The 72,089-nt window shown below is 37.0% G+C and overlaps 1 protein-coding gene across 1 annotated transcript; it reads left to right on the top strand.

Annotated features, from left to right (window-relative positions):
• The first annotated feature begins 58,357 nt into the window (after nucleotides 1-58,357).
• Nucleotides 58,358-59,500, top strand: LOC145121998 (uncharacterized). Its single transcript, XM_079057677.1, has one exon. It carries the CDS (start codon nucleotides 58,358-58,360, stop codon nucleotides 59,498-59,500), a length of 1,143 nt encoding a protein of 380 aa, XP_078913803.1.
• The last annotated feature ends 12,589 nt before the right edge of the window (nucleotides 59,501-72,089 follow it).

The following is a 72,089-nucleotide window of genomic DNA, read 5'->3' as shown; positions in this document are numbered from 1 at the left end:
ACAGGCCGATCACATGGTACTTTAAATTACAATTGGTTTAAGGTAGTTAGTACAGCAGTAGTTACTTACTACAATACTACAGTACTATTTCATTTTCCCATTACATTCACTTTGTGACATTCACACAATAAACGGTAATGTAAAAACTATATTTTTGGTAAATGATAGTCAGATTTGGGAAAATACATACTCTTACAAGAGACACACACGTTTACTAGATGCCTTGGTAGAAGGCCACTCTTAGTAGGAAACATAGGGTTTTCTAGGAGATTCAAACCTTTTCAAAACATTCACAAACTTTTACATACTTACAAGCACTTTCTTACAAATACAGATACTAAAATACATATGATCTCACCAGCTTTAAAGCTGATACTCTCTTTCAAAATAACTTGTATCTTCAGGTCACTAGTAGACATGTACCGATGCAAGGTTTAGAGAAGATGGAGCTCGTTCAAGACTCATCTTTCATTTTGATTCATATTTTGGTGTCTATTAAGCTTGTCAGAACACACTTGTATTAAAATTATATTATTAATGCAATGGATGATGTTGTTGCTTGTTTACTACTATTCATTGTTGTGATACTGTATATGACGTCCTCCGCACCAGAACGTTTCCGCCGTTCCTGGTTTTAGGTGTGACGGATTGGTATCAGAGCATTGTTTATAGTGAATTGAGTATATCAACCCATAAAAGATATACAGACTATAAATACAATAGCGATTAAAATACTTTGATAAAGAGTTTATACTTTTAAATAATAAAATATTTAATTAAGTATGCATGCCTGCATTCAAACTAAAATCAAGTGTCACTAGGACAAAACAAAAGAATTACGATTGTTGGGCAGCACAAGTAGACTTAGAGACATATAGTCAAAACTGGGAAGATATAGCCTGATCAACTATATTATCCGAGGAGTGACTAGCATGTGCCTAAGTGTGGTTGTGAGGTTGCAACAAGTCTAAAAATCTTACCAACAATACCACAATGAAAACAATAGAGCATAAACTTAAAATACTATAGGGGTATTTTGTGTTACTATAAACTACTTATGTGCTAGATTCTTATATCCTTTTTCTCGCGTAGATAACATGGTTGGATTCCATCCCCACGACTACTTGTACTTCCCTAACCAAGGTAATGATGGAGGGTTTGAAGCAGAGCCAGAAAATGATCACCTAATCCCTATGGATGGTCACCAGGCTGAAGGCTTTGCAGATGGATCTGACTCCAAGGTTGAAGTTGAGAGCCTACCCCCGATGGCTCTTGTTCCAAATCCTAACCCTCGTCCGGCTTTTCAAGGCCCGACGCCTCCATGGGTGGAAAGCTTGGAAACATGGAGCCAAGGGCAGGATCAACCCATGCCATTTAATGGAGACCGAAGCTTTTATGACCTGAGCGAAGGGGGCTCAGCAGACAGAGTCTTGCTAATCCTGGTCCGCAGAGTGGCCCGAAATGAGATTCAAGGCAGGACAGCACTCCATCAAATCTCGGAAGTCGTCACCAATGCGAGAATGCATACAATCTGCACCATTTGTCTGGAAGATGCTCGTGACAGATCTAGAGTAGACCATGAGACCCTGCAGCAAGAGCTAGCTGAAACTCGAGCTGAAGTCATAGAGCTCCGGGTACGCCAAAGGGTGTACGAAAGGCACCTAATTGATATGGAGTGTCAGCTGGCTGAACTGAGGGTTCACCCAAGGGATAACCGTCCCCAGTTGGAGATATTCTACCTTTCTTTCCCTGGTTGAAAGAATAGTCTTCCTAGCTATGCTCTAAGTACTACCTTTCTAATAACTAACTTTGTACTGTAAGTACTTTCTAGTTAGGCCAGTATGCCGTCAAAACTTTTGCTACTTCGGATATGATGTAAGACCTACTCCAAGGTCATTTTTCCCAAACGTATTGCATCTTAAATATCAATGTTATTGACAGTCGGCTGATTTCTGTGTCAATCATTGTTCAAATACTTTCATTTTGCTATTATTAGAATCCTATCGAAACGCCCACTTGGTCAAAATATTGAGCTATGGTGAATTAGCTCAAGGATTTCTTTCAATTCTTGTCTAAGGTTGGATCCTGTTATCCACCGACCAAAGATAGTCTAGTGCAAAATAGAAATGGTCTAGTAACCATTCTATGAACTTACTTCTACTTGTTTCTAGGACTGCATCATAGGGATGTAGGTCAAACCCTCGAGAACTTACTCCTACTCTTTACATTGATGGTCGAAATACTCCTAAATTCAACCATAATCACTCACGAACTCATTTTCTTTTCCATAACAGAATCATGCCGTCACCCAGGAATAACCAGCCGAGCAAAGAAACCACTATCCTTCATATCGACGCCGCTACTTTCCAAGCTGTAGTATCAGCTGCCGTGGCAGCAGTCCTTGCAAACCTCAACACTAACAACGCAAGGAAGGCTGTCAAGGGGGTTGACGATTCCGATCGTTGAATCAATCCGGGAAACCAACAAATGATAACAGTCACAGACTTGCAAAGCTGTAAAGCCGAGAGAAGAAAACGAAAGCGCCAAGCCCAAAAGGAGCGCAAGCGATCCCAAAGACTTGTCATGCAATAGCAACAAGTGGCTACCCCTGCCATCCCAGCACCGATCAGACCATACGAGGGAAAACTTCCGAAGTGTGATAAGTGTAGCTTTCATCATAATGGGGCTTGCCAGGAAATGCAATGCTGCAATTGCTACCAAATAGGGCACCATGTTCATAGATGTAGAGCACCGGCAGGACCTATCACTCAAGTCCCTGACATCGGTGTCATTCAGGCTTGCTATAGTTGCGGTGAAATCGGACACCTTAAGAAGAATTGTTCGAAAAAGAGGAGGAACGAAAGCAACCGTGTCCACAAAACTCCTACTCGACACATTACTTCCACCACCGATGCTAGTGCTGGCCAGATATGTCACCTATACGGTGAGATAGGACATCTCGAAAAAGGATTGTCCAATAACGAAGAACTCGGGTGCAGACGGGAAGATACTAACAATCACAGCTGCAGGAGAGACTATGTCGGACCCACGCTGAAATACTAGGGCGTTACGTAATAGTAGACTTATAAACTGTTAAAAACTAGTGCAACTCGAGTTTAGTCTTTTGCGAGATCCCGTCAGTCAAGGGACTCTCGTGCTGCATGTACTCGCTTCTTGTAGTATACCCTGTTCGTAGCAGTAGTCTTAGATAAATCTAAAGTACTCAAACTCTATAGGAGTTGCACCGTTATGTTTTGTAACACTTTTATTATCCAGTCTAACGCCTTTTATTCCAAGTAGTCCAACATTTTCATATAACTTGAGCAGATTCGACTTTCACAACGCCGGCTTCATCTATAAATTCTTTTCTCCGAAATCGCCTTTCTAGCGAAGCCGTCATTCCAGAACTCCGAGGTACTCATGCAGAGAGTACCTTACGTCTCGTACCCTTCCCGAAGACACTTCAGCAAAACTCCCCGGAGTACCATTCGTATAGTACGTCAAGTTCAACCTCGAAGGCCCATACGATTGATCTATCACTAGAGAGGGTATACGCAAGGGTGGTATATAATCAAGGTTCTAAAGGCTTAGAATTGATGATTCCTGTTTAACTTCTTTTCCTTGTTTGGATGTGAGCTTAAGGAAGAATCATTTATTCGACTACCTTTTCAGTCTTAATTATATACAACTCGTATACACGAAGCTGTGATTGATGAACCAAATATGACTTATGATATGAACTTTAGGACGGAGACTGCCCATGACTACGAGTGATAGTACTGCCATGCGGATAAACTTAGAATCCAAATAAAATTCCCTTCCCACCGATTGAATAAATAGATTCAGATAGAACAGAAAACCCCCAGGATTACCTCCACAACGTCAAGTCGAGTTCAGAATCGACTTAGTTCCCGGGGCTACCCTAGTAGCCAAATCGCCCTATCGTCTAGCACCTGCAGAGATGCAAGAACTATCCAGTCAACTTAACGAAATGCTCAACAAGGGCCTTATAAGACCAAGCTTCTCACCATGGGGAGCTCCAGTCTTGTTCGTCAAGAAGAAAGACGGGTCGTTTAGTATGTACATCGACTACAGGGAGCTCAACAAGCTGACAGTCAGAAATCGTTACCCTCTCCCTCGTATTGACGATTTATTTGACCAACTTCAAGGGGCGAACTTCTTTTCAAAAATCGACTTAAGATCCGGATATCACCGACTACGAGTGCTAGGGGAGGGTGTTGGGAAGGCAGCCTTCCGAACTCGTTATGGGCACTACGAATTCGTAGTGATGTCGTTCGGATTAACAAACGCGCCCGCAGTATTCATGGATTTAATGAATAGGGTGTGTCGTCCTTACTTGATCAGTTCGTCATCGTCTTCATCGATGACATACTTATCTACCCTCGTAGTAAGGAGGATCATAGTCAATAACTTCACCACGTACTGGAAACATTTCGATCAGAGAATCTTTGCGCGGAATTCTCTTAAATACGAGTTTGGATTCAAAGGGTCAAATTCCTGTGTCACATTTCTAGTGAAGAGGGAATTCCAGTAGACACTTCCAAACTCCAGGCCGTTGAGAATGATTAGATCCGAAGATACCAACGGAAATTCGCAAATTTATAGGTCTCGCAGTCTACTAAAGTAGATTCTATCAGAACTTCTCCCAATTCGAGAAGCCCGTACAACTTTGACCCAGAAAGGCATGGCCTGTGACTGGGAAGAGAAGCCGGAGAGAGCGTTCCAAACGCTAAAACAATGCCTTGTGCACCGCACCAGTACTATCCCTCCTTCGTTGTCTATTTGGATGCGTCAAATCAAGGACTCGGAGGTGTTCGGAGGCAGTGAGGTAAGGTCGTTACCTAAGCCTCCCATCAATTGGAAACACTCAAATCTATATATGAGGTGCACGATCTAGAGTGAAAGGACATCAATGGAGAGGATCCTTCAGTTTAGTGGACGATTAAAAGCCTCGAGTGTCCGACGAAAAGTTACGCAGGGCTTTTTGAGATTCTCGCTGGAATCGGCCATGTAGCTTACAAACTTAACTTACCACGCGAACTCAGTAACGTACATTCTACTTTCCATGTCTCGAACTTGAAAAAGTGTCTGTCCGAAGAGACTCTTGTAATCCCACTCGACGAGATCGAGATCAACGAGAGGCTCAACTTCGTGGGAGAACTAGTAGAGATCATGGACCGGGAGGTCAAGTAAACGAAACAAAGCCGCATCCCGATAGTGAAGGTTCGCTGGAACGCCAAGCGAGGACCTGAATTCACTTGGGAGCAAGTGGATCGGATGAAATTGAAATATCCTCGTCTTTTTACTTAGTTATTTGTAACTACTTATTTGCTTAAATTCTAATTTCGGGACGAAATTCCTTCTAACGGGGGGATGATGTGACAACCCGAAATTTCTATTCTAAACAACCATTCAATTCAATAGAAGTCAGAACAGTTTCTGCTAACTTTGAAGCTTTTTGGAATAAGTTTGAGATTTTAGAAGTTAGTACTTCAGGAGGTAACAGGAGAGAGGATGCCCTAGGGTTTATTGTGCAACAATAAAGTTCCAAAACTCCAAGAGTTTGGATTTTACGGCCTAAACAAAAGTGTTTACGGCCGTAAACCCTAAAAAGGGGTATAAATATGACACTTAGTCATTATTTACCACTTTTCACATTTTCAAGATCCAAAACTCAATTCTCTCTCAAGTATCATCCAAAGATCTTCAAAAATCTTCAAGAAAGTAAGTGTTTTCTTCCTTGTTTAGTTGATATCTACCTTAATCTAGTGATCTAACATGATTTCATCCATGAAATCATTCCATATATGTAGATCTTCAAGTGTTCTTAGTTTCACCAAGAACACCAAGAACACACACTACTGTTCTTGGACTTTTAGCACCTTTTCAAGCTTCTACATAGTAAGTACTCTTACCTTGGCTTGTTATAAGACTTGTTACACTCCTAAAACATCTAGAAATCACAAGGAAACACTAGATCAAAGGTGTTTACGGTCCAAGATGTTCTTGGACCGTAAACCCAAAAAAGGATGCCAAAGTGTGCCCTAGTCCCCTACCAAGCCTTGTATACTAGTCTAGACCCCTTCCTTGATGTGCTTAGTACTTGGAACATCAAAAAGACCATAAACCATATGGGTTTACGGCCGTAAACACATGGAGAAGTGGTCCGTGGGCCGTAAACTCCATAAAAGAGTGAAATGATGCCACAAACACTTCCTAAGGCTTATACTTGAAGTAGGATGCTTCCTTATGACTTGAAAAGCTTCAAAACACAAAAGGGTAGAAGTGCAATGACTTTACGGCCGTAAACTCATGGGTTTACGACCGTAAACTCAATGAGTTATGGTAACAAAACCATAAACTCCCATAGAGGGTCCTCTTGAACCCTAAACTCAATAGCCAAGTCCTACAACCCTTAGATGCAATCCGTAGGACTTATAGCACTTAAATCAAATGTTTTACATGTCTTAGGATGTCTTAACTTGGTTAATTAGTTGTTTTATGACTAATTGAATACATATATGTGTTATTATGTATTAATTAGGATCCTTGTGTGTGCTCAAGTCTTCACTTGACACTTAGCATCCTATATCAATCCGTTCATCCAAACCACTCACTACAGGTGAGTTCATACCCCTTAATCAATATTTTAAATGTTTTTAATGCTTTTATGGGGGGGATACAAGTTGAATTCTTATAGTTATTATATCAATCACATGTGATTAATAACTACCACGTAAGTGGATTTCTTACTTTTCAAACTGTTTTACTTCAAACTGTTTTACTTCGAACTGTTTTACTTCAAACTGTTTTACTTCAAACTGTTTTACTTCAAACTCTTTTACATGTCAATTACTTTTACTAAACTCTTTTACAATTATATTAGGTTAAATGTGTATCTATGTAGATATAGTTATATAAGTAGGATTGAAACGACTTAGCACTGATAACTCACCTTACCTCCTGTTCCTTGTTTGGTTGTGGATTTAAGGTATCGGTTATTTGTCCGAAGGTCGTTTGAATCCCAGTTATATATTATGTATATGTATATAGATATAAAAGTTCCTTCTTTCTATTCAAAACCTTTGGGTACCAAAGGCATACATACATGTTTATACATTGAAATCATATTACTAGTAAGCTACTATAGGTGTAGTTTAGGGAGTTACGAATACTATTACTAGAGCAATGAATCATACAATGAGTCAGTTCATACATGAGTCAATACATGCTAGATAGAGAGAGAACACACAATACAGCTAGTACACACAGTACATTACAATACATGCTAGATAGAGAGAGAACACACAATACAGCTACTACACACATTACATTACAATAGATGCTAGATAGAGAGAGAACACACAATACAGCTAGTACAGACAGTACATTACAATACAGGCTAGACAGAGGGAGAACATACAATACAGCTAGCATATACATTACATATACATTTCTTCAGTTATGTGAGCCACGTAACGGGGCATGGCATCACCTGCCATGACCGTTTTGTATCCAAAATCTCCTTAATTGGGGAGCGTATGAGTTTGTGTATAGATCTGTACTGGATTGACTATCCTACACCTTGCTGCTCGCTACAGTGGGACTTGCAAGTCTACGGGTGCCAAATGTCATTTCTTACGACGTCTTACATCGTCGTTTTTCTAGAGTCGGTAGCAGGAAACAGGCCGATCACATGGTACTTTAAATTACAATTGGTTTAAGGTAGTTAGTATAACAGTAGTTACTTACTACAATACTACAGTACTATTTCATTTTCCCATTACATTCACTTTGTGACATTCACACAATAAACAGTAATGTAAAAACTATATTTTTGGTAAATGATAGTCAGATTTGGGAAAATACATACTCTTACAAGAGACACACACGTTCACTAGATGCCTTGGTAGAAGGCTACTTTTAGTAGGAAACATAGGGTTTTCTAGGAGATTCAAACCTTTTCAAAACATTCACAAACTTTTACATACTTACACAACACATACTTACAAGAACTTTCTTACAAATACAGACACTAAAATACTTATGATCTCACCAGATTTAAAGCTGATACTCTCTTTCAAAGTAACTTGCATCTTCAGGTCACTAGTAGATAGGTACCGATGCAAGGTTTAGAGAAGATGGAGCTCGTTCAAGACTCATCTTTCATTTTGATTCATATTTTGGTGTCTAATAAGCTTGTTAGAACACACTTGTATTAAAATTCTATTATTAATGCAATGGATGATGTTGTTGCTTGCTTACTACTATTCATTGTTGTGATATTGTACATGACGTCCTCCGCCCCAGAACGTTTCTGCCGTTCCTGGTTTTGGGGTGTGACAACTGTCATGAATGGGTCTGTAGTTTGTCTAGGACAAGGTTGATGCAGTGTTCATGAGTACTCCTAGAATAAGATTCGAGTATTGGATTCAACCCACACTCATCTGAATCACTTCATGGATTTTATCACGAGTGATTGTGAGACGATAATATCTTATATTCTCAAAACGGAGACATGTGAGTTATAGTTGCGAGTCGGTTGCACATTGACGTATGTAAACGCCCCAGTAACTTGCTGTTATAAAACATATTATTGTGTGTAATTTGGTGAATAAGTACAACAAAACATTTGGGTCGAAGTTTATCTGTTCCTTTTACCCCATATAGATAAAAGCGATATTTGTGGGCCCCTCGATGATTTAGTCATGACACCCAAAGTGCTTGGCCAAGCCTGGACTGATTTGATTTGTTCAACATGTCAGTCGTCATAAATCGGAAATCATGAAACAAAAGATGAACAGAGAGAATAATTATAATCCATGTCTCAGTCCATATGATATCTAGAATGGAGGAATATATGATCCCTTATCTAATGGACGCGTCATTGACTAGGTCAGAGTTCGACAGCGGCTTTTAAGATGGGAGACTGTTGGATTTGGTGTCTAAGCCCATAACTATAATTGGTATGTACTTTACCCGAGAGTAGCATGGTCCATTTGGGTTGCATATCACAAGGACAATTTGATAGGATGGACTTTTGAGAAGAGGATATTCATATATTTTAATTTTTAATATATTAATATGAAATCATATTATTTAATTAGTATTGATCAAGAATTAATTTGGAATTAATTCTGTGATCAAAAGAGACTAATTAAATATAAGGGGTTGATTTGGTAAAATAATTCATTCTTATGGTGTGGGCCAATGATCCATGATTCCTTAGGTTGGATTAAACCCATGGATGATCCATGGAGGTGTAAACCCATAGAGCCTAAGCAATATGGAAGGTCATGCACATTAGGGTTTACATGGTGTAACCCTAATCTTGCCACACTATATAAGAAGCCCTTTAGCATCCAAAATGCCACACTAGTGATTCTTGGAGTTGCATGAGCCGATTTTGAGTGCAAATATATTCTCTCTCAAAAAGTCATCATTTGTCCAAAGGTATGTTGTGATTCCATTTGAGGTGCAACACTTGGGGCACTAAGCTCTTAAAGGCCAAACTCAAGAAGTTCTACAAGCTACAACAAAGACGTAATTCTATAACTCAATTCCATGTTGTTTATATCATTCGTATGCTAGTTGTAGGCGTAATGCTTTGGAATCAATATTGCATGTATATTTAGAGAAAACATTGATCCAAAGCATTTTGGGTTGTATGTGCACCATAGGATGTTGTAGTATAAAAAAACCCAACATTAATGAGAACTTAAATGTTTAGTTGAGCCAATATACGTTATAATGCATTTGTGGCTCCCATTATTCTAGTGAAATCATGGCACAAAAACACAATCTTGCTTAGTTTGAGGGACGCAACATGTTTACCATCGTGTACCAGAAATGTATCCACGAAAGCTTAAGTAGTCATTGCACACTAAGACTAATACCTTTAATCAATAAAGGATGAAGTTAAATCTCCTTGTGTAAGCATATGTTCTTCTAGGTTTTTAGTTTTGAGAGAAAAAAAAGTTAGTTGTCAAAAAAAAGAGAAATAGAGAGAAAAAAAAAAGAGTGATGAAATGTTCGAATAAAGAATCTACAAATATATGAAGACAAAGAAGAAATTATTGAAGATTGAAGGCAAAAACTTATCAAGTTATCAATCCTTTTACTTTTATTTTAATTTTCTTTTATATGTTATTTTACCATATGTATGCTTGAGGGTGTAACCAAATATTCCTTTAGGTTGAGAAAGTTTTTTGGGGATGGATTCAGAGGGATGCATAAAATGAGTGTTGTTCAAAAGAAGTGGGTGATTGTTTATGAGGATTGTTAGTATTTAGGATTAGGGGGTCCTTTGGAAAATTTAGACATAAATGCATGTGTTGCGGTCCTGGAATAATAGTTGGGTTCGATTCGGATTTTTTTATATGGTATTAGTGTGCTAAAATTGGGGATAAACAAAAGTCAAGTGTGGGGTATTTTGATATGGGCATATTTAGTTATTAAATTCATGCATTATCTTAATACTTTATGTTGATTTTATCTGATATTATGGACAAAAGGTACTTAATTATGTTAAAATTGGATTTTTGAAGAAAGAAGGATGTTGCTGGACAGCTTGACCCCTTGTCAGTGTTTTGGCCATACCTCATGAACCGTAACTCCGATTGACGAGATTCAAATTATCTGAAAACTAGACACAATTTTGGATGACTTTCGAGTTTCGATAATATGTTGATTCCAAACAACTCCACGCGTGGGAGCTAAAAACTCGACGAGGTAATCAGAAGATTCCCGATACAAGGATGCCTTGCCGTGCACGCGTGTCAAGTGAAAAAATCGACGAGTTCTTCCACAAAACTCTTCGAGTTGGCTCTGTTTTAAGAATCTATAGATAGGAACGTTTTCATTCGAAACCCCAACTGATGTCGGCGGGTTTGGACGACTTTTGGAGTCTAGAGAAGTTCTAGTTTTTGATTTTCAACTAGGAGCTTGAGTTTTAAGAGATCAAAGTCATTAAACTATTAATTTTCTCTTAATCTTTGTTTTGAATCATGTTTATTACATTAGATTTCGAGTTCATGAATGTTTTTGCTGAAGTTATGGGCTAAACTCCATACTCCTGTTTAGATGTAGATGAATCTTATGAATATGGTTTGATTGAGCGGCTTGGATTAATTTAATTTGTTTATTTATCTTGCTAATATTGTTAAAGATCCTTATGTGTTAATGATAATTGTTTTCTATTAATAATCAAGTTTATTGAGTTGTATGTGTTGGGTTTTGAGCATTCTAACACTCCTATGGTGTACATGCAACCCTAATTACCTTGGATCTATGTTCTCTCTAATATACATGCAAATGCTAATATTCCAAGGTATTACCCTATCTAGCATACAATCATAGATACTTGGGTAATAATATAGATAGAATACATACCTTTTGTAGTGTAGCTTGACTCCATGGGGCTTGAGTGCCTAGTGCCTCAAATGTGACACCTCAAATGGCTCACACAACATCAAATGCTCCTGGAATAACTTAGAGAGACATCCACACTTCAAGAAATCGGGTAGCTCTTCTTTTTCACACACTAGTGGCCGATTTTGGTGAATAATATGATGCTTATATAGTATGTTACAATTAGGGTTACACCATGTAAACCCTAATTGTCATGACCTTTCATTTCCATGACCCATGGGTTAAGTAACCTTCATGGAGCATCCATGGAGTATCCTATGGGTTTAACGCAACTTGATTATCCATGGATCTTTGGCCCACTATATAAGTTATGGATGATTTACACAATCAACCCATATATTTAATTAGTCTTCTTTTGATCACATAATTAATTCTAAATTAATGCTTGATCAATACTAATTAAATATTATTTTTCTTATTATTAATATATTAGAACTTATAATATATTAATAACCATAAGTGTCTTATTTCTGTCATTTAGTCTATCCAAGTGCATGATACCATGCAACCCAAATGGACCATGCCTGGTTGGGTCAAGTACATACCAAATATAGTTATGACGTAGACACTAATCCAACAGTCTCCCACTTGGATAAGTCTAAAACTATTATTGTGTATAAATTCAAGAACCAACTGGCAATCGTAGCTCTCAAAAGCCTCCGTCGAACTCTGACCTTGCCGATAATCTTTGACCTTTGTCAATGACTTGTCCATTAGATAAGTGATCATATATTCCTCCATTCTAGATATCATATGGACTGAGACATGGATTATAATCATTCTCTCTGTCCATTTGTTGTTTCCCGATTTCCGATTTATGACGATTGACTAATTGAACAAATCAAATCAGTCCTGGCTTGGCCAAGCCCTCACATGTGTCATCACTAAATCATCGAGGGGCCCACAAATATCGCTTTTATGCCGAAGGTAAAAGGAATGGATAAACTTCGACTCATATGGCTTGTTCTACTACTTGTTGAATCATACACAAAGGCACGTTTTATAACATCGAGGTACCAATGCGTTTTCGTGCAATCAATGTACTATCAACTCATAGTAACAACTCATATCTCTAGGTTTGAAGAATATATGATATAATCGTCTCATGATCACTCGTGATAAAATCCATGAAGTGATTCAAATGAGCGCGGGTTGAATCCAATACTCAGAACTTATGAGCACTCATGAGTGTTGTAGCACCACTTTGTCCACCAACTTGGACCTCTATAAGCCAACCCATGACAGTCTTGATTTATATTTACTTCTAACATATGACCGACTGTGGATGGTTTGAATAACTTAGTCATTCAGAAGAATAACCTAGTTTATTCTGGAAGTCAAAACATGCAAGATGAAACACAGGAATAAATGAATCTAATATGGTATCAAACTATGAATATAAATAAAACACTTTTTATTTATCACCATACTGATTACTCATTATTCATTGTTTCGGTTTTATCAACTTTATACTTGAATTAAAACACTAGGTGTCCCATGCTCCAATCATGTACACTATGTTTTTCTAAACAATAGCTTTGCAATACATCAAGTATGCACTCTATGATTGTCTATGATCCTTACTTTGTGAAATAGATCGATTGAACGTACTTTCAATGATTCTAATTTCACACTCCCAAATCCTTATAAAAAAATGTAAGAATTCCAAATTCCTAACATTTACCAAAATCTGTTTAGATTTTTAACTTATATGCACAAACCCTCTTGTAATGAATATGTACAAAGTCACAAAGACTTGTCATCAGTCATTACAGGTTATTCCAATGGAGATCAATTCCATGGAGATGAAGTCTCAGAGCACATTGCTTTGAATATCTTTCTTGCATTAAGTCTTCTAATCTTACACATATAACTTCCACCTATGGAGACAACTCCATATTCTCATTTTGACTATCACTTCTGAACGAGAGATGCCTCTTTTAAGAATATGTCAATATGGTCCTTCCAATATTAACAGTATACTTCCAACTGTCCTTGAGCAACCAATCTTTGGTAAACCTTAGATTGTCCTCGACAATTGCTTAATCCTTTTAGTCATATCCAATTCTAGACCTTTTCCCTTCTTAATACCCCAGGCATTCGGAAAATTTTAGAAAGGACAAATATTATAGCACATGCAATCGATCCTGTACCCAAAGCAAATGGGACACGATTCATGATGTCTCACATAAAGACATGATTCTAGACCAGTCTTTTGCTATAATATTTTTATTTTCCATGTTTTCAAAATTTGACTATGAAGAGGGATGCCGTAATCATAATCGAATTTTGAGAACGCAATATATAGAATTTCCTTAAGTTGAACCAATCCAACATGAAATTCACATATATATTCTTGACTAAAGATGATTAAGGTCTCAATATAAGCCTTTAGAACTGAAATGAAGTATATCCACTCCCTTAATTATAGCAAAACAACTCTTTCAACCCCTGCAGCCTCACGAATCGAAACTTTTGTTTTCTATAATTAACATTGCTAACTTGCAACACTAACAATAATTATCATGCTCCCACTAACATGATGATTATTAGCATAACACTTATGCTCCCACTAGCTTTGACACATAGTCAGAAATTAGCTGGACTTCTAGAAGTCAATACTTTACAGACTTTGTTACCAAAGTTCAGATTTCTGAGACGAGATTGCCTTGATAAGACTTTATCAAAATCATACACCTTTCCTTAGATAGCATGCATTTGTGTCTAAACAATTTCAGAACTATGAAAAGGGATGCCGTAATCATAGTCTCAATTGTTTAGACCTTTTGCCATCTGCTTCAAATCTACTTGGTGGAAGTGTTTCCTCACCATCATTTTCATGAATCGGAGAGAAACCTTATGACACTGAGATTTTATGGTGTATGTGTACTTATCCATGTGAATTTGTCAAACCATAATCACAAGACTAGGTTAGTGACAAATCCTAACTGATATGGATTGAACTTGTGCAATCTTAACCTCTTGCCACCTGGCAGCATAAGGGCCTGCCATAGCTTCCAAGTAGCTGTGCAACCAATTGAGAACTTTCAGAACTCCTATGCAAAGTCAACTTGAATAGCCACAGAAATGTCAACACGATAGGTTATACACCTCAAGTCGTGTGCTAGTGAAGAATTCCAGGTTTTATTCTTGATTAGGTCTTGAAACTTTCAAGAGCTTTAGGGCTCCCACTGTCCTCTTGACATATAAGACTCACTTGCCAAATATACAAGAGATAGTGCGGATTCTTTATCAAGACAAACACTTCACACACTTGGCCTAAATTGGTCTTTGTTTAACCCAAAACATCACAACTTACCAATTTCAAATGTACAAGAGTATGACACTTTTACTCTTACATTTGACAAGTGTTTTGAACCTTTCTTTAAGATATGTCACTCAACTTATAGTCTTGGAGTATGACTCTAAGACTTGTTTTGAAACGAAGTATGACTCATCTTCTTGATTTAACCATTTCAACAATTCATGACTCCCCTTCTTAGTCATAAGAATGCACTAAGATGTCCTTAGAAGACCAATTGTGATGTGGTTTCTTAATCATTAAGATGATCACAAAACATTATACTAAGGTACTCTCCCATCTTTTCAGATTTGAGAAACTTTAATCTTTCTGCCTAATTTGATTCTTCTCATTCGTTCTGCCATACATCGAGACTTTTCCAATGCTTCAGAATTATACTTAAACTTGTAAGTATAACCATATTTACTAAACTTCAGTAAATCATGACGAATAGTCTTAACGAGCTTTGTGGTGGACATGACCAGTGCACAAGAATGTGTACTCGATCCCTTTAGTCCTTCACTTGATTCACACATCCATGTGAACAAGTCTTAATTTTCCAATGCTTGAAAGTTCTCATTCATCATACTATTCAACTTGCATGATTCAAAGTTTCTATCCAACTGAAGCCTTGGGAATGAGAATCTTTCCTTATTTGGTAAATTATGACACTACCACAAACGAAAGAATCAAGTCCATTTTTTTCAAATATTGCTATCAATGGAATCATATAAACAACCATTTTTCACAAATGCCACTTGTAAGGATATTTAAAATAAATATAAAATTAAAACCTTTTATTTTATTTCAAAACTTTGCGGAAAAAACTTATCCTTACAGTGCAAATGCATATGAAAAACTTGGTGTTATCTATTCCTAAGCAATATATCATAACTCCTAAGTAACAGCTCAAAAATTCTGATGCGATCGAAATCCATCTTCGTGATCAGAATCAGCATGTACTTCCTTTAAGTTTCTTCACTTTTCTTTGATTCTTAAAGCATCAACATGTGACCCAGTCACATCATGTAATGAGAATCTCATAACAGAAACTTAACAGAGTTAGATAGTGGACTTTTACTTGAACAGGCAGCTTCACAATCAATGCCCCTTCCTTTGGCAAGGTAAACATATGGACTCTTTGGTAATGGGACTATCTCAGACTTAGGCTTTCTCTTTACCGTTTGGTCAACCGGGTTGACTATGGCCAATCCCTTTCCATTGGGAAGAGAATGCTTTTTCTGGGTATCCAATGTTACCATTGTCAATGTCCATTGAAGGTTTTGGGAGTTGATCTACTAATTAGATTTGCTCTGCCAATGCTCCAAATCATTGCTGATTCAGCACCCCAAAGCAAATAGATAAGATCATTAAGGGTCATGTCATAGTCCTTTACATGGTCGTCCATAATGAACTTACTATGTGACTTAGAAAGTGATTGAACATCCAACCTTATTAAGACTTTGACACCCAACTCTCCCAGCTTGTCAATATGTGACTTCATCTCCAAGATGCGATCACACATAGACCTTGCTTGCCAATAGGGATTGAGTGACCTTTGAATTTGTGGGTTAGGGAGAATAATTGGAGGAGGTGGAGGAAGTAAAGTTCCAAAATATTTGGGAAGATCATAGATGTCTGAACTTAGACATCTTTTGGGAGATATTCAAGATAGTTGATCTAAAGTCCTTAATATGACACCCAATATGAAATATTAAGGCTAGGACCCAACAAACTATTTTATAACTTAGAAGAGGGATGCCGTAATCCAAGCTATAAAATATTTGAAGGTAGGTGAATGACGATTCACCAATTTCCACCAAGATAAACGAAATGTATTATTAGGTTTTAATTGGATTTGAAACTCCTAGATCATTTGAGATTCATTGAACTTTTCAATGGCATGTTTCAATCTCGAGTGTGCCCTTCAGGTTTTGTGACTAGGATGCCGAGGATCACAAAACAAGGTGTGAAGTAACCATGCAAATTACTTGGTACCCTTAAGTGTTTACCCCTCAATCGATGTGTCGGTTAACCACACACGCTCCATCGATACTATGATAAACATTAAGTTACCCTTTGCCTACCTTGTTAAGTCCAGGTTAGTGTACCGGTTAACCACACACGCTCCACTAACGGCTTAAACAAAGTGCAAAGTGTAATTTCATGGATTAGCACCTTATTCACATTTTCCTAAGTAACTAAGATTGGGAATTTATAAGTGTTTAGTTACTTAGTATTTATCATTAATACTTTTAATGAAGGGAGAATTATAGTCTTTGTCCTACCCGTTCGGCTAACGACCCTCCACCAGTCAAGGAAGCGGCGGGTGAGAGTGGACACCTATTAAACTGCCATTGTATAGGCACTAACCTTATACCCCCTTATAGACCGACTTCGTGAATGAGGCCTACTAATGGTAAGACTGACTTTACTCTTATACATATATATAAATATTATTAACTTATAATATTATAAAGTATAAGGGTTGAATTTTAACTTTTAAAATTCTAAGGGCTAACTTGGAATTAAAGTATTCATAAGTGAAAACTTTTCAAATTCCAAAACTTGAGGGCAAGTTTTGAAACTATTCAAAACTAATTAATTCCATAACTTATGTGTTTAAAGTAGTTTTAATTAAAAGACTCTTCAAGTTCCATAACCTTGAGGACAAGTTATGGAAGACTTTAAACTAATAAAAGAATGTAACTTTTCTTTATTTTGTAACTTATGGAATTAATTAAGGTTACACATTTTATTACTTAATGAAATGACTCTTGAACCTCCATAACTTAAGGACAAGTTATGGAGTCATAAAACCATTCAATGAAGACAAGACTCTTCATTTTGTAACCTTTGCCAACTTTTATGAGTTTTAAGAAACTTTAATGTGACTTTTCATGTAACTTGAGGACAAGTTACACAAACACATTTTAGAATCATCTCTTAGATTAAAATGGATTGAAAACAACTATTCAATTAATCTCTTCTATTAATCTAAGCAACTCATATGAACAAAGATAATTCTCATCAAACTTTTCCATGTAATTAGCAATACACTTAAACTAATACAAAACATGAATCTATTGACAATTATCTTTGAAATTGGATTAGCATGAACATTACCTCATCAAAAACAAGTTTATAAGTTCAAAACAACTTATGGTAATGTTCCTAGTCTAGTTCCAGCCAAAACAGTCGAAGATATGCTGTCTGGGACACAAACTCTTCGAGTTCTTATAGGAAACTCATCGAGTTCATGCCTTAACACATGAACTCGTCGAGTTTATGGCCAGAAATCGTCGAGTTTTCTGTCTGGACAGATTCTCAGCCTTGAAAAATAAGTTGCATCAAGTATAATTGAAAACAGCCCTAGGCTTTGATACCACTGTTCGGTTTTGAGCATTCTAACACTCCTATGGTGTACATGCAACCCTAAATACCTTGGATCTATGTTTTCTCTAATATACATGCAAATGCTAATATTCCAAGGTATTACCCAATCTAGCATACAATCATAGATACTTGGGTAATAATATAGATAGAATACATACCTTTTGTAGTGTAGCTTGACTCCATGGGGCTTGAGTGCCTAGTGCCTCAAATGTGACACCTCAAATGGCTAACACAACATCAAATGCTCTTGGAATAACTTAGAGAGAAATCAACACTTCAAGAAATCGGCTAGCCCTTCTTTTTCACACACTAGTGGCCGATTTTGGTGAATAATACGATGCTTATATAGTATCTTACAGTTAGGGTTATACCATGTAAACCCTAATTGTCATGACCTTTCATTTCCATGACCCATGGGTTAAGTAACCTCCATGGAGCATCCATGGAGTATCCTATGGGTTTAACCCTACTTGATTATCCATGGAGCTTTGGCCCACTATATAAGTTATGGACGATTTACACAATCAACCCATATATTTAATTAGTCTTCTTTTGATCACATAATTAATTCTAAATTAATTCTTGATCAATACTAATTAAATATTATTATTCTTATTATTAATATATTAGAACTTATAATATATTAATAACCATAAGTGTCTTATTTCTCTCATTTAGTCTATCCAAGTGCATGATGCCATGCAACCCAAATGGACCATGCCTGGTTGGGTCAAGTACATACCAAATATAGTTATGACTTAGACACTAATCCAACAGTATGAACATCTTCTTAATTGCTTGAATTATATAGTTTTGTGAAAACAAGATTGTATGCCTAGTGTTTGTGAGCATGAACCTAGGGTTAACTAGAAAATAAGTAAGTTAATGTGTGGGCATGTGTTATGTAAAACCACATATGAGTTGATTGAATTGACAAATTTAGTTAAGTAACATTACAAGTCTTACTTGATTCGAACTGAACACTAGGAAAATTGTTATTTTAATCACTTGATCACTGTTTGAATTAACTTGTTTGCTAAAGGATTAGTAATAATGAACATGAACCTAATCATATGAGAAATCGGTAACCATTGATATATTAATCCGTTGCACTTGCCACAAAATCAACAATATGAATAAGTGAATCGAAATCTAAATGGAAGTCTCTTTTATCTTTTTGAATCTAGTTGTCTTTTGCTCTCCTTTAGTTGTTAGGTGTGACAACCCGAAATTTCTATTTTCTACAACCATTCACTTCAATAAAAGTCAGAACAGTTGCTGCTAACTTTTAAGCTGTGTAGAGTCAGTTTGAGTATTCTAGAGCCCAGTATCTCAGGAGATAACAGGAGAGAGGATGCCCTAGGGTTTATTGTGTAGCAATAAAGTCCCAAAACTCCAAGAGTTTGGAGTTTACGGCCTAAACATGGAGTTTACGGCCGTAAACCCCAATGGTATAAATATGGCACATAGCCATTTTATTCACTATTTCACATTTCAAGAACAAAACTCAAATCCTCTCAAGTATCATCCGACTTTTCTTCTTTATGTTCAACTATGTAAGTGTTTCTAGCCCTAAAAAGTTGATATCTTACTTAATCTAGTGATCTTAGATGATTCCATCCGTGAAATCATTCCAAAAGTGTAGATCTTCAAGTTTCACCAAGAACACCAAGAACACACACTAGTGTTCTTGGACTTTTAGCACATTTTCAAGCTTCTACCTAGTAAGTACTCTTACCCTAGTGTATTATAAGACTTGTTACACTTCTAATCATCAAGAAAACACCAAAGAATCAAAGGATCCAAGGTGTTTACGGTCCAAGAACACCTTGGACCGTAAACCCTAACAAAGGGGCCAAAGTGTGCCCTAGTCCTTTACCAAGCCTTGGAAACTAGTCTAGACCCCTTCCTTGTTGTTCTTAGGACTTAAAACATCAAAAAGATGATAAACCATTTGGGTTTACGGACGTAAACCCAAGGAGAAGTGGTCCAAGGACCGTAAACTCCACAAAGGAGTGAAATGGTGCCCTAATCTCTTCCAAACGCTTATACTTCAAGTAGGAATGCTTCTTATGACTTGTAGAGCTTCAAAACACAAAATGGTATGAGTACCATGAGTTTACACCCATAAACTCATGGGTTTATGACCGTAAACCCGATAAGAGTTGGTCACAAAACCGTAAACTCCAAAGGAGTTTACCCTTGAACCCTAAACTCAATTACAAGGTCCTACCACCCTTAGATGCAATCCTTAGGACTTATAGCACTTAAATAAAGTGTTTTACATGTCTTAGGATGTCTTAAATTTGGTTAAATTAGTTGTTTTATGACTAATTGGATACATATATGTGTTATTATATGTTAACTAGGATCATTGTGTGTGTACAAGTCTTCACTTGACACTTAGCATCCTACATCATCCGTTCATCCAAACCACTCACTACAGGTGAGTTCATACCCCTTAATCAATCCTTTTAAATGATTTTAAATGCTTTCATGGGGGGGGATACAAGTAGATAACAGGAAGTTATTGAATCAATCACATGTGATTTATAACTGTGTTTTCAACCAACTGATTTCACATACTTCAAAATGTGTTAAATACAATGGTTTTTCAGTTATTTTATACTTTGTTATCAAATAAACTACTTTTGAATCGTTTTATAAACTGACATCAAGTCATTATTATTTATTATTCAAAACTCTTAAATGTATTACAAAAACTCTTTCAACTTATTGTTAAAACCATATCTATACACTTATGTTTCATGTATATATGTATTGATATGAGATCTTTCATTCTTTATTCAGTTCCAACACTCTTGAGTAGCAAGGATGTATAAACCTACTTGGACATTCAATTTACATTCCAGTAAACTATTATAGGTATAGTTTAGGGGATAGAAATTACTATTCCTATTACAAGGAATCACACAAGAGTCAGTTCATTCATGAGTCTATACTAATACTATATGAAGAGATACTATTACTTGTTATACATAGAGAAATAGTATATACTATTCAGAGAGAGATACTACATATACTATACGGGACTGACCATCCTACACCTGGCTACTAGCTACAGCGGGACCTGTTCATCGACGGATGTTCTCGGTTGTACTGTTCGGCGAGTTTCCACGCCGTGATTATCCTAAGGCAAAAGGATACGATTTCAATGATTATATAATTTTCCCTATTACTTTTATTTTGTGACACATTCACATAAACGATAAGGTAGACTATATATTTATAATAATAGTCGCACACGGGAAAAACCTTCATTGATACAGAAATGCAAACTTTCAAAGCATTCGGGTCTTGGTAGAAGACTACCTTTTATACTAGTAGGAAATATGGGATTTTCTAGGGTTTTCACACTTATACTAAATGTTTCATTTACCATTTACAAGTCTTTCATAACAGCTTTTCAAATCAATGACACTAAAATACTTATGAATTCACCAGCTTTATGCTGATCTACTCTCTTTCAAAATAACTTGTATTCTCAGGTCACCAGTAGACAGGTACGATGACCAGGTTTTGAGAAGACGGAGCACAGACAAGACTCGTGTTTTATTTTGATTACATATTTTGGTGTCTTATTACTATGAAAGAACACTCATGTATTAAAACTTTACTTTTAATGCAATGGATGATGTTGTTGCCTGTTTACTACTTTGCACTGTTATGATACATTACATGACGTCCTCCACCCCTGAACGTTTCCACCGTTCTTGGTTTTGGGGTGTGACAGATTGGTATCAGAGAATTGTTTATAGTGAATTGAGTATATCAACCCATAAAAGATATACAGACTATAAATACAATGGGATTAAAATACTCTGACCAAGAGTTTATACTTTTAAATAATAAAATATTTAACTAAGTATACATGCCTGCATTCATAGTAAAATCAGTGTCACAATGACAAAAACAAAAGTATTACGATTGTTGAATATCACAAGTAAGCTCGGGGATGTATGGTCAGTCCTGGGAGTGGCATAGCCTGATCAACTATGCTGGTCCGAGGAGTGATTAGCATATGCCCAAGAATGGTTGTGATATGGCAACAAGTCTAAAAACTTACCAACACTACCACAATGAAATACTATGGGAGTATTTGTATTACTATAATTACTTATATGATAATTAAAGGTATTTGTTAGTATGCCAATAGTTGTTTAGTGGATACACTAAGGTTATATGTACTAGGATGTCATAGACTTAGAATCTGTGATCTTTGATTTACTTCCTGTTCCTTGTTTGGTTGTGGATTTAGAGTTAGGGTCACCTATTCGAAGGTCTATTCTATTTTGAGTACATATAACTGGTATACACTAAACAAGTATTGGACTAACTGATAAAGATCATCTTATAATTATCTAATTAGTACGTCTATTTAGTTATTTCTTATATCCCTTTTCTCGCGTAGATATTATGGCTGGATTCTATCCCCACGGCGACCCGTACTTTCCAAACGAAGGCAATACTGGATGGCTAGAGGAAGAACCAGAAGATGATCACCCAATCCCTTTGGATGATCACCATGCTGAAGGCTTTTCTGATAGTTCTGACTCAGAGCTTGAAGTCAACAACCTACCCCAAGTGGGTCAGGCCCCGAATTTCAACCCCCAACCCGCGTTTCAAGGTCCCACACCCTTGTGGGTAACAAACATGAATCGCTGGAGCGACGAACAGGGTCAACCCTTACCCTACCATGGGGACCGAAGCTTCTATGACCTTAGCAAAGGTGGCTCTACGGATCAAGCTCTGCCTGTTATGATCCGTAGGATTGCTCGGAATGTCGAGCAAGGTCGAGCAGCCTTCGACCGAGTCATGGAAATTGATGCCAACTCAGGCGTTAACACCGTCCGCATTCGACATCTGGAAGACGTTGTCGAAGGGACGAGAAGAACCAATGAGACTCTGTGGCAACAATTAGCTGCATCTCGGACCGAAGTCATAGAACTTGAAGTTCGTCCGAGGGCTCACGAGCGACATCTCCAAGAGGTGGTACGTCAACTGGCAGATATGAGGATTCTCCCCAGGAATTCCCATCGCCGGTAGAAGATGTCTAGTACATCTTTTCTTTTGATAAAAGGAATAGCCTTTCCTAACTGAGCTCTAAGTAGCACTTTTCTGTAAAATATTCCTGTCTCTCAAGTACTTTCTTAGATTTCTAAACTGTCGACTTTTTCCTTATGGTATGATCTAAGACCTATAGTTAGGTCATTTTCCCGAACTCATTTACATCTCATATACCAGTAATTTCGGCAGTAATCTAATCTATTTAGAAATTCATACTCTCATTTGATATCGAACTATGGCGACGTAGTTCACAAGACACTTTCATTCTTTATACTACTGGATTCTTATCATTGTATATATCTTTTAAAACTTGAAGTTAAAAGATGCCTCCTCGCAGAAATCCAAGGCGTAACAATAATAATGAAACACCGATACCACCACCTCCACCACCTCCTCAGTTCGACGCTGCTATATTCCAAGCAGCTGTCACGGTGGCCGTAGCGGCTGCCATGTCACACATCAATAGTCATGTCCCTAGTGGATCGGGAACAGGTGCACCTCCTTCCAACCATGGCGTGAGTCATGGGTATCCCCGGGAATGCACCTACAAGGATTTTACGAATGCCAAACCCAGGAATTTCAATGGAACTAGAGGGGTTATGATCTTAAGGCAGTGGATAGAAAAGACAGAAGCAGTCTTTGAATTCTGCGCCTGCCCAGAGAACAATAAGGTCAAGTTTGCTACTTGTACCTTTTCTGACAGGGCTTTAACTTGGTGGAATGGCCACGTTAAGTCACTGACTCTAATAGTGGCAAATTCGATAAGCTGGGAGAATTTGAAAGCCATGCTGATGAGAGAGTACTATCCACGAGGGGAAATTCAAAAACTTGAGCAGGAACTATGGGGTCTAGTAATGGTTGGTTCTGACATATCAACCTATACTAATAGATTCTGTGATCTGGAAATTCTTTGCCCTGATATGGTTACTCTTGAGAGCAAGAAAATAGAGAGATATATTTGGGGACTGTCGTCCCAGATCCAGTCAACTGTGTTAGCATCAAGGTCTGTTACTTTTGACAGTGCTAAAGAGCTGGCACAATCTCTTATAGATCACGGAAAATACCAGAACCCAACAATTTCTACACACGAGCAACAAAAGGGAAACAACAACAACAACAAGAAAAAGGGGTGGAACAAGAGGAAAAGCGGGACTTCACAAAAATCCTCAAAGAGACAACAACTGGTTACAATCAATGCTGCCACGGTAACTCCGGTTGTCCCTACTAATCCCTTACCAGCGAAGCCTTATGCCGGTAATCTTCCGAGGTGCAACAAATGCACCTTTCATCACAACGGACCATGCCGGGAAATGCAGTGCACAAACTGCAACAGAAAGGGGCATACTGCTCGTTTCTGCAAGACTCCAGCAAAGCCGAGCGCTGAAGTTCCTAACACCGGTGTGGGCCAAGCTTGCTACGGTTGTGGCGAAGTGGGACACTACAACAGGAACTGCCCTAAGGCAGGAATAGCTGGCGGAGTAGGAAGAGTTCTGGCTATAGGCCACGAGGAAGCGGTTGCCGACCCCACAATGGTCACTGGTACGTTTCTCCTCGATAACTCTTATGCATGCATACTTTTCGATAGTGGGGCGGACAAAAGCTTCGTAAACCAGAAATTTGCACACTTGCTTAAACAAAAACCACGTGCATTAGATGAATCATTCACTGTAGAAATGGCAAACGGGAAAACGGAAAGTACTAACTGCATATATGTAGGTTGTACTCTAACTTTAGATGGTCATACTTTCAAAATAGACCTCATGCCGGTCCCAATTAAAAGTTTTGGCGTCATAATCGGCGTGGATTGGTTAAGTCATCGTCGCGCCGACATCATGTGCTTTGAGAAAGTTAACCTCCCTAACAACGAAACCTTAGTTATCTACGGCGACAAACCTGGTACGAACCTTCGCATCATTTCGTGTATCCAAGCCCAAAAGTGCTTGCGAAAGGAATATCATGCATTCCTCGCACACATCGTCGATACGAGTAAAGAAGTGAAAGACATCCAGAACATCTCAGAAGTACGCCACTTTCCCGACATCTTTCCAGAAGCACTACCGGGATTACCACCTCAACGCCAAGTCGAGTTTAGAATCGACTTAGTGCCAGGGGCTACTCCAGTAGCCAAATCTCCATATCGTCTGGCACCAGCAGAGATGCAGGAACTTTCCAGTCAGCTAAACGAACTTCTCAAGAAGGGATTCATTAGGCCAAGCTTCTCACCATGGGGAGCACCGGTCTTGTTCGTCAAGAAGAAAGACAGATCGTTTCGTATGTGCATCGACTACAGGGAACTCAACAAGCTTACCATTAAAAATCGTTATCCCTTACCCCTCATTGACGATTTATTTGATCAACTTAAAGGAGCCAACTACTTCTCGAAGATAGATCTACGATCCGGGTACCACCAACTACGAGTGTTAGGGGAGGATGTTCCCAAGACAGCCTTCCGAACTCGTTATGGACACTACGCGTTTGTAGTGATGTCGTTCGGATTAACAAACGTGCCCACAGTATTCATGGATTTAATGAATAGGGTGTGTCGTCCTTACTTGGATCAGTTCGTCATTGTCTTCATCGATGACATACTCATCTACTCTCGAAGTAAGGAGGAACATAGTCAACACCTACGAAGAGTCTTAGAAATATTACGATCGGAGAAGCTCTATGCGAAGTTCTCTAAGTGCGAATTTTGGATTCAAAGAGTCGAATTCTTGGGCCATGTAGTTAGTGAAGAGGGAATTCACGTGGACCCTTCCAAAATCAAGGCCATTGAGAATTGGTCAGCACCGAAGACACCTACGAAAATTCGTCAATTTCTAGGTCTCGCTGGCTCCTATTGCAGGTTCATTCAGAACTTCTCCCGAATTGCGAAACCTCTTACAACACTGACCCAGAAGGGCGTGTCCTTTGACTGGGAAGAGAAGCAGGAGAGAGCGTTCCAAACGCTCAAGCGAGCCTTGTGCACCGCACTAATACTATCCCTCCCTGAAGGGATAGAAGACTTCGTTGTCTATTGTGATGCTTCAAATCAAGGGCTCGGCTGTGTTCTGATGCAACGAGGTAAGGTCATCGCCTATGCCTCGAGACAGCTGAAGACACACGAGGTTAAATACACCACACACGATCTTGATCTAGAAGCAGTTGTGTTTGCTCTGAAGATCTGGAGACACTACCTGTATAGAACAAAAAGCAGTATCTTTACAGACCACAAAAGCCTACAACATATATTCGACCAGAAGGAGCTCAACATGAGACAACGACGGTGGGTCGAGCTACTCAGTGACTACGAATGTGAAATTCGTTATCATCCAGGTAAAGCCAATGTAGTAGCCGACGCCCTAAGTCGGAAAGAATACTCTGGTCGTAGAGTCAAATCATTGACTATAACTATCCATTCACACTTGTCCACACAAATTAAGGAGGCTCAGCTCAACGCTTTGAAACCTGAAAATGTGGCGAGTGAAACCCTAAGGGATGGATAAGAATTTGGAAGTCAAGGGTGGCGGAGCCTTATACCTCATGGATCGGATCTGGACACCGAAACACGGTGGCTTCAGAGACTTGGTCATGACCGAGGCACACAACACTCGTTATTCCGTCCACCCAGGTTCAGATAAGATGTATCTGGATCTTAAAAAGCTATACTGGTGGCCTAACAAGAAAGCAGAGATTGCTACCTTCATAAGTAAATGCCTTACTTGCGCCAAGGTCAAGGTCGATTACCAGAAACCCTCCAGTCTTCTACAACAACCAGAAATATCGGAATGGAAGTGGGAGCGGATCACTATGGACTTCATAACCAAGTTGCCCAAGACAATGGGTGGACTTGATACCATATGGGTCATCGTCGACAGATTGACCAAGTCCGCACACTTCTTGCCTATCAAAGAAACAGACAAGATGGAGAAGCTTACAAGAACCTACATTCGAGAGATTGTACGACTGCACGATGTTCCCATATCCATTATATCGGACAGAGATAGTAGATTCACTTCGAGGTTCTGGAAGTCGCTACAAAGTTCCCTAGGAACTAGGCTGGACATGAGTACAACGTACCATCCACAGATCGTTCAGATTCGTGAACGATTGAAAGCCTCTAGAGACCGACAGAAAAGCTACGTTGATAAACGAAGGAAACCGTTGGAATTCCACGTGGGCGACCGTGTTCTATTGAAGGTCTCACCCTGGAAGGGCTTTATACGCTTCAAAAAGCGTGGAAAGCTAAATCCAAGGTACATAGGGACTTTCGAGATTCTTGCCAGAATCGGCCCTGTAGCTTACAAACTTAACTTACTCTGCGAGCTCAATAACGTACATTCTACTTTCCACGTCTCGAACTTGAAAAAATGTCTGTCCGACGAGACTCTTGTAATCCCACTCGACGAGATCGAGATCAAAGAGAGCCTCAACTTCGTGGAAGAACCTGTAGAGATCATGGACCGGGAGGTCAAGCAAACGAAACAAAGCCGTATCCCGATAGTGAAGGTTCGCTGGAACGCAAAACGAGGACCTCACTTGGGAGCGAGAGGATCAAATGAAACTGAAATATCCTCGTCTTTTTACTTAGTTATTTGTAACTACTTATTTTCTTAAATTCTAATTTCGGGACGAAATTCCTTCTAACGTGGGGATGATGTGAGAACCCGAAATTTCTATTTTGTACAATCATTCACTTCAATAAAAGTCAGAACAGTTGCTGCTAACTTTTGAGCTGTGTAGAGTCAGTTTGAGTATTCTAGAGCCCAGTATCTCGGGAGATAACAGGAGAGAGGATGCCCTAGGGTTTATTGTGTAGCAATAAAGTCCCAAAACTCCAAGAGTTTGGAGTTTACGGCCTAAACATGGAGTTTACGGCCGTAAACCCCAAGGGTATAAATATGGGACTTAGCCATTTTATTCACTATTTCACTTTTCAAGAACAAAACTCAAATCTTCTCAAGTATCATCCGTCTTTTCTTCTTGATCTTCAACTATGCAAGTGTTTCTAGCCCTAAAAAGTTGATATCTTACTTAATCTAGTGATCTTACATGATTCCATCCGTGAAATCATTCCAAAAGTGTAGATCTTCAAGTTTCACCAAGAACACCAAGAACACATACTAGTGTTCTTGGACTTTTAGCACATTTTCAAGCTTCTCCCTAGTAAGTACACTTACCCTGGTGTATTATAAGACTTGTTACAATTCTAATCATCAAGAAAACACCAAAGAATCAAAGGATCAAAGGTGTTTACGGTCCAAGAACACCTTGGACCGTAAACCCTAACAAAGGGGCCAAAGTGTGGCCTAGTCCCTTACCAAGCCTTGGAAACTAGTCTAGACCGCTTCCTTGTTGTGCTTAGGACTTAAAACATCAAAAAGATCATAAACCATTTGGGTTTACGGCCGTAAACCCAAGGAGAAGTGGTCCAAGGACCGTAAACTCCACAAAGGAGTGAAATGGTGCCCTAATCTCTTCCAAAGGATTATACTTCAAGTAGGAATGCTTCTTATGACTTGTAGAGCTTCAAAACACAAAATGGTATGAGTACCATGAGCTTACGGCCGTAAACGCATGGGTTTACGACTATAAACTCAATAAGAGTTGGTCACAAAACCGTAAACTCCAAAGGAGTTTAACCTTGAACCCTAAACTCAATTACAAGGTCCTACCACCCTTAGATGCAATCCTTAGGACTTATAGCACTTAAATAAAGTGTTTTACATGTCTTAGGATGTCTTAAATTTGGTTAAATTAGTTGTTTTATGACTAATTGGATACATATATGTGTTATTATATGTTAACTAGGATCATTGTGTGTGTACAAGTCTTCACTTGACACTTAGCATCCTACATCATCCGTTCATCCAAACCACTCACTACAGGTGAGTTCATACCCCTTAGTCAATCCTTTTAAATGATTTTAAATGCTTTCATGGGGGTGGGGGGATACAAGTAGAAAACAAGAAGTTATAGAATCAATCACATGTGATTTATAACTGTGTTTTCAACCAACTGATTTCACATACTTCAAAATGTGTTAAATACAATGGTTTTTCAGTTATTTGTTACTTTGTTATCAAATAAACTACTTTTGAATCGTTTTATAAGCTGACATCAAGTCGTTATTATTTATTATTCAAAACTATTAAATGTATTACAAAAACTCTTTCAACTTATTGTTAAAACCATATCTATACACTTATGTTTCATGTATATATGTATTGATATAAGATCTTTCATTCTTTATTCAGTTCCAACACTCTTGAGTAGCAAGGGTGTATAAACCTACTTGGACATTCAATTTACATTCCAGTAAACTATTATAGGTATAGTATAGGGGATACAAATTACTATTCCTATTACAAGGAATCACACAAGAGTCAGTTCATTCATGAGTCTATACTAATACTATATGAAGAGATACGATTACTTGTTATATAGAGAGAAATACTATATACTATTCAGAGAGAGATACTATATATACTATACGGGACTGACCATCCTACACCTGGCTGCTAGCTACAGCGGGACCTGTTCATCGACAGAAGTTCTCGGTTGTACTGTTCGGCGAGTTTCCACGCCGTGATTCTCCTAAGGCAAAAGGATACGATTTCAATGATTATATAATTTTCCCTGTGACACATTCACATAAACGATGAGGTAGACTATATATTTATAATAATAGTCGCACATGGGAAAAACCTTCATTGATATAGAAATGCAAACTTTCAAAGCATTCGGGTCTTGGTAGAAGACTACCTTTTATACTAGTAGGAAATATGGGATTTTCTAGGGTTTTCACACTTATACTAAATGTTTCATTTAACATTTACAAGTCTTTCATAACAGCTTTTCAAATCAATGACACTAAAATACTTATGAATTCACCAGCTTTATGCTGATCTACTCTCTTTCAAAATAACTTGTATTCTCAGGTCACCAGTAGACAAGTACGATGACCAGGTTTTGAGAAGACGGAGCACAAACAACACTCGTCTTTTATTTTGATTACATATTTTGGTGTCTTATTACTATGAAAGAACACTCATGTGTTAAAACTTTACTTTTAATGCAATGGATGATGTTGTTGCTTGTTTACTACTTTGCACTGTTATGATACTTTACATGACGTCCTCCACCCCTGAACGTTTCCGCCGTTCTTGGTTTTGGGGTGTGACATTAAGTGTTCTTTGTTTTAAGTGCCTAGTAATTTATTAATTTTATAGTCATGTAAAACTAGAGAAAACACCTTTTTAATATTTGTTTTATTTATGTAATACTAGTATTTATTTTAATTGTTTACCGTTCGTTGTGTTCGATACCCTACTTACATGAACTAAACTACTAATCGATAGGTACACTGCCTTTCGTGTGTTTGTCTTTGTGTATAATTTAGTAGGATTAAAACTAGTACATTCCACACATATCACATTTGTATTAATGGAGGCCAAATAGTGAAAAACATTTGGGTTTTTAGGATCAATTCGTCACAGCATCGCATCTGGAATGTGAGCAACACTGGGAAAAAGAACTGGATCATCAATATCCAATTTTGGAGCTTGCAAATTCAAAAACTCATCTTTTTCATCTTCTTAAGGAACCAAAATCCCTTCCTCTTCATAAACCGCATTGATTATTAGACTCCAATATCATGCACAAGAAACACCATACCACACATGGGTATGAATAATAGCCGTACCAAACTCATCCCAAAGTTAAGTAACATAATCAACATTCAATTCATAATAGAGACCAGCAATCATCGCATAAACTTCCAATTTCTCCTTATCTAACCCTGCACTATGACCACTCAAGCATCGTAATATAATGCCAAAGAGAAAATTCCAAACACAGGGAGTACTTGACTTGCGAAATAGACTAATCCAGTAAAAACAGGTTGATGACCTATCTCATCAAACATATGAAGAACATGTTCATTCGTAACGTCATAAAAAGTACCTAAGTATGGTAGCTTCATAATCTGAGAAAAGTGTTTCTTGTTGATCTTTCGAAACTTGATGTTCGTTAGTTGGAATGTAAGAAGCTTAGTTGTCATGTTGATTATCGTCATTAAACCAGCAAGAGATAACCAGGTCATTGGATCAAAAAATGATGATGATAAGATAGTTGAAAGAACAGAGTGATTTAGGGCTAAAATCAGCATGTACAACTCCTCAGGATATTGATCAACAATGGGCAATAGACGGAAATTCGAACTCTAAATCTTCAAAAATGGTTGTGAAATATCTTCTTCATTGTTGTTGTTTGAAGGATCAACATGTGCACCAGGAGCCGCCATTTGTAGGTTTTCAAAGGTTGTTTGAAGACAATAGTCATTGGAGAAATTTAGGGAAATTTTGATAAGAGAGCATATAGTCTTCAAATAACACCCCCAATTTCCTTTAATAGTCGTCGGATAAATTGAATTTGAACCAGTAACCAACACTGAACCGTCACGTCCGCCGAAATTTTCGTTGTTCCTAGCAGGATAAGAACCGTCACATTTTTTGATATGTGGAACACCATGCCTTCGCTTTGAGGTTAGGCACATGTGCTTTTGGGTTTGTAAAGCGACATCATATGCCAGACTTTGTGAAGTCTAGGTTTCGAATTGGTAGTACCCAAAACCTCAAGGATTCTAGTGCAAATGTGTGCCAAAGAATAAGTGGGAATCAAATTAAAAAAAAAATGTATGTTTTGTGATATCAAATAGAAATTGATATTAAAGCAGTTAGATACCAGGAAAAGATCTCTACACTCAACATCAAGAGATATGGCATATTGCTTGCGTGGTTTCCCATGAAGTACAATCGAATACACATCAATGAGCATCGAAGGGCCTCTTTTCTATCAGTTTTGAAGGTAGGCCCAATTTTTCTCAATACCACAACTTAACATAAGTGTGAGTTAATTAAACAAAATTACTTGGAGGACCAGTGTGGTCAAGAACAACTAAGGTTGGATAAGTTTTGAAGTAACAAGAATTCAGAAAGATATTCACACTCAAATCACATTGCAAAAAAATTAAATAAAAAAATTTGAAGATTTGGATCTTGTTGGGCAAAAAAATATTTGTTATAAAGCATCCTTGTTAGGAATCACATTACCTTCTTTATCAGTCGTATTCTTAAAAATCCATTTTAACCCAATTAACAAAACATCCTTTGGTTTGGGAATTAACCTCCAAACATTGCTTCGTTTAAATTCTGCCAGTTCAGATTGCATTGCAACAATCCAATCTGAGTGATATACGGCAACCGTTATTCTTTTGGGTTCAAGTTCCAAAATAAAAACGTTAAACATACAATATTCCTAGTGAACATTAAGTACTTCATTCTTAGCTCAAATTTGTGCTCACATCATTACACCAACATTTGGATCACCAAGAACCTGTTCCTTTGGATGACTACGTGTCCATTTATCCATTGGTGGACATGTAGGATCAAAATCTAAAGGCACATCTTTGAATACTTCATCCACTTCTAAACCTTCACCTATATTCAAAACATTATCAGCAACATCATGAAACTTATTAGTTTGATCATTTAGAGAATTATGAATCGACCCATTTAGCTCCCCCTCAACTAATGAATTCGAATTAAGATGCTCCCCCTCGACATCATCATTGTTCTGCACATGCTCCCCTCGAATGGATATGTAGTTCTCTCATGCTCACCCTCAATAATTGAATTGTGAATATAACCATGTGATATCGAACTCAAGTTCACCCCCTCCACTTGATCACCCGTCAAAACTGGTACACGTTCGACATTCACTTGTGAAGTTGAGATAGAATGAGAATTATCTTCTTCCCTATATGGAATACCAAACATCAAATGATAATCAACATCAAAAGAATTCATAATTTCTGACTCATCATTCGTTTCAGAAATGATTGGCTTTTGTACGAAGGACTATTCAACACGTTTGACGTGATAGTCATCGAAAGTAAGATTGAACGTTTCTTCAATCTTTCTTGCGTGTTTATTCAACACTGGATATGCAACGAAATTGTGCGAATATCCCAGAAAAATTCCTTCATTAGCCTTTGACTGAAATTTTGAAAGATTTTCCTTGAGATTCATTATAAAAACCTGCATCCAAAAATATGAAAGAATTTAACATTATGCTTTCATTTGTTAATGATCTCATAAAGGGTGATGTTGAAATGACAATGATTAAACCAACAATTTTATTTACAACACACCGTCGAAAGTGATCTGCCCAAAGATATTGAAGCAGATTCGCATATGTCAGCATGATTCTTGTTGCTTCGCATAGAGAACGATTCCTCTTTTCGACTAATCTATTTTGTTGTGGTGTGTAAGGAGATGAAAAGTTATGCGAAATCCCCAATCCGGCCAAACTCAACTCAATGTGTTTAATGAAATTAATCATCACTTGAGTTGTTTCAGACTTCATACGAAGAAAGAAAACCCATGTAAACCTTGAAAAATCATCAACAACGACCAATATGTACTTCTTCTTATTGAGAGTATCAACAGTTGAATGTACACATAGATCAATGTGAAGAAGTTCCAAAGGTTCTATGATCTTGGAATCAATGACAATCGGATGACCTTGTCAATATTGCTTTCCCTGTTCACAAGCCGCACACAACAAATCGTTATAAAATTTTAACATAGGTAAGCCTCAAACTAGATCATGTAAAACTAGTTTATTGAGATTTTTGAAATTCCCATGAGATAGACGACGATGCCATAACCAACTAAGGTCTGAAGAAGCTTTCGATAGTAGACATACAAAGGGAACACCAATTATAGCTTTAATGTAAAGCGTGAACATGTCCCCTTTTCTTTTTGACTTGAGACGAATTTCCTACGTTTCTTTGTTAGAGATGACACTTCCTTCTTCATTAATCACAACTTGATTGCCAATGCCCACAATGAGTTGCAAAACACTTATTAAATTTCATTAAAGCGTGAACATGTCCCCTTTTCTTTTTGACTTGAGACGAATTTCCTACGTTTCTTTGTTAGAGATGACACTTCCTTCTTCATTAATCACAACTTGATTGCCAATGCCCACAATGAGTTGCAAAACACTTATTAAATTATGTTGTAAGCCTTCAATATACGCCACTCTATTCACAGTGAAATTTCCGTTCGTCACTTTGCCGTATCCTTTGACTTTGCATTTGTTGTTGTTGCCAAACTTCACTACTCCTGCATTATCTAGCTTTCGATAGTCTTGCAAATTCTCCTTTCACCCAGTCATGAGACAAGAGCAACCACTATCAATGTACCAATGCTCATCCTATTGCTCGTCACATAATACCTGCGATCATTTAAAAGAATTTAGATCGCGAAGGCTTTTTGGGTCCTCGGACATTAGTTTAAAATGCATTGTGAAAAGATGAAGCTAGTACCCAATTTCGAATCTTTGACTTTAAACTGTCAGTTAAATCAATTTCAACAGTTTTGGGCATTGCAATGTAATCATTCAATGGGACAGGTTTAACATTGATTTTCCCCTTTCCATCCTCTGTTCGACGTCCTTCATCATTCTTTTGAGGAATCTCTTTCCACTTTTTCACATATAGATTCGACTCTTGTGATGATGAACTTACATTCATCAAATCACTTCAGTAGCTCTCGTAAGCATACATGATTTGCTCTTGAGAGTACTTTCCCGAATGAAATTGTTTCCCTTTACCTTCGAGCCAATGACTGATGTTTTTCACATTACCTCCTCCTTTCGCAAAATATGCTTTCACCTTCTGTTTCAACTTAGGATTTGGAAAGTGTGGATTTGTGGGCTTAAAATGTTCATTTTTCTTCCCTTGAACGTCTAATTTTTCAAATTTTCGTTTTCGAAAAGACAGTTTTGGTAAACAATGAAATCGATTTTGATATTGATTATTATAACCAAGAATATTTCAATTGAAATCACTTTGTCCTCGTTGAAAACGTCTTTGACAATGAGTTGGATTGAAATTTCTTTGTTCATTATTTCGAACAAAATTCCATTGACCTTTGTTTTGAGCAAACCTTTCATTTTCAAGATTTGGTCCATTATTTCTTGGACGTTGATTTTGAAGAAATTTTCCATTTCCTTGTTTTTGCACATTTCGAGATCGTACTTGATTTTGAACATTAGTTTGACTTTTTGAAATATAATTTTGCTTTTGAGATGACTTGGTTTGAACAAATGTCTTATTTTGATAAAAAGTCCTAACTTGTTCAGTTGATTTGGCTTAAAAACCTATTGTTTTTAAAAAGCTTTGACATTTTTCCATTAAAATTTATTTCGAGCTTTTGTAGTTGAAATACCTTCCTCACCAACAAATTTTTGAACACTTTCATTGAAAACTTGTGTTTTTGTCTTTTGAGATTTCGAAACAGATTTTTTGGTTTGATTAACAACTTTTGATTTTTCTGTTTTTACTTCTTAAACACGTTTTTGTTTTTGTCTTTCAAAAGTTGTTGAATTTTTGTTCAGACCATTTTAACTATGCATTGGTTCGAATAGAAACCTTATTATGGTACATCTTTATTATCTTCTTCAATAAGTTCGCTTATTTCTAGATTTACCTTGTCACCATTTCCAGAAGTGACAAACACTTGGCTTAGAAATCCAACCTCATCAGTCCATTTGAATGATGGATAGACAACAGAATTAGATTCTAGATAATGTGGAAATTTGTCTTTTAAAACCTTTTCGAACTCATTTGATTCTTTATAGAATTGTTCAACAACGACTCTAAGAATAGGTGTTTCATTCGAAACATCATCCTCATTGCCTTCATATTCTTCTACCACAACTTGATCAAAAGGATCATAAACTTTCAATTTAGAGGGTTGAGCATTGTTAACCTTCACCATTGAATCATAACAAATTTCTTTGCCTTTTGCCATCAAATTGACATTAATAACAGATAACTGAGTACAATCAACAATTTCCTCCTCCTGAATATCAGTGATATTCTCATAATCATCTTCGATATCAGCGAAATTTTGTTGAAAGTCTAATGTTGAATTCTCAGTCATGTTCAAAATTTTAACTTGTTCATTTTTAGTTAGAGTTTCATTCACTATATGCACAAGTTCATCAGCATTTAGACATTCATCAATCTTAATAATTCGATATGCATAAGAATCATTAGGCACTTTATCAAACTCGGAAATTTTCTTTTCGCAGTCATAAGAAGTAGCATCTACTTTTTCTCTTTCATAAGCTTAGAATGGTAATAATTTTCGATGCAGTTCTTTGCAGATATCATAAGCATGATGTAATTCTGTAAGCTTAGGATACAATCATTTAGCAGAGTTATAGTAGATATTTCTTTGTTTAAGTAACAAAACATTATCATTCCTAACCAAATCCCTATCTACTATAATGTTTGGACATTGAAGCTTTAAGTTCTTTATCACACTCTTCTTAACCTCCATCTTATTTCAAAGATCATATAGTAATGATTTTGATTGTTCAACTTCTCTACTCACGGAAATCAACATATTATTAAGATAATAAAGAGTATCATCAAAATTTATCAAAACTCCATTATAAGTAATAGAGGGAATATTAAGATATTCAAGAATATTACATACCTTCGCATACATTGGTGATTTGTCGCTTGTAGTTGATATAAAGCAAGTTCCAGTAACCTTCTCATCCTTCAAATCATCCTCTTCGAACTGAGCGGACATAGCTCCATGGGTGGATTCCTCATTTCCTCATCACCAGACCCAGATGACCAGATCTGATATTTCCTATCACTCTCATCTCCTCCTTTCACCATCAAGGAGAGTCCCTTTGTGCGTGCCTTCAACTCCTTAGTTTTCTCAATGTAGTATGCTTCATCTTTCACCTCCCCATCAAGGAAATTCCCTTTGTTCGTGCCTTCAACTCCTTAATTTTCTCAATGCAGTATGCTTCATCTTTCACCCTCTCCTTCTTCTCTTCCTTCTTTCGCAGCATGCAGTCTTTGGACAAGTGATTCGAACCATTGCAATAGTTGCAATCATAGCCTGAATCCCCTTTCAGCTTCAACGGCTTCTTCTCAATCACAGTCTTTCCATCCTTCTTCTCCTCCTTCGACTCCACTCTTGCACCTTTACTTGTTGACTTATTCACTTTGAATTCACTATTGTTCTTTTACTTTGGATTAAACGACTTTTTGAAAAACTTTTTCACTTTACTATTCGAGTAATAAGCCACCACTTCATCCTCAAAATTCACCAAAAATTCTTTTTCGTCAACATCCTGTTGTTCACCATATTCGATTGTAGAGTCCTTGTATGTCACCTTCGACATTAAAGCCAATAATCCACCTAAGCTCAACTTCCCTTCTTCAGTACTCTCATTAATTTCACTTTCATTGGCACACAGAACGTTGTAAAAATCAACCAGTGAATAACCATCAAAACTCTATTAAATTTTAATCATCAAGCTTATGTTCTTCCATTCCTTTCGCAGCCCCATCAAGAAAGTCAAATTGTATTCTAGAGTCGAACGAGTGACACTATAGTGAGTACACTTAAAGATCAACTCGTTCAAGCGATCATAGTATAACTCAATGGCTTCATTATATTTCTTCTTGAACTCACCCAATTCCAACATGCACTGCTTTACTGAACTTTTCTTGTCTTCTCATTGCCCTGTTATTTCTCTTTCAACATATCCAAAATTTCCTTTGCGGTTTTGCATTCGAACATAGCTGTAAACAACTGGTGGAAGAGTACCACGTAGTTCTGGACGACATTTCTTATCATTTGATTTTTGTTTATCTATTTGTAAAGCAACATTGTGACAACCGGCAAATTTCTGGTCAAGTCAAAGTCGAGTCAAGGTCATCGAGTCATCTGGTCAACTTATCTAGTGTTTATTTGTTAGGGTTTACTTATGTTTGCAAATGTATGACTCTAAATTTTAAATGCAAAGTAACACTTGAAGGTTTTAAATGTTCCAAACTTAAAACCCTAATCTTATTGAGGAAGTAACAGCTCTATAAAACATTAGTAAGTGCCCTTCGGGGTATATAACACTCGAAATGGGATGTAACTAAGTCTACGACCTTTGATCTGCGAAGAAAAACATTAGTAAAGGCCCCCGGCAAAGTCTCTCTCAATCTCTCCCACTGTATCTCTCTCTCTCCAAAATCTCTCCAAGAATATGAAGTCCTTTCCCAAATCTCTCCAAAAATATGAAGTCTTTTCCCAAATCTGTCCAAGAATATGAAATCTCTCCCTCATCTATCCAAGTATGTGAAATCTCTCCCAAATCTCTCCAAGTATGTAAAATCTCTCCCAAATCTCTCGACATACGTTCCTCAGTCGAAATCAGCCCAAAAACCGGAGAAGAAAACCCAATAGGAACATTTTGGTCAGGAAGCTCTTGCTCCGGAACCCTCTTGGCCGGAACCCTCTTGGTCTGGAACCCTCTTGGTCTTGAACCCTCCTGGTCCAGAACCACTTAGTCCAGAACACCTTCTAAGGAACAAAGAGGAGTGCATTTTCGGAACCTTTGTGCTTCGGACCTTCTCGCATGACTCCGGAAGATCTCGCTTAAGGCTGCTTCGGAAATTTCTTGACCTGCTCCGGAATTTTGAGCCGCTTCGCACCTGGTCGGTCCGGACTGCTGACGCCGCCTCCTGACTTCGGAACTTCGGCTGTGACTCGGGAATTGCGAGATTTAGCTCCGGAACTCCTCTATATGCTCCGGAAATCCGAGAAGACGCTCCAGAATTTGTTTAGTGGCTCCGAAATCCCTCCTAAGCCTTCGGACCCTCGCAGAAACCAGCCCCCATTCCGGATTTTTGCCATTTTCGGACCTTTTAATCATTTTAAGGCATTTTGACGCCGAAAATCACACCAAACTCATATTTTTCCTATCTTAGACCCCTTAAATCACTATTTTATGCCAAAATCAATTATTTTAATATATTTATATAAAATAGAACCCAAGATTTTTAAGGAGATTCTAAGCAAATAAAGGGGGTTGACTTTATGATGTGACCCTAATTCCTCATTTTCCATGCAAATTCCAAATAAACATGTATTATCCAAGGGAATTAAGCCTTACCCACCAGCTTTCCATGCAAATGTCAAGTCACCCTTATCCTCCCCTTTTGATACGTGAACCTTTCCTCCCTTATTCCACTTCTTACTTCCTCATCCAGTAAACTCCTAAGAATTCTCTCAAACTCCTTCAAGACTCAAGCTTCATTCCTTAAGGAAAGATTCCAGAATTTTTGTAAGTGTTCATCCTCTTTTACTAGTGACTCTTCATATTATTCCTAAGACTTCCTTATATTTACACATATAATTATTCTTAGGATTTTCTAAAGTTCAAAGAACACTTCCAAGTGCTGGAACTTGGTGTTGGGTTTTAGTATACTACAACATCCTATGGTACACATACAACCCTAAATACCTTGGATCTATGTTTTCTCTATTATACATGCAAATATGAAGTTTCCAAGATATTACCCTATACTAGCATACAAATATCATATACTTGGGTAATAAAATAGATAAAATACATACCTTTTTTTTTATGTAACTTGTCTTCATGAAGCTTGAGTGCCTAGTGCCCCAAGTGTGACACATCCAATGGTTCATACAACACCATGAACACTTGGAATAACCTTGAGAATAAGGATACTTTGGTTCTCTTTAGTGAAATCGGCCTTGCTCTTTTTGTGTACACACACTAGTTCCAATTTCACCAACCAAGGACATCTTTATATAGTGTGGAGATTAGGGTTAAACCCTAATACCCATGACCTTTCATTTCATATGATCCATGGGTTAAACACTCCATGGACTATCAATGAAAGCTTAGCCCAACCTAAATGAACTTGGCCCATCACACACATATATCTTAGAGTCCATATTTAATTAGTTCCTTTTGATCACTTAATTAATTATAAATTAATTCTTGATCAATACTAATTAAATAATATGATTATATATTAATATATTAGAACTTATAATATATATTAATATAAATCAATAGTATCCTTTTTCCTCATCTTGTCTATCCAATTGTCTCGATGCCATGCAACCCAAATGGACCATGCCGGGTCGGGTCAAGTCTTACCAATTATAGTTATGGACTTAGACATTAATCCAACAGTCTCCCACTTGGATAAGTCTAAAACTATTATTGAGTATGACTTCAAACCCCGACTAGCAATCGTAGCTCTCAAAAGCTTCTGTTGAACTCTGACCTTGCCGATGAACTCTTACCATTCTCAATGACTTGTCCATTAGATAAGGGATCATATATTCCTCCATTCTAGATATCATATGGACTGAGACATGGACTATCAATCATTCTCTCTGTCCATTTGTGGTTTCCCGATTTCCGATTTATGACGACTGACTGATTGAACAGATCAAATCAGTCCTGGCTTGGCCAAACACTCACATGTGTCATCATTAAATCATCGAGGGGCCCACAGATATCGCTTTTATCCTGAAGGTAAAAAGGAATGGATAAACTTCGACTCATATGGCTTGTTCTACTACTTGTTGAATCATACACAAAGGCACGTTTTATAACATCGAGTTACCAATGCGGTTTCGTGCAATCAATGTACAACCAACTCATAGTAACAACTCATATCTCTAGGTTTGAAGAATATAAGATATTATCGTCTCATGATCACTCGTGATAAAATCCATGAAGTGATTCCAATGAGCGTGAGTTGAATCCAATACTCAGAACTTATGAGCACTCATGAGTGTTGTAGCACAACTTTGTCCACCAACTTGGACCTCTACAAGCCAAACCATGACAGTCTTGATTCATATCTACTTCCAACATATGACCGACTGTGGATGGTTTGAATAACTTAGTCATTCCGGAAGAATAACCTAGTTATTATGGAAGTCAAATCATGCAAAGTGAAACACAAGAATAAATGAATCAAATATGGTATCAAATCCTATGAATATAAATAGACCACTTTTATTTATCACCATACTAATTACTCATTATTCATTGCTTCGGTTTTATCAACTTTATACTTGAATTAAAAAAACTAGTTGTCCCATGCTCCAAGCATGTACACTATGTTTTTCTAAACAATAGCTTTGACATACACCTAGTATGCACTCTATGATCCTTACTTTGTGAAATAAACCAACTGACCAAACTTTCAATGATTCTAATTTCATACTCCCAAATCGAAATCTTGTTAGGCTTTAAACTTAAATGCACTACCCTCTTGCAATTAATGTGTCCAAAGTCACAAAGACTTGTCAACAACCATTACAGGGTATTCCAAGTAAGACCTACTCAATGGACACAAAGCCTTATGTTCAAAGTATGCATTGCTTTGAACATGCTTCTTGCACTAAGTTTTTTCTAATCTTACACAGATTGCTTCTATCTATGGAGACAACTCTATATTCCCATTTTGAGTACCACTTCTGAACAAGAGTTGCCTCTTTTCAGACTATGTCAATGTGGCCCTTCCAAAATTTACACTATACTTCCAACTGTCCTTGAGCAACCAATCTTTGGTAAACCTTAGATTGTCCTCGACAATTGCTTAATCACTTTAGTCATATCCAATTCCAGACATTTTCCCCTTAATGCCCCAAGGCATTTGGAAAAATTCAGAAACGATAAATATTATAGCACATGTAATCGATCTTGTACCCAAAGTAAATGGGACACGATTCATGATGTAAAAATTTTATTTGCCATGTTCTCACAATTCGAACTATGAAGAGAGTTGCCGTAATCATAATCGAATTTTGAGAACGCCACATATATAGAATTTCCTTATGTTGAACCATTCCAACATAACATTCATATATATCCTTGACTAAAGTTGATTAAAATCTCAATATAAGCTCTTTAGAATGATTATAAACTCAATCTAAGATTTTTAGAATTGAAATGAAGTATAATTTCCTCTCCCTTAATTATAGCAAAACAACTTTTTCAACCCCTGCAACCTCACGAATTGAAACTTTTGTTTTCTATAATTAACATTGCTAACTTGCAATACTTATCATAATTATCATGCTCCCACTAACATGATCATTATTAGCATAACACTTATGCTCCCACTAGCTTTGACATGTATCCAGAAAATAGCTGGACCTCTAGAAGTCAATACTTTATTGACATTCTTACTAAAGTTCAGATTTCTGATACTAGATTGCTTTGATAAGGCTTTATCAAAATTGTACACCTTATCTTAGATAGCTCACAGGTGTGTCTAAACAATTTCAGAACTATGAAAAGGGATGCCGTAATCATAGTCTCAATTGTTTAGACCTTTGCCATTTCTCATAAGTCCATGTTAGTGTGTTGGTTAACCACGCACGCTCCACTAACGACTTTGAGAACTGCAAATATCACAATTTCTATCTACTTAAAATCTACTTAGTGAAAGAATTTCCTCACCATCATTTTCATGAATCGGAGAGAAACCTTATGACACTTAGATTTTATGGTGTATGTGTTCTTATCCATGTGAATTTGTCAAAACATAATCACAAGACTAGGTTAGTGACAAATCCTAACTCATATGGATTGAAATTTTGCAATCTTAACCTCTTGCCACCTGGCAGCACAAAGGCCTGCCATTGCTTCCAAGTAGTTATGCAAACAATTGAGAACATGTAGAACTCAAATATATATAGCCAACTTGACTGGAATGGGCACAGAAATGTCAACACGATAGGTTATAAAGCTCTAGTTGTGTGCTAGTGATGAAATACAGGTTTTATTCTTGATTACTTCTTGAAACCCTTTTAGGATCTTTTAGACTCCCACTGTCTCCTTGACCTATAAGACTTTCTTGACAAATATTCAAGAGATAGTGTGGATTCTAATCAAGACAAACACTTAACACAATTAGCCTAAGTTGGTCTCTGTTTTATACAAAACATCACAACTTACCAAATTCAAATGTACAAGAGTAGAAAACCTTTTACTCTTACATTTCACTAGTGTTAATAAACCTTCTTTAAGACGTGTCACTCAAGTTACATTTGTGGTGGGCTTGATCAGTTCACAAGAATGTGTACTCGATCCCTTAGTCCTTTACTTGACTCACACATCCATGTGAACAAGTAATTAGTCTTAATTTTCCAATGCTTGAAAGTTCTCATTCCCCATACTATACAACTTGCATGATTCCAAGTTTCGGTCCAATTGAAACTTGGGTGATGAGAAACTTTCTTTATTTGGTAAATTTAGACACTACCACAAATGAAATAATAAAAACCATTTTCCTATATTACTAGCAATGGAATCATATAAACAACAATTTTTTTCACAAATGCCATTATAAGGATACTTAAAATAAATAAAATCACAAATTTCCTTTTATTTTAAAAACTTTGCGGAAAAACTTATCCTTACAATCCATATGAAAACCTTGTTGTTATATATTCCTAAGCAATGTGTCATAACTCCTAAGTAACAGCTTCAAACTTCTTATGCGATCGAAGTCCATCTTCGCGATCAGAAGCAGCATATACTTCCTTTAAGCTTTCTATCTTTTCTTTGATTCTTATAACATCACCATGTGACTCAGTCACATTATGTAATAAGAATCTCCAAATAGGAGCTTAACAGAGTTAGACAATGGACTTTACCTGAAGTAGAGTCAAACTTATTAACTTTAACATCCTTAGATAAATTTGGCAGCTTCGCAAACAGTACCCCTTCCTTTGGCAATTTTAACAAATGGACCCTTTGGTAATGGTACATGGGACTATCACAGACTTATATTTTCTCTTTACCATTTGGTCAACCGAGTTGACTATGGCCAATCCCTTTCCATTGGGAAGAGAATGCTTTTTCTGGATTTCTAGTGTCATCATTGTCAATGTCCATAAAGTTTTGGGAAGTCGATCTTCTAATCAAATTTTCTTTACTAGCCTTCCAAATCATTGCTGATTCAGCAGTACCAAGCAAATAGATAAGACCATTAAGGGTCTTGTCATAGTCTGTTTCATAGGAGTCCCAAAGGAACTCACTATGTGACTTAGAAAGTGATTGAACCACCAACTTTCTCAAGACTTTGACACCCAACTCTCCCGGCTTGTCAATATGTGACTTCATCTCCAAGATATGATCACACCTAGACCTTGCGTTGCTAATAGGGCTTGAGTGACCTTGAACTTGTGGGTTAGGGAGAATAACTGGAGGAGGTGGAGGAAGTGAAGTTCCAAGAGATTTGGGAAGATCATAGATGTCTGAACTAGACATCTTTTGGGAGATATTGATGTTTAGTTGATTTAAAGTCCTTAATATAACACCCAATATGAAATATTAAGGCTAGGACCCAACAACTTATTTATAACTGGAAGAGGGATGCCGTAATCCAAGTTATAAAATAGTTGAAGGTAGGTAAATGACGATTTACCAATTTCCACCATGAAAAACGAAATATAATTAAGTTTTAATTGGATTTGAAACTCCTAGATCTTTTGAGATACATTGAACTTTCAATGGCATGTTTCAATCTCGAGTGTATCAAGTTTGTGACTGGGATGCCGAGGATCACAAACAAGGTGTGAATAACCATGCAAATTGACTTGGTATCCTTAATTTTATCACCTAATCGATGTGCCGGTTAACCACACATGCTCGACCGATCTATGATAAAACTTAAGTCACCCTTTCCCACACATTGTCAGTCCCATGTTAGTGTGCCGGTTAACCACACACGCTCCACTAACGACTTAACAAATGTGCAAAGTGTAATTTCATGGGTTAGCACCATTTCACATTTTCCTAAGTAACTAAGATTGGGAATTTATAAGTGTTTAGTTACTTAGTATTTATCATTATACTTGTAATGAAGGGAGAATTATAGTCCTTGTCCTACCCGTTCGACTAACGACCCTCCACCAGTCAAGGAAGCGGTGGGTGAGAGTGGACACCCATTAAGTTGTCATTTTATAGGAAACAACCTTATACCCCCCTTATAGACCGGCTTCGTGAATGAGGCCTACTAATGGTAAGACGACTTGCTCTTATACATATATATAAATATTATTAACTTATAATATTATAAAGTATAAGGGTTGAATTTTATCTTTTAAAATTCTAAGGGCTTAACTTGGAATTAAAGTATTTATTAGAGAAAACTTTTCAAATTCCAAAACTTGAGGGCAAGTTTTGAAAATATTCAAAACTCTTGGATTTTCATAACTTATGAGTTTTAAGTAAAGCTTTAAAACTTTTAATGAAGAGACTCTTGGACATCCATAACTTGAGGACAAGTTATGGAGCCATAAAAACTATTTATAAGAAAAGACTCTTCATTTTTTTTTGTAACCTAAGGCATATTTATGAGTTTTTAAGATTCATAAATGTGACTTTTCATATAACTTGAGGACAAGTTACAAAAAAAAACACATTTTATGAACAACTTTTAGATTAATTAGGATTGAAAACAACTAAAACACAATTTTTTTTCATTAATCTAAACTAACTCATAAATCAAGGAAACATAGAACTTTTGGTAATCCATAACTTATGGAGTTAAATGCTTGTTTTATGATGAAACTTTTCATGTTCCATAACTTAAGAATAAGTTATGGAATTCTTTAAAACTTTAACACCAAATTTTGTAACTCCATAAAAACTTTGAATCATTTTTTTAAAACCTTTTCATATCCATAACTTATGGAGGTTTCAAAACACATAAGATCACAACCTTACAAAAAACTTTTTGAGCTCCAAAATTTTATGATAAAATTTGTAACTCCTTAAAACATTTAGATCAAACTTTTAAAACTAATAAAATAATCATATCATTTTATCTTTTACTAAATTTGACCTAATTCAATTCATATAGCAAATGATTCAAATTTTACAAATAATTAGTTTTTCACAAAACATGTAATTATCTTAAAATTTGACAAACGTCATGTTTTTTTTTCTTATTTTTTCAACTTTGAAAATAAAACATTTGCATGAATATAAGAGAACACAACCCATGGCTCTGATACCACTGTTGGGTTTTAGTATACTACAACATCCTATGGTGCACATACAACCCTAAATACCTTGGATCTATGTTTTCTCTATTATACATGCAAATATGAAGTTTCCAAGATATTACCCTATACTAGCATACAAATATCATATACTTGGGTAATAAAATAGATAGAATACATACCTTTTTTTTATGTAACTAGTCTTCATGAAGCTTGAGTGCCTAGTGCCCCAAGTGTGACACATCAAATGGTTCACACAACACCATGAACACTTGGAATAACCTTGAGAATAAGGATACTTTGGTTCTCTCTAGTGAAATCGGCCTTGCTCTTTTTGTGTACACACAATAGTTCCAATTTCACCAACCAAGGACATCTTTATATAATGTGGAGATTAGGGTTAAACCCTAATGCCCATGACCTTTAATTTCATATGATCCATGGGTTAAACACTCCATGGACTATCCATGAAAGCTTAGACCAACCTAAATGAACTTGGCCCATCACACACATATATCTTAGAGTCCATATTTAATTAGTTCCTTTTGATCACTTAATTAATTATAAATTAATTCTTGATCAATACTAAATAAATAATATGATTATATATTAATATATTAGAACTTATAATATATATTAATATAAATCAATCGTATCCTTTTTCCTCATCTTGTCTATCCAATTGTCCCGATGCCATGCAACCCAAATGGACCATGCCGGGTCGGGTCAAGTCTTACCAATTATAGTTATGGACTTAGACATTAATCCAACACTTGGAAACTCCTTACGCCGCCTCAAATCACCCAACAAGCTAAACCAAGGTGAGCTTCATACCCATCTTTTTCCTAAGCTTTTATTGATTTTGGGGGAGAGTACAAGTCATCTCTTGTTCTAAATTCTTGAATGATTGCATGTATACATGTGTTTGCTATGTGTGTTGAAAGATTATTATATTTTTTTTGCAACTCCCTGTGAACGTGAGGTTTCACAGAACCCATGAAAACAAATAATATTTTAATCACTACATGAATAATACAATTTACAAAAGGAGCCTCCCAGGTTTTTGGGAGTGTTCAACATGCACCCTTGTATCCATGCTTTTCATAACTATAAATAAAAGTTGCTGAAATAGACCTTGAAATGTTGACACTATGTCTAGAATTTCGAAATTGGAACTTTGTGTTCCATAAATGACTATTTGCAAACTGTAAAGGGGTTATTTATAAAACTTTGATATAAGTAAGTTCACCAAGAATTATATGCAAATAGAAACTTTATGACAGAAAATTTTGCATGTCATAAAGTTGCTGTCATAACTTCACCCAAGACATAGTGTTACACAAATCATAACTTGACATTTTCCGGTAAATGGGATCTCACTTAGTAGTATATATATAGAGAGGAAAGCCATTTTATCCGACTTTGCTACTATTGAATCGATATGATAAACATTTAAAGCGCATTATTTTCATCAAACGAAACGAAACGGGATATTTAGTCAACGAGTACAACTATTATTATTTATTTAGTAATCCAACAGTATGAACATCTTCTTAATTGCTTGAATTATATAGTTTTATGAAAACAAGATTGTATGCCTAGTATTTGTGAGCATGAACCTAGGGTTAACTAGAAAATAAGTAAGTTAATGTGTGAGCATGTGTTATGTAAAACCACATATGAGTTGATTGAATTGAGAAATTTAGTTAAGTAACATTACAAGTCTTACTTGATTCGAACTGAACACTAGGAAAATTGTTATTTTAATCACTTGATCACTGTTTGAATTAACTTGTTTGCTAAAGGATTAGTAATAATGAACATGAACCTAATCATATGAGAAATCGGTAACCATTGATATATTAATCCGTTGCACTTGCCACAAAATCAACAATATGAATAAGTGAATCGAAATCTAAATGGAAGTCTCTTTTATCTTTTTGAATCTAGTTGTCTTTTGCTCTCCTTTAGTTGTTAAGTGTGACAACCCAAAATTTCTATTTTCTACAACCATTCACTTCAATAAAAGTCAGAACAGTTGCTGCTAACTTTTGAGCTGTGTAGAGTCAGTTTGAGTATTCTAGAGCCCAGTATCTCAGGAGATAACAGGAGAGAGGATGCCCTAGGGTTTATTGTGTAGCAATAAAGTCCCAAAACTCCAAGAGTTTGGAGTTTACGGCCTAAACATGGAGTTTACGGCCGTAAACCCCAATGGTATAAATATGGCACATAGCCATTTTATTCACTATTTCACTTTTCAAGAACAAAACTCAAATCCTCTCAAGTATCATCCGACTTTTCTTCTTTATGTTCAACTATGTAAGTGTTTCTAGCCCTAAAAAGTTGATATCTTACTTAATCTAGTGATCTTACATGATTCCATCCGTGAAATCATTCCAAAAGTGTAGATCTTCAAGTTTCACCAAGAACACCAAGAACACATACTAGTGTTCTTGGACTTTTAGCACATTTTCAAGCTTCTACCTAGTAAGTACTCTTACCCTAGTGTATTATAAGACTTGTTACACTTCTAATCATCAAGAAAACACCAAAGAATCAAAGGATCAAAGGTGTTTACGGTCCAAGAACACCTTGGACCGTAAACCCTAACAAAGGGGCCAAAGTGTGCCCTAGTCCTTTACCAAGCCTTGGAAACTAGTCTAGACCCCTTCCTTGTTGTTCTTAGGACTTAAAACATCAAAAAGATGATAAACCATTTGGGTTTACGGCTGTAAACCCAAGGAGAAGTGGTCCAAACATCACTCCATTCTCTCCTCCCCTAAAATCGGATCCCTCTCTCCCCATATCTCTCTCTCACACTCTCATTCTCCAACACACACACATCTCTCTTCTTTCTCTCTCTACAAAACTCTCTCTACCTTCTCTCTACTTTTTCTCTCCAAACACCACTCCATTCTCTCTACCTCCCTCTAAGAACCAAGAAATATTCCAGAAAACAAACCCAAGAACACTCCTCAAACTCGAAATCTTCATCATCTTGTGGTATTCTTGAAGGTAAAATCGATTTCTACTTCACTTTTCCTTCAAGTTTTGCTCTTTTTCTTACACTTTCTCCTTCTTCATCTTCTTCAAACTTGTTTTCTTTTTGTTAAAATGGTTTTTAGAACATGATGGATGTGTTTTAACACCATGCATGTATGATAAACAAGGTTGCTTGTTCATGATCTTAGTGCAAAAATCGATTTTAAGGATTAAAACATCAAACTCAAGTTAAGAGTTTTTTAGAAACAAAATTTTCTTCATAAATGCATGTATACATTTTGATAAGTTTTAATCTTTTGATCTCTGGAAACATGACCAAAATATGAGGTTATCATGATATATTTAAAATACTTCAAAAGATTTACTCAAGGAAATGATGAAAACCCACTTTTCTAACCAATCATCATGCATGCAATCTGCCAGATTTCTTTACCTGACTTTAAACTGTCATATCTCACTCATTTCTTAGCCAAAATTCGTGATTCCTTTTCTGAAATATAATATTTTGAGTTAGCTTTCAAACCCATCTGACCTCACTGAAACATTCCAAAATTTCGATTTTTACCAATTTTTACAAAACTGTTGCTCAAACAGCACTTTCCTTATGAACATTTGTTTTGTGTTGCATGTTCAAAGGACTTATTCATCACTAAAAATCATTCAAAAATTATTTTGAACTCTTAATATCATGTATTAATAGGTACAAAAAGATCTTGATTCAAAAGTCTTTGTAACATGTTGGAAAAATTGTCAAAGTAACATCAATAATCTTTACATAAATCACAAGAACCAAGTTTTCTCTATAATTTATTGAGCCTTTAGGCATGGTGTTCAACATCAAAAATAAGAACACAAATTGTCATTGTTATCAAATTATATGAAGATGCATTCTGGAAATTTTCAGCTCAATATATATTTTCTTTATTTTTATATGAAAATAATAAGAAAATAAAGTGTTAAATCATATAAAATACTTAAGCTAGTAAATAAATTATGGAAAAATTCTTGGATGATCCTTTAAGTTAATAAACATCTCCCATTAAGTTTCATCCATTTTTGTTACTGTTTAATATGGTTTTGAATTTTCTTTTTGTTTAGCTCTAATAAATCATAAAACCACATTAGGGAATATAAAAATGGTATCTAATAATTTTCGTAGCTTATACTCTCTGTGGAACACTTAGAAAAATATTTTCAGAATTTTTCATAATGTATTCCTATTTTTCTCCGATTTTTGTATTTATAATGGACTAAAAATAGGAAAAATAGTTTTACTCATCCAAAAATTATGAAAATTTACCAGAACACCTTGTAGTACATTAGGATGCTACTCAAAAATTTTGATAATTTTTCTCTTCTGTATACTATTTTTCTTCTATTTTCCCAAGATTAAATACACTTAAACCCAATTTTTATTAGAATAAAATTGGGATAAACAGTTTAGAAATTCATTTTTATATTTTTCCTAGCTTAATAATGACTAATAACAGTGTTACAAAAATTTTGGGCAATTTTGGAAACTATTTTCTATTTATTTCAATTTTTAGTAGAATAAATGCTCAAAAATCATAAAATTGGGTTAAATAGTATGGAAATCTATTTTTCTATTTTTCCCAGGTTAAGTATGTGTAATAACAATACTATTAAAAGTTTAGGGCATTTTCTTAACCGATTTCTATTTTTCATGAATTTTTATATATTTAGAGAATTAAATATATGAAAAATGGTTATGCATATCCATAATCCATGAAAATTTATCTAGAAGTCTTTTAACATATTTAGAACCAAAATCTGAAGTTTGGTAATTTTTATTAATTGTTTAGTATTTTTCATGATTTTATGGTTATTCAAGAAACTAAAATGGTGAAAAATAGTTAGACAAATCAAAAATTCAAGAAAATTTATCTTGAGGTCTTTGACTTCAATTAAAACTGAAATGCAAAGTTTGGGAACTTTTAGAACTAAATTGATTTAGTTTTGAATATTTAATCATTGGAACACCTCTAAAATGTTAAATATTAACATTTCAATAATGCAAATTTTCCACTTAAATTGTTATATAACAATTGATTCTTTGAAACTTAATTTCCACAGAAAAATGCTTGTAACTTATCTATATTAAATTTTGACACAATATTGGCATAATTCTATTGTAGTAGTATGTATACTAGTGTTAGATTTCGATTAGAGACTCATTAGTGTGTAACATTGTTGTACGAAAACGATAGTGGTACGAGTGGAGCGTAGTTCAAGGCACCATTTGCATCATCTCAATGCATAGTGAGTATTCACCACTCCCCTATTTTCGGTTTTTAAATGTTTTGGGGTGGAAAAGCATGTCCTAAACTATTTATGCTCATTGTATTTATTTGACTCGTATAAACTTGGTTGCTATATTTAGCATATTGTGAGTATTCACGCACTTCCCTATTTTCAGTTTTTATGTTTTGGGGTGGAAAAGCATGTCCCGAAAAACTATTGTTTGAATGTTGTATTTAAATTGATTTGTATCAAACATGATTGCTATTTTATTGCTATATCTGTCTATGTATGTCTATGCAACACGGAACATGAGAACTTATCGTATTAAGGCCCTTCCCTTATCTCTAACCATTAACTCTTTGAGCCAATGGTCATTATGGATAGCGCTATTAGGAATTGACAACTCCTCACTCGCCCTATTGCTAGAGTGCATGATACCATATTCATCTATGGAACGATAAGCATAGATCTTGATAGGGCTTCAGTCATAGGTTTGGTTGAGACTCATTGTTTGCTCATACACATACAAACTCGTTTACTTATTATAGCAATAAACTTGTTTACTTATTATAGCAATAAACTTGTTTACTTATTATAGCAATAAACTTGTTTATTAATTATAGCAATGAACTTTGTTTCTCATTACAACAACAAACTGTTATTAATGAAAACTTATATACATGTTTTAGCAATGAAATAGTTTGCTCCTTGTAGCAACGAAATTGATTGCTCATTTTAGCAGTGAAACTTGTTTACTCGTTTGAGTAACGAACTTTATCTTCCATGAGAATATGAATGTTGCATCTTATTTGGGCAACATACCTTATCTCTCATGATGACAAAGAACTTTGTTTTTACAAACTTATTTACTCATCTTAACAATATACTTTTATTATTGGAAACTTTTATCAAAACTTTGATTTCAATTCATGGAACCAGTATCATTTTGTTTATCTGTGAGTACTCACCAACTATTTTTATAGTTGACGCTCGTTTTACATGTTTTTTCAGGAATCATCGAGTAAGTGGCACTTAGGGACACTTCACCTTTAGGAGCATTCGCATGTGTTGTATTTCAATTTACATTGTAATTTCTTTTAAAAGTTGTTCAAACCCATTGTGAATTTGTAATGATTTTTAATACTATGGTTGGTGTTGTCTTTTAACTTTTGCGATGAAACCCTTTGTACTGCCACACCCTGTGTTTCCGCTTTAGCGGGGTGTGACAGCCTAAAAGTCTTGTAAGAGTTATAACCAGAGTCTCCTGGAGGGGGAACGGGAATTTGTATATAGATCTATTCGGGGTTGACACCCCGCACCTTCGTTGTTTGCTACAACTAGACCGGCCAGTCTAGGGTGACAAATGTCTTGAACAAACCGACGCCTGAAGAACGTCATAACAGGCACTCCGTCATATTAGTATGGTTATAACGACTCACTAGAATATATCAAAAGTGTAATTATACAGATTTCACCTTTGGTTTATAATTAACTATGTTTTGAATCACCTCAAACGAGACTTTTCACACAAGTGTTATTGTTTTGAAAGCTATTATTTTATACATCAGAAAATATAGGATTTTCTGGAGGAAACGATTTTATAAGATTTTGAAAACAAAGAACTAAGACACACATGCAATTATACTCGATTTGAAACAAGACTCTCAACAATTTTGATAAGAAAATATTGGATTTTCGGGATTTCTAAACTATCATCAAGTTTTATATGAAAATGCTTATGAACTCACCAACATATTTTATGTTGACGCTTTTCAAACGACTTGTATTCTCAGGAAACCAATAAGCAGGTTGTTGGATCGCGGACTCAATATTATTTTGCTATCTTTTGGAATTTGCTTATAAACACATGTAAGCTTGTTATAATGTATGATGTTTGCATTTGCTATGTTTCATTTATATGCAATTGTTATGATACTACACAATGAAGTCGCCCGCCTCTGGACGTTTCCGCCGTTCTGGTCCGGGGGTGTGACAAATTGGTATCAGAGCATTGTTTATAGTCAACTAGTATATCTAGCCATACAAGATATACAACTATAAATACAATGGGACTAAAACACTCTAACTAAAAGTATACATACTTGCTAAGGCTGTATCATAACAAGGACACAAACAAAAGTTCTTGGAAGAGTTGGACATCACGGTCAAACCCGGGCAGTTATGTAATCGTATTAGGTGTAAATATAGCCTGATTAACTATATTTATTCAGAATACGACTAACATGTGCTTGGGAGTGATCATGGTGCCTAATGAACCAGAAACTTATCAAAACTATGTTCAAAAGTTGTAAGGAACCAAACCTAAACAATTAAAATACTATAGGAGTATTTTTGAACCTATTCACGCACACACTCTCCATACCCATTTCTCTATGGCTGGATTTCATCTCCCTGGAGACCCTTACTGTGACATCCACCAAAACTCAGGTCAATACTCATCTAGAACCTTGTGATGTCCTTATGTGCACTTAACTTGGCTCTATAGTTACAAGTTGAACTAGGTTTGTGACTTAATAGATCCCTCGGAACAAGTAGTGTACCTTAGTTGTATTGAACGATCACATTGATATGTAAAGGAACCAACTGAGTGGTAACCATAAAACTATGTTCGATAGATGACAACTCAAGGGTAGGTTATTAACCCTAAAAATTTCATATTGGAACAAATTGATGCTTAACAAGGTTAAGTATCACAAGCTAATATGAACAAAAATTAGATCATAATATGAACCAACTATAAAGTTGATGACAAATTCATACACTTCATGATTCGAAATGTGAACCAAAAGTAAAATCCAAGAATATCAAATTCTTACAATCACATATTATGAATCCTTGTTAGAATTGTTGAAATATGATAAATTGATTTTTATAAAAATTAAATAATAGGTTATCATTATATAAATTAATTCAACAAATATAATTTTTGGAAGTCATTACCAAGTGTAAATATGTCAACAAAACCCAATAATTAAAACCTTAGGAGATTATTGAGTTTTATAAAATTTAAAATCTAGATTTATAAAAATTCAAGGGAGGCTTTTATTATTTGATCAAATACCAATAAAAATACCATATCCCTCTTAAATTTTCGTCCATTAGGCTTTTCCCTCTCCCCCATGCCTTAAAACCCATCATTACACCTCATTTGAACCACCTACACACTCCATCTCACACTCCTTCTCCAAGAAAACTCTCTCACTTCCAAGACCACTCCTACACATCAGAAAATCCTCCATTCTCTGCCATAATTTCGAAATTGAGAAGGTCTTGAAGTGTTCTTGTTTCTCTCAAGATCAAAACCAAGGTAAACAACACAATCCTCCCTCATAGTTTCATGATTTTACTTCCTCTTCTTCATGGTTCTTCTCTACTCTTCGGATTCTATGCCCTTCTATGGCTAGAAATCCTTACTTTTTCCCTTGTGGTCTGTAGATTCTCACCATAACACAATGCATGTGTTTGAGATGGTGCAAACCCGGGATCAAACCCATGCAAGGAGTGAAAAAGATGCACATGTGTTCATATGACTTCAAAACCGAGTATTACATCTTCTTCTCCATTTCTTTTGTGTTCTTGCATGACCAAAAGCATTTAAACCATTTCTAGTACATCTTGGATGCTCATTCACTCCATGCATGTGCTAGAAATCGGACCTTAATAGAAGCATGCATGTTGTTCTTGTCAAAGTGCCCTAAGAATGCACTCAAAGCAACCAGGGGAGACATGCAATCTGCCAGACTATTTTGTTCAGATTTGAACGGCCATAACTCGGCCATTACTTAACCAAATACTGATATTCTTTTTGTATTGGATAGTTCCACGAGTTAGTTTTCAAACCCAACTGGTCTCACTGTAAAAGATTAAATATCGGATTTTTGGCAATTTTTACAATATGGTTGCGCAAACAGCTCTTTTTCTGTGATCACCATTTTTACTTTACGTGATCAGTGGCCTTAAACCCAACCATAAATCTGGGGAAAAATAGTATAGAAACTTAACATATCCAGTGAATGATGGCTGAAATTTCGTGGCTTAAAACCCCACAGAATGTGCTACTTAAATTCATGAACTTCAGCCACATTTACATCTCATGCACTATAATGTGCAACATTTCTTAACTTGTTTGGGTTCAATACCCCTATTTCCCTTCTGAATAAATTTTGAACATTTGTCCTTTTGAAAGCCCTCACATGCATGTGATAATCTGTAAAATACCAAGGGCTAGAACCAATTCCTTATTTATTTTTAAAAATAGTTATTTAATGGCTTTAAATTCCAAATAATCATTTTCGGAAGGTATAAAAATCTGAAATTTTTTATTGTGAATATAATCACAGAATAAGAAAGCCATGTAAATTTTCAGACATTTTGGACACTGTTTGATAGTTATTCCATATTTTTCATTAAATTGGAGCATGAAATTATAATCTCGGGTTATTGGACTCAAAGTTCCTAACCAATATTTTTCTCAACCTTAGGAACATTATAAGAACCTGTAAAATTTAAATTGGGAATTTTAGAAACTGTTTACCAATTTATTTGGATTTTCTATATTATTTGATCCTAAATTACAAATAAATATAAAACGACCATGAAAAATGTCTATAAAATATCTGGACACTAATACCCTCCTGTAGAAACACAATATAAAGTTTTACAATTTTTGGAGTTCATTTTCATGCCTTTATGAATTTTTTTTTGAATATAAGACACCATAAATTCAATAATACTAATAATGAACCAAACAAACTTTGGGCACTTAATGACACCACTAGTAGGATAAGTAGACTTAGATAATGGTTTAGTGAATTATATCTCACTAGAGACTATTTGTTCCGTAGGACGCTATTAGGATTCGCACTCACCAACATCAACCCGCAAAGCCCGAGCCGCAAACTTTCCAGAGTGAGTATTCACGCACTCCCCTATTTTCGGTTTTTAATGTTTTGGGGTGGAAAGCATGCCACAATATCTATGAACATTATTTTATGAACTTGTGCTATGAATTTGTGATATGAACTTTGTGGTATGAACTTGTATTATGAATTTGGTGTTATGAACTTGTATGATTAAGTCCCCGGAGAACCGATACAACCTATTAACTCATATTTGAGCCGATGGTCTTATGGATAGCGCTATTTGGGGTCGACAGCCCCCACTCGCCCGAAACCGCGAGTGCATATTTCCATGAACTGACATCATGGGAACCATGGACATGATGGAATGGGGCAGGAACGGTCGTTAGGCTTGGTTGTGAACGGAATGCAATAGCATTCATCGTCTTCTAAATTGGAACATTTATAGAATAAACTACATTTTTGAAATAATGTATTATTATAAACCTGTGAACTCACCAACTATTTTATAGTTGACCCTCGTTTTTGCATGCTTTTCAGGGAACGGTCAGTGAATCAACAAGACGTTAGCATGATTTAAGTTGTTACCCTTGCTATGTAGTAAATTATGTATTGTGAAAACTGAATGTATTTGTTTTGTACGCGATGTAAACTTAAAACGCTTAATGTTTATGGTTGGTACTTCTATTTACCTTTATGATGAGACCTTAGCCTGTCACTCTTCGTGTTTCCGCTTTAACGGGGTGTGACAGATTTGGTATCAGAGCCTAAGGTTATAGAGAATACCGGCTTCCCCTTTCCCTTAGGGACGCCTAAACTATAACCATTGAGTTAATAAAACATGTCATTTAGTATAAGTAATTCCGGTAATGCGCTACTGGACCTTAATTATACATAGCCTGATCACCTATGTATAATTAAGGAAGAGTTAGTGCAAGACCGGAATTGATTATAGTGAATGGTATCAACACCCTAGGATAAACATAAACATCAAACATAATAGAAATTTTCTAGAAGGCTAAAAATTCATCTAAACATTAGAGTTTCTCATGTACAGCGTAGCCATGTCAAACACTAGCTCTCAAGCACTTGGATCGGCAGATGAGTCTGGTTACGTCACTGCGCGCCCGAAAGTCAACCGCGACTCGAGCACCGAACCGACTGAAGATCCGTCTACAGGATCAGAGACTGGAGAGGAAGTGAGCAGCCAGGCACCGACTGAGGAAACTTCAGCCCCGCCGATACCCGAGCCTTCGCGATAGCTGACGCCTCAGCCACCCCTTTATGGACTATACCACAGGAGGACAGCGAGCAAGAGCGCACCAATGCCGAGAGAAGTGTTGAGGTTCGAGCGTCCAGAACCCGTGCCAGCACCTCCCGCACCAAGGAGTGAGCGTCATGAGCCTAGTCAGCCTCGACCCCCAGTCATAGGGACGCCTTATATGCGAGCACCCGAGATGACTTGTCAGGAGCGACGCAGCATGGAGGCCATGGGCCGAGACCTGCATGATGCCCGTAGTAGGATTGCTTATCATCATCACAGCATAGCCGACATGTCAGACGTGGTGGATGCGGTGTGTGGTTATGCATACTCCGCCCAGAGGACATCAATCAGAGCTATGATCACTAGCGCTATCGCTGGAGGGCTAGCATTGATTCTGGCAGTGGCACTTGTCTGGGTGATTGTGTTTTGGGGTTGAATCAAAGCGTCATGGTTTATGTTTTATGGTCTTTGGTCTATGTATTTTGATGTAATGCCTTTGGCTTATGGCTTTTGAAAAGTATGGTTGAAGTATCTTTTGTAGCTTGCAGTGCCAAGCAGTATGCTTTGTTAAACCTTTTATTTACAAACTATGAATGAAAATCTATTTTAATGACTTTCAATTTCCATGTTATTTCGCATTTATATTGTTCATAAACTGTAAATTGTTTTGATGATTTGAAATCTTTCTTGAAAATATATTTTATTATATTTATTTCTTGCAAAAAGAGAGAATTTTTCTTTTTATGATGGTAACGTCTTAAATTTTGTTGTGTGTTATAGAACCATGCCCCCAAGAAGGAACACCCGCTCCCGCCAAACACAGTCTGAGAATGCCACTGCCGATATTGCTCAACTGGTCTTACAACAACTGATGGATGCTATCCCTAACATTGTGGCTCAAGTCACTGCGGGAATCCATACTAGTCAGACAAACCACGGAGGCCCTACACCTACTGTGAACACGGATGGAAGGGGAACTCGTAATGAGGAAACAAGGGGATGCACCTATAAATACTTCATGTCTTGCAAACCCAAGGAGTTTCACGGAACAGAAGGTGCGGTGGGATTGTTGAAATGGATAGAAGGAATAGAGGCCGTACTCCATATCAGCAAATGCTCAAATGACTGCAAGGTTCCCTATGTTGCATGCCTTCTACAAGACAGATCTTTAACATGGTGGAATGCGCAAGTCCGAAACCGTGGAAGGGAGGCAGCGAACCAGTTAGCTTGGGAGGAATTTAAAGAGTTACTCAAGAAGGAATACTGTCGTAAGGATGAAATCCAGAAAATGGAATCTGACTTCTGGAACCATGCCATGGTAGGAGCCAATGTGGAAGGCTACACTGTGCATTTCCATGAACTCGCTGAACTAGTGCCGCACATGGTCACCCCGGAGAGCAAAAGGATCGACCGATACATATGGGGATTGGCACCCGAAATCCGAGGCATGGTTACTTCAGCAAATCCTACCTCAATCCATAGCGCTATAGACCTGGCGCACCGACTTACGAATGATAAAGTGAGGGCTGGGATATTGACCATAAGCAACACCAGTAACAAAAGAAAACCAGAGAGCCAGATTGGAAGGAAGAAGAATGACAACTCAGAAAGGAACAAGAGAAGGGCAACGAACTTTGCGGTTAAAACAGAGGAACCTGTGCAATACCGAGGGCCTAAACCTAAGTGTGAGAAATGCAGCTATCATCATCAGGGTGCCTGCCCTATTTGCCACAAGTGCAACCGATCTGGGCATTTTGCGAAGTATTGCAGGATAGATAAGGATCGCAAGGGTGGTAAACGGGCATGCTATGAGTGTGGAAGTGTGGACCACTTTAGGAATGCATGCCCGAATCTAAACAAGGGCCCCAACAACAACCAGGCAGGTCATAACAACCGTGGAAATCCAGGAGGTCAGGCTCGTGGGTGAGCATTTGTGATCAAGGCGGAAGAGGCCCGCCAGAACCCGGAGGTGGTAACAGGTACATTCCTCCTAAACAACCACTATGCATCAGTATTATTTGACTCTTGGGCAGATAGAAGTTTTGTGTCACATGAATTTAGATCACTAATCGACTTGAAATCAAAAATGTTGGAACATGCTTACATAATTGAACTTGCTAACGGCAATGAAATTAAGGCTAAGGAGATAGTTCCTAATTGTACCTTGAACTTAGCCGGTAAAAATTTTAGTATTGATCTGATACCCATGGAACTCGGAAGCTTTGACGTAGTGGTAGGAATGGACTGGTTATCCAAGAATCGAGCAGTCATAGGATGCTTTGAGAAAGTTGTCAAAATGCCCCTCCAAAACAACGAAACCCTATTAGTGTACGGAGAGAAACCAGGCAAGAACCTGAAGATAGTCTCATGCATGAAGATTCACAAATATCTGAAGAAGAAGTACCTTGCGTTCTTGGCTCATGTAGTGGAAAAGAATTCGGAAGAAAAACATATTCAGGATATTCCAATAGTTCGAGAATACCCCGAAGTGTTCCCGGAAGAGTTGCCCGGACCCCCCCCCCCCCAACAAGACAAGTCGAGTTCAGAATTGATCTAATTCCTGGGGCGGCACATGTAGCTAAAGCACCTTACCGCTTGGCACCTTCTGAAATGCAAGAGCTTTAGAGTCAACTTCAGGAACTTTTGGAAAAAGGATTCATTCGTCCAAGTTCCTCACCGTGGGGCGCACCGGTCTTATTTTTTAAAAAGAAGGATGGATCAATGCGAATGTGCATCGATTATAGAGAACTAAATAAATCGACTATCAAAAATAGATACCCCCTTCCTCGAATAGACGATTTGTTTGACCAACTCCAAGGTGCCTCGTACTTTTCAAAGATTGATTTACGATCGGGATACCACCAATTAAGGGTACGCGACGAAGACGTTCCTAAAACCGCCTTCAGAACTCGTTACGGACACTACGAGTTCTTAGTTATGCCTTTTGGGCTAACTAACGCGCCAGCTGCCTTCATGGATCTTATGAATAGGATTTGTAGGCCGTACCTTGACAAGTTTGTTATCGTGTTCATTGATGACATACTAGTCTATTCCCAAAACAAAGAAGAGCACGAACGACATCTCAGGCTAGTGTTGGAACTGTTGAAAGACCAAAAGTTGTTTGCAAAGTTCTCTAAGTGCGAATTTTGGATTAGGGAAGTACGATTCCTTGGTCATGTGGTTGGAGAAAAAGGAATACACGTGGATCCCACCAAAGTTGAAGCAATTAAGAAATGGGAAACCCCAAGATCCCCGACGGAAATTCTGCAATTTCTCGGATTGGCGGGCTATTATAGGCGCTTTATTGAGAACTTCTCCACAATTGCCCAGCCATTGACTATTCTGACCCAAAAAGATAGGAAATTTGTATGGGAAGAACCACAAGAAGATGCCTTCCAATTGCTAAAACATAAGTTGTGTAATGCGCCAGTCTTGGCATTGCCAGATGGTGTGGAGAACTTCACAGTGTATTGTGATGCGTCACACCAAGGTCTGGGTTGCGTACTGATACAGAAAGGCAAGGTTATTGCATATGCGTCAAGGCAGTTGATGGTTCATGAGAAAAACTACACAACCCACGACCTAGAATTAGGAGCGGTGGTATTCGCCCTTAAGATCTGGAGACATTACTTGTACGGAACTAAGTGCACTATTTATACTAATCACAAAAGCCTACAACACATCTTGGATCAAAAGATGCTTAACATGAGACAGAGGCGGTGGGTAGAATTACTCAACGACTATGATTGCGAAATTAAATACCATCCAGGAAAGGCCAACGTTGTAGCCGATGCATTGAGTAGGAAGGAAAGGGTGAAACCCTCACGAGCTCATGCCTTCGGAGCCCTTGTTCAAACCAGTTTGAAGGACGAAATCCTTGCTGCTCAAGGCGAAGCATTAAAGACTGAGAACTTGAAATGTGAAACATTGCAATGTCTAGAACAACGATTTGAAACTGGTTCGGATGGAGTGAAGTACTTCAAAAATAGAGTATGCGTACCAAAGATCTACGAATTGCGTGAGGTAATTTTAAAGGAAGCCCATAATTCCCGATACTCGATCCACCTTGGAGCCGACAAAATGTACTTGGATCTAAAGGAATACTATTGGTGGCCTAGAATGAAGAAAGATATTGCTTTGTACGTTGGGAAATGTTTAACTTGCTCCAAAGTGAAGGCTGAATATCAAAAGCCCTCCGGTTTGCTTCAGCAACCAGAAATACCTCAACGGAAATGGGAGCAAATATCCATGGATTTTGTTACTAAGCTACCGAGGACCGTGAAAGGACACGATTCTATCTGGGTAGTGCTGGATAGACTGACAAAATCCGCATATTTTCTTCCCATTCGGGAAGATTACCGAATGGAACGGCTTGCTCGAATTTACATAGATGAGATCGTAGTACGTCATGGAGTACCTATTTCCATCATATCGGATAGAGATGGCCGTTTTACATCTCGATTTTGGCAGTCGCTTCAAAAAGCCTTGGGGACACGTTTAGACTTAAGTACCGCATATCATCCCCAGACAAACGGTCAGAGTGAACGAACCATCCAGACATTAGAAGATATGCTCCGGGCTTGCGTGATCGACTTTGGAGGAAGTTGTTGTTGGATTAATGTCTAAGTCCATAACTATAATTGGTAAGACTTGACCCGACCCGGCATGGTCCATTTGGGTTGCATGGCATCATGCATTTGGATAGACTATAATGAGAGAAATAATACTTAAGGTTGGTTAATATATTATAAGTTCTAATATATTAATAAGGTTATTTAATTAGTATTGATCAAGAATTAATTTGGAATTAATTAAGTGATCAAAAGGAGACTAATTAAATATATGGGTTGATTGTGTAAATCATTCATTCTTATATATGTGGGCTTGTGATCCAAGATTCCTTATGTTGGACTAAGTGCATGGGGTGACCCATGGATACTCCATGGAGGTTAAAATCCATGGAGCATAAGGAATAGGTAAAGTTATGAGTTACATGGTGTAACCCTAATAGCCACCATATAAAAGAATCCCATGGCTCAAGAAATCGTGCACTAATGTGTGAATATGAGGGCTAGACAATTTCAAGGAGTGTTCCATTTCTCTCAAATCATTCCATGTGCATTTGGTGTTGTGTGAACCATTTGAGGTGTCACAGTTGGGGCACTAGGCACTCAAGCTTCATGGAGACAAGCTACATCAAACAAAGGTATGTATTCTATCCATTTGATTACCCAAGTATCAAGTATTGTATGCTAGATAGGGTAATACCTTGAAAGTTCATAATTGCATGTATAATAGAGAAAACATAGATCCAATGTATTTAGGGTTGCATGTACACTTAGGAGTGTTAGAATGCTCAAAATCCATTAGTGGTATCAGAGCCAAGGCTTGTTTTCTTGTTATACTTGCAAAATTAGCTGAAAAATATTCGACTGTTTTGGCTAGAAATGGACTAGGAACATTACCCTTAGATGTTTTTGGACTTATAAACTTGTTTTTGATGTGGTAATGTTCATGCTAATCCAATTTCAAAGATAATTGTCAATAGATTCACGTTTTGTATTAGTTTAAAAGTTATGCTAATTACTTGAAAAAAAAATTGATGTGAATTATCTTTGTTCATATGAGTTTATTAGATTAATAGAAAAGTTAATTGATTATGTGTTTTCAATCCATTTTAATCTAAGAGTTGATTCTAAAGTGTGTTTTTGTAACTTGTCCTCAAGTTATATGAAAAGTCACATTTAAGTTTCATAAAACTCATAAAAAGTTGGCAATGGTTACAAAAATGAAGAGTCTTGTCCTCATTAAATGGTTTTATGACTCCATAACTTGTCCTCAAGTTATGGAGGTTCAAGAGTCACTTCATTAAATGATAAAATGTGTAACCTTAATTAGTTCCATAAGTTACAAAAATAAAGAAAAGTTACATTCTTTTATTAGTTTAAAGTCTTCCATAACTTGTCCTCAAGTTATGGAACTTGAAGAGTTTTTTTTTTAATTAAAACTACTTTAAACACATAAGTTATGAAATTAATTAGTTTTGAATATTTTCAAAACTTGCCCTCAAGTTTTGGAATTTGTAAAGTTTTCCCCATGAATACTTTAATTCCAAGTTAGCCCTTAGAATTTTAAAAGTTAAAATTCAACCCTTATACTTTATAGTATTATAAGTTAATAATAAATATATGTATAAGAGCAAGTCAGTCTTACCGTTAGTAGGCCTCATTCACGAAGCCGGTCTATAAGGGGGTATAAGGTTACTGCCTATAAAATGGCAGTTTAATGGGTGTCCACTCTCACCCACCGCTTCCTTGACTGGTGGAGGGTCGTTAGCCGAACGGGTAGGACAAGGACTATAATTCTCCCTTCATTAAAAGTGTTAATGATAAATACTAAGTAACTAAACACTTATAAATTCCCAATCTTAGTTACTTAGGAAAATGTGAATAAGGTGCTAATCCATGAAATTACACTTTGCACTTTGTTTAAACCGTTAGTGGAGCGTGTGTGGTTAACCGGCACACTAACCTGGATTTAACAAAGTAGGCAAAGGGTAACTTAATATTTATCATAGTATCGGTGGAGCTCGTGTCGTTAACCGGCACATCGATTGAGGGGTATTTGCATGGTTACTTCACACCTTGTTTTGTGATCCTCGGCATCCCAGTCACAAAACCTGAAGGGCACACTCGAGATTGAAACATGCCATTGAAAAGTTCAATGAATCTCAAAAGATCTAGGAGTTTCAAATCCAATTAAAAACCTAATTACATTATTTCGTTTTTCATGGTGGAAATTGGTAAATCGTCATTTACCTACCTTCAACTATTTTATAACTCGGATTACGGCATCCCTCTTCCAGTTATAAATAGGTTGTTGGATCCTAGCCTTAATATTTCATATTGGGTGTTATATTAAGGACTTTAGATCAACTATCTTGAATATCTCCCAAAAGATGTCTAGTTCAGACATCTATGATCTTCCCAAATCTCTTGGAACTTTACTTCCTCCACCTCCTCCAATTATTCTCCCTAACCCACAAGTTCAAGGTCACTCAAGCCCTAATGGCAAGCAAGGTCTATGTGTGATCACATCTTAGAGATGAAGTCACATATTGACAAGCTGGGAGAGTTGGGTGTCAAAGTCTTGAGAAAGTTAGATGTTCAATCACTTTCTAAGTCACATAGTGAGTTCCTTTGGGACTACTATTAAACAGACTATGAGATGAACCTTAATGATCATACCTATTTGCTTGGTGTTGCTGAATCAGTAATGATTTGGAACGATAGTAAAGCAAATTTGATTAGAAGATCAACTTCCCAAAAACTTTATGGACAGTGACAATGGTGACACTGGATATCCAGAAAAAACATTCTCTTCCCAATGGAAAGGTATTGGCCATAGTCAACCCGGTTGACCAAATGGTAAAGAGAAAGGCTAAGTCTGAGATAGTCCCATTACCAAAGGGTCCATATGTTTATTTTGCCAAAGGAAGGGGCATTGATTGCAAAGCTGCCAAATTTACCTAAGGATGTTAAAGTCAATAAGTTTGACTCTACATCAGGTAGAGCCCATTATCTAACTCTGTTAAGTTCTATTCTGAGATCCTCATTACATGATGTGACTGGGTCACATGTTGATGTTTTAAGAATCAAAGAATAGAGAGAAATCTTAAAGGAAGTATATGCTGATTCTGATCGCGAAGGTGGATTTCGATCGCATCAGAATTTTGAAGCTGTTACTTAGGTGTTATGATATATTGCTTAGGAATAGATAACAACAAGTTTTTTCCGTATGCATTTGAACTATAAGGATAAGTTTTTTCCGCAAAGTTTTGAAATAAAATAAAAGTTTTTAATTTTATATTTTGTTTAAATATCCTTACAAGTGGCATTTGTGGAAAATGGTTGTTTATATGATTCCATTGATAGCAATATTTGAAAAAAAAATGGACTTGATTCTTTCGTTTGTGGTAGTGTCATAATTTACCAAATAAGGAAAGATTCTCATTCCCAAGGCTTCAGTTGGATAGAAACTTGGAATCATGCAAGTTGAATAGTATGTTGAATGAGAACTTTCAAGCATTGGAAAATTAAGACTTGTTCACATGGATGTGTGAGTCAAGTTAAGGACTAAAGGGATCGAGTACACATTCTTGTGCACTGGTCAAGTCCACCACAAAGCTCGTTAAGACTATTCGTCATGATTTACTAAATTTTAGTAAATATGGTTATACTTACAAGTTTAAGTATAATTCTGAAATATTGGAAAAGTCTCAATGTATGGCAGAACGAATGGGAAAAATCAAATTAGGCAGACAGATAAAAGTTTCTCAAATCTGAAAAGATGGGAGAGTACTTTAGTATCATGTTTTGTGATCATCTTAATGATTAAAGGACCACATCACAATTGGTCTTCTAAGGTCATCTTAGTTCATTTTTATGACTAAGAAGAGGAGTCATGAATTGTTGAAATGGTTAGATCAGGAAGATGAGTCATACTTCGTTCCAAAACAATTCTTAGAGTCATACTGCAAGATTGTAACTTGAGTGACATATCTTAAAGAAAGGTTTAAAACACTTGTCAAATGTAAGAGTAAAAGTGTCCTACTCTTGTACATTTGAAATTGGTAAGTTGTGATGTTTTGGATAAAACAAAGACCAACTAAGGCCAATTGTGTGTAGTGTTTGTCTTGATAAAGAATCAGCACTATCTCTTGAATATTTGGCAAGATAGTCTTATATGTCAAGAGGATAGTGGGAGTCTTAAAGATCCTAAAAAGAATTTCAAGAACTAATCAAGAATAAAACCTGAGGTTCTTCACTAGCACACGACTTGAGGTTTATAACATATCGTGTTGACATATTCTATGCCCATTCCAGTTAAAGTTGGCTTTGCATAGGAGTTCTGAAAGTTCTCAATTGGTTGCATAACAACTTGGAAGCAATGGCAGGCCCTGTACTGCCAGGTGGCAAGAAGTTAAGATTGCATTAGTTCAGTCCATATGAGTTTGGATTTGTCATTATCCTTGTCTTGTGACTATGGTTTTGACGATTCACATGGATAAGAACACATACACCATAAAATCTAAGGGTCATAAGGTTTCTCTCCGATTCATGAAAATGATGGTGAGGAAACACTTCCACCAAGTAGATTTGAAGCAGATTGAAAAAGGTCTAAACAATTGAGACTATGATTACGGCATCCCTTTTCATAGTTCTGAAATTGTTTAGACACACACGCATGCTATCTAAGGAAAGGTGTATGATTTTGATAAAGTTTTATCAAAGCATCTCGAATCAGAAATCTGAACTTTGGTAAGGAAGTCAATAAAGTATTGATTTCTAGAAGTCCAGCTGATTTCTGAGTACATGTCAAAGCTAGTGGGAGCATAAGTGTTATGCTAATAATCATCATGTTAGTGGGAGCATGATAATTATTGTTAGTGTTGCAAGTTAGCAATGCTAATTATAGAAAACAAAAGTTTCAATTCGTGAGGCTGTAGGGATTGAAAAAGTTGTTTTGCTATAATTAAGGGAGAGGATATACTTCATTTCAGTTCTAAAGGCTTAGATTGAGACCTTAATCATCTTTAGTCAAGAATATATATATGAATTTCATGTTGGATTGGTTCAACTTAAGGAAATTCTATATATTGCGTTCTCAAAATTCGATTATGATTACGACATCCCTCTTCATAGTCAAATTTTGAAAACATGGCAAATAAAAATATTGTAGCAAAGGACTGGTCTAGAATCATGTCTTTATGTGAGACATCATGAATCGTGTCCCATTTGCTTTGGGTACAGGATCGATTGTATGTGCTATAATATTTGTCCTTTCTAAAATTTTCCGATTGCCTGGGGCATTAAGAAGGGAAAATGTCTAGAATTGGATATGACTAAAAGGATTAAGCAATTGTCGAGGACAATCTAAGGTTTACCAAAGATTGGTTGCTCAAGGACAGTTGGAAGTATACTGTTAATATTGGAAGGACCATATTGACATATTCTGAAAAGAGGCATCTCTAGTTCAGAAGTGATAGTCAAAATGAGAATATGGAGTTGTCTCCATAGGTGGAAGTTATATGTGTAAGATTAGAAGACTTAATGCAAGAAGGATATTCAAAGCAATGTGCTTTGAGACTTCGTCTCCATGGAATTGATCTCCATTTGAATAACCTGTAATGACTGATGACAAGTCTTTGTGACTTTGTACATATTCATTACAAGAGGGTCTGTGCATATAAGTTTAAAATCTAAACATATTTTGGTAAATGTTAGGAATTTGGAATTCTTACATTTTTCGATAAGGATTTGGGAGTGTGAAATTAGAATCATTGAAAGTACGTTCAATCGATCTATTTCACAAAGTAAGGATCATAGACAAACATAGAGTGCATACTTGGTGTATGGCAAAGCTATTGTTTAAGAAAAACATAGTGTACATGCTTGGAGCATGGGACAACTAGTGTTTTTAATTCAAGTATAAAGTTGATAAAACCGAAACAATGAATAATGAGTAATCAGTATGGTGATAAATAAAAAGTGTTTTATTTATATTCATAGTTTGATACCATATTAGATTCATTTATTTTTGTGTTTCATTTTGCATGTTTTGACTTCCAGAATAAACTAGGTTATTCTTCCTGAATGACTAAGTTATTCAAACCATCCACAGTCGGTCATATGTTGGAAGTAGATATGAATCAAGACTGTCATGGGTTGGCTTGTAGAGGTCCAAGTTGGTGGACAAAGTGGTGTTACAACACTTATGAGTGCTCATAAGTTCTGAGTATTGGATTCAACCCGCGCTCATTTGAATCACTTCATAGATTTTATCACGAGTGATCATGAGATGATAATATCTTATATTCTTCAAACCTAGAGATATGAGTTGTTACTATGAGTTGGTTATACATTGATTGCACGAAAACACATTTGGTAACTCGATGTTATAAAACGTGCCTTTGTGTATGATTCAACAAGTAGTAGAACAAGCCATATGAGTCGAAGTTTATCCATTCCTTTTACCTTCGGGATAAAAGCGATATCTGTGGGCCCCTCGATGATTTAGCGATGACACATGTGAGTGCTTGGCCAAGCCAGGACTGATTTGATTTGTTCAATCAGTCAGTCATCATCAATCGAAAATCGGGAAACAACAAATGGACAGAGAGAATGATTATAATCCATGTCTCAGTCCATATGATATCTAGAATGGAGGAATATATGATCCCCTATCTAATGGACAAGTCATTGACAAGGTCAGAGTTCGACAGCGGCTTTAAGAGCTACGATTGCCAGTTAGGTTTTGAAGTCATACTCAATAATAGTTTTAGACTTATCCAAGTGGGAGACTGTTGGATTAATGTCTAAGTCCATAACTATATTTGGTATGTACTTGACCCGACCCGGCATGGTCCATTTGGGTTGCACTTCACCGACATAATTTATATGGATAGTCTTTTGAGAATAGTGTATTTATGATTTATATTAATATATTATAAGTTCTAATATATTAATTTGGAATCATATAATTTAATTAGTATTGATCAAGAATTAATTTAGAATTAATTAAGTGATCAAAAAGAACTAATTAAATATGGACTTTGATATATATGGAATGGGCCAAGTTCATTTAGGTTGGGCTAAGCTTTCATGGATGGTCCATGGAGCTTTTAACCCATGGATCCTATGTAAATGAAAGGTCATGGGTATTAGGGTTTACATGGATGTAACCCTAATCCTCCATAATATATAAAGGGGTCCTTGGCTCACAAAATTGACACAAGTGTGTGAAAATAAGAGTGGGCCGATTTTAGTGTGCATACATTTTCTCTCAAGTTCTTCCAAGGTGTTTTGGTGATTTGTGATTCCATTTGCGGCTTCCACACTATTGGGGCTAAGCTCTTAAAGCTTGAAGACATCAAGCTACATCAAAAGGTATGTCATCTAACTAGAACTTTGTCGTATAGGTGCTTCATAATATGCTAGTTATGATGAAACCTTGGAATAGTTAATATTTGCATGTATAATAGAGAAAACATAGATCCAAGGTTTATAGGGTTGCATGTACACCATATGAGTGTTAGAATACTCAAAACCCAACAGTCCTTGCCAGAAGGAACGGAGGACTTCGTAGTATACTGCGATGCTTCTAACCAAGGGTTAGGTTGTATGCTTATGCAACGAGGAAAAGTGATAGCTTACGCGTCAAGGAAACTAAAGACCCACGAAGTAAACTTCACCACCCACGACCTCAAGTTGGGAGCTGTGGTCTTCGCATTGAAGATTTGGAGGCACTACCTATACGGTACAAAGTGCACCATTTTCACAGACCACAAGAGCCTCCAACATATCCTGAATCAAAACGAGTTGAACATGAGACAACGAAGATGGGTCGAACTTCTAAACGACTACGAGTGCGAAATCAAGTACCATCCAGGCAAAGAAAATGTGGTAGCCGATGCCTTAAGCCAAAAGGAGTACTCGGGTCGCCCAGTAAGGACATTAACAATGACTGTCCATTCCCATCTATCCTCACAAATCAAAGAAGCTCAGCACGAAGCCTTAAGCCAAAAGGAGTACTCGGGTCGCCGAGTAGGCAGGTGTCTCACCTGTGCCAAGGTTAAAGTGGAGTATCAGAAGCCCTCGGGTCTACTTCAGCAACCCGAAATACCCGAGTGGAAATGGGAGAGGATAAGAACGGATTTTATAGCCAAATTACCCAAGACGACCGACGATCTGGATGCTATCTGGGTAATCGTTGACCAACTGACAAAATCCGCCCATTTCCTGCCAATAAAGGAGACGTACAAAATGGAAAGGCTCACACGGGTATACCTGAAAGAGGTGGTGAGACTGCATGGAGATTCACCTCTCGTTTTTGGCAGTCGCTCCAGAAAGCATTGGGAACTCGATTGGATATGAGCACTGCCTACCACCCTCAGACTGATGGCCAAAGCGAGCGAACTATTCAGACCCTAGAAGACATGCTTCGAGCATGTGTGATAGATTTTGGTAAAGCCTGGGATACCCACTTGCCCCTAGTCGAATTTTCATACAACAACAGCTACCACACAAGCATAGGAGTCGCCCCCTTCGAGGCCTTGTATGGCCGGAAGTGCAGATCGCCCCTCTGTTGGGCCGAGGTGGGTGATACACAGCTGGCACGAGGGCAACTACCGGATAGCACCCTCACAGGACCTGAGATCATCCGAGAAACAACTGAGAAAAGCGTTCAAATTAGGTCACGACTTCAAGCATCACGGGATAGACAGAAAAGTTACGCAGACAAAAGACGAAAGCCGCTGGAGTTCCAAGTGGGAGACCGCATGCTACTAAAAGTCTCTCCCTGGAAAGTGATGATCCGCTTCGGGAAACGAGGAAAGATAAACCCACGATACATCGGACCATTCTAGATTCTTGCCCGAATTGGTCCCGTGGCCTATAAGCTGCAGCTGCCCTCAGAGCTCAGCAACGTGCATCCCGTATGTCATGTATCGAACTTGAAAAAGTGTTTATCGGATGAAACCCTTGTAATTCCGCTGGAAGAGATCAAGGTAAACGAGAATCTCTTGTTCGTGGAAGAGCCAGTTGAAATCATGGACATAGAGGTGAAACGTACTAAGCACAGTCGCATCCCAATTGTAAAGGTTCGTTGGAGTACCAAACGCGGACCTGAATTCACGTGGGAACGTGAAGATCAAATGCTGCAGAAGTACCCCAGTCTATTCGCGAACCCTTGAAGGCTACTTCAAGGCAAAATTTCGGGTCGAAATTCCCTCAAGCGGGGGATGATGTGACAACCGGCAAATTTCTGGTCAAGTCAAAGTCGAGTCAAGGTCATCGAGTCATCTGGTCAACTCATCTAGTGTTTATTAGTTAGGGTTTACTTATGTTTGCAAATGTATGACTCTAAATTTTAAATGCAAAGTAACACTTGAAGGTTTTAAATGTTCCAAACTTAAAACCCTAATCTTATTGAGGAAGTAACAGCTCTATAAAACATTAGTAAGTGCCCTTCGGGGGTTTATAACACTCGAAATGTGATGTAACTAAGTCTACGACCTTTGATCTGCGAAGAAAAACATTAATAAAGGCCCCCGACAAAGTCTCTCTCAATCTCTCCCACTGTATCTCTCTCTCTCTCCAAAATCTCTCCAAGAATATGAAGTCCTTTCCCAAATCTCTCCAAAAATATGAAGACTTTTCCCAAATCTCTCCAAGAATATGAAATCTCTCCAAGAATATGAAATATCTCCCAAATCTCTCCAAGTATGTGAAATCTCTTCCAAATCTCTCTAAGTATGTGAAATCTCTCCCAAATCTCTCCAAGTACGTGAAATCTCTACCAAATCTCTCTACATACGTTCCTCAGTCGAAATCAACCCACAAACCAGAGAAGAAAACCCAATAGGAACATTTTGGTCTGGAACCTCTTGGTCCGGAACCCTCTTGGTCGGAACCCTCTTGGTCCGGAACCCTCTTGGTCCTGAACTCTCCTTGTCC

This window comes from Lactuca virosa, chromosome 6 (genome assembly GCF_052849685.1).
Source record: "Lactuca virosa cultivar CGN04683 chromosome 6, Lactuca_virosa_CGN04683_v6, whole genome shotgun sequence".
In the NCBI taxonomy this organism is placed as follows: domain Eukaryota; kingdom Viridiplantae; phylum Streptophyta; class Magnoliopsida; order Asterales; family Asteraceae; genus Lactuca; species Lactuca virosa.
Note: the sequence above shows the minus strand (reverse complement) of the source record. Positions and strands in the feature narration are given on the sequence as shown.

What these genes read in the sequence shown, in the direction of transcription:
- LOC145121998 (XM_079057677.1), top strand. Translation starts at nt 58,358, where the DNA reads ATGCCCCCAAGAAGGAACACCCGCTCCCGCCAAACACAGTCTGAGAAT.